This window comes from Salvelinus alpinus, chromosome 35 (assembly GCF_045679555.1).
Source record: "Salvelinus alpinus chromosome 35, SLU_Salpinus.1, whole genome shotgun sequence".
NCBI lineage: Eukaryota > Metazoa > Chordata > Actinopteri > Salmoniformes > Salmonidae > Salvelinus > Salvelinus alpinus.
In genome coordinates, this window is record NC_092120.1 from 15,458,435 (window position 1) to 15,519,382 (window position 60,948).

A 60,948-nucleotide genomic window follows, 5' to 3' on the forward strand; every position below is an offset into this window, starting at 1 on the left:
GTCAGGATGGGAAATGTATCTTCAGTTGCATATTGTCTTTTGTTTTTTTAAATGTGATTTGTTATTCTATAAATAAGTAATTTAAATACCCTTCCCTCAATTGATGTTTATAATCATTAACTGTTTTAATGACAGACTGCCCAGCGATGAAGACTGTTGATCGTGTAACAGGTAAACATCTGTTAAAACATTGATGTTAGAAAATAGAAAGTGATATATTCACCTATAAAGATCAATACCATATTTCTAAATCAAATATGATTTTGTATCCCCTAAGACCTTATCCCTGGTGAGATTTCTGGTACCCTCAACCCTGGTAGGATTGCCGGTATTGGTATGTATCTATGTACCAGTAGTGCTTTAAAAATATATATTTTTGGTGTTTTGTGTAACTTGAATAAACACAAATTACCTATATTTTTTGATACTAGAGTTGGGAATGTCAAGACCAAAATATATTTTGTAGTTTTTTAAAAGTATGAAAATAATGTCAGCAAAAAAAGAACCGTCCTCTCACTGTCAACTGCGTTTATTTATGTGTAAATATTTGTATGAACATAACAAGATTCAACAACTGAGACAAACTGAACAAGTTCCACAGACATGTGACTAACCGAAATGGAATGTGTCCCTGAACAAAGGGAGGGGGGAGGGAGGGGGGGGGGTCAAAATCAAAAGTAACAGTCAGTATTTGGTGTGGCCACCCACTGCATTAAGTACTGCAGTGCGTCTCCTCGTGGACTGCACCAGATTTGCCAGTTCTTGCTGTTAGATGTTACCCCACTCTTCCACCAAGGCACCTGCAAGTTCCCAGACATTTCTGGGGGGAATGGCCCTAGCCCTCACCCTCCGATCCAGACGTGCTCAACGGGATTGAGATACGGGCTCTTCGCTGGCCATGGCAGAACACTGACATTCCTGTCTTGCAGGAAATCACGCACAGAACGAGCAGTATGGCATTGTCATGCTGGAGGGTCATCTCAGGATGAGACTGCAGGAAGGGTACCACATGAGGGAGGAGGATGTCTTCCCTGTAACGCACACAGCGTTGAGATTGCCTGCAATGACAACAAGCGCAGTCCGATGATGCCGATGATGATACACGCCACCCCAAACCATGCCGGACCCTCCACCTCCAAATCGATCCCGCTCCAGAGTACAGGCCTCGGTGTAATGCTCATTCCTTTGACGATAAACGCGACTCCGACCATCACCCCTGGTGAGACAAAACTGTGACTCGTCAGTGAAGAGCACATTTTGCCAGTACTGTCTGGTCCAGCAACGGTGGGTTTGTGCCCATAGGTGAGCGACGTTGTTGTCGGTGATGTCTAGTGAGGACCTGCCTTACAAACAGGCCTACAAGCCCTCAGTCCAGCTTCTCTCAGCTTATTGCGGACAGTCTGAGCACTGATGGAGGGATTGTGCGTTCCTGGTGTAACTCGGGCAGTTGTTGCCGCAATCCTGTACCTGTCCCGCAGGTGTGATGTTCGGATGTACCGATCATGTGCAGGTGTTGTTACACGTGGTCTGCCACTGCGAGGACGATCAGCTGTCCATCCTGTCTCCCTGAAGTGCTGTCTTTGGCGTCTCACAGTACAGACATTGCAATTTATTGCCCTGGCCACATCTGCAGTCCTCATGCCTCCTTGCAGCATGCCTAAGGCACGTTCACGCAGATGAGCAGGGACCCTGGGCATCTTTCTTTTGGTGTTTTTCAGAGTCAGCAGAAAGGCCTCTTCAGTGTCCTAATTTTTCATAACTGTGACCTTAATTGCCTACAGTCTGTAAGCTGTTAGTGTCTTAATGTCCGTTCCACAGGTGAATGTTCATTAATTGTTTATGGTTCATTGAACAAGCATGGGAAACAGTGTTTAAACCCCTTACAATGAAGATCTGTGAAGTTATTTAGATTTTTACAAATTATCTTTGAAAGACAGGGTCGTTTCTTTTTTTGCTAAGTTTATGTTTATCCATAGGGGTCTTCTGTGCTGGGATTGGCCTCGTGTCAGTGTTGGGAATCTGTTTCTGTTATTGCAAGATTGAACGGTATGTACACAATTTAAGATTAATAGTTTAAGGGTCCTCTTATCCAGATTTTATGACCTCTTTAAAATATCAAGTTATAATTAGGAAGGCTATTCTCTATTTTATATCATCTAACCACAACATTCTATACAATAAAATGCTAATGTATTTATTAAAACAGCTACAACTAATAAAATTGCTAAACTTTTATGGCTCAATGTTATTTTCTCTCTCCCCTTTTGTGTTTTTACAGCGATCGTCAAGAGAGGAGATAGGTTTGGTCCAATTTGTCCCCCACCCCTCAGGTGATGGTTAAGACAGCTATTGCTTGAACAATCTTTCTCCTATTTTTAATACTAAGGCATGATTTATTTCGATATAAAAAAAACAATCTTGGATCTTAGCCAGATTTTTTATATGCGTTACAAAGGACAACTTGTCATCAATCCAGACACCCAGGTACTTATGTTGAAAATCAAGCTCAATTTGTGCTCCATTTATAGCGCACATATGCAGGTCCTCAGGGTCAACATTTCGTGACCTAGAGAACTGGATGAGCTTGGTTTTACTTGTATTTAACACTAATTTAAGATCTGTAAGTGATTTCTGAATTGAATCAAAGTCATGTTGAAGTTTAACCCCATCTATGAAGATGGCCTGAGTTTTGTCGCTAAGATAATCCTGAAACCATAAACAGGCTCTATATCCCAGGCCTACTCTTGGTCATTTCTTCAGCAAAACAGAATGATCAACAGTGTTGAACGCCTTTGACAGATCAATAAACAAGGCAGCACAGCTCTTTTTATCATCCAAGGCATTGACAAGATCATTAACAACTAGCGTGGTTGCTGTGGTAGTACTATGCCCAGGCCTAAACCCGGATTGGTTTATATTAAGAAACAATTATCAGATAAAAAGGAACAAAGTTGTACATGAACCAAGGATTCAAGAATTTTAGCTAAACAATGAGTCTTGAAATGGGGCGATAGTTGTCAAGATATTTTGCATCCCCACCCTTATGAAGTGGCAGATTTCCAAGCTTTTGGAATACTTCCTGATAACAATGTTAAATAAAAAATGTGGTTTACTGAGCCAGCAATAAGGGGTGCTGCACACTTAAGCAGACCAGGATCCAAATGATCAGCCCCTGTGGCTTTTTTTTTTTGGTCTAATGTTAACAAAGCATCCAGGACTTCTTTATCATTGAATTTCCCGAAAAGAAAACTCCTGACCAGCATGTTCAGTATCATTCAATAGATTTTCACCATCTACATCCAAACTACTCTTTTCAAGAGCTGCCTTTGAAATACATTCAAATATAAAGCCTGCAGAGATAAAATTGTGATTAAATCCATTAATGATATCAATTTTGTCAGTAAAAGGGCCAGATTCTAAATGAATTTATTGGGGAGAGAAGAGGAGTTACAACCCTTCAGTGAATTAACAGCTTTCCAACATGTAGCTTGGTTCCCTGTACATTCAGATAGTGTATTAACATAATAATCAGATGTTGCTTTTTTTTTTTTTAAACTAGTTTTACACACAGACTTCAACTGCCTAAATGACTGCCAGTCCGGGCCCCGAGTCTGTGAATCTAGCTTTGGCCCATGCAGCATCTCTGTTTTATATGACTTAAGATAGCTCTGGACTGAACCAAGGGCAAGATCGATTTTGTATTCACATTTTTTAAAGGGAGCATGTTTAACTACAATACAATTGAAAACATTTGAGAAGTGGTTCAGAGACAACTCTGGGTCTGGTATAGATGCAATACAATCAAAGTCACCTAAATAAAAGGTAAAAAAAAAGGCCTGTCCATTGAAATGTTAAAAATGTATCTTGTTGATAAAATGAGGTTTGGATCGAAGCATCCGTATATCCCTGACACATGCAATGGGACAGTGGTCACTAATATCCAAAGCAAATACCCCACTCCAAGCATATTTCTCTGGAGTATTTGTAAATATGAGGTTAAAGTCAACTTCGTAGGGTCCTTTAAGTTTGGACGTGTGGGCTTTGTAATCAGCTGGGTCAAATTTAGATTAGCACAAAAATCATTTAGACAATCAGCATCCTGCATTCCCCATGCAATATTAAAATCTCTGGCAATCAACACCTCTGGGGTAATGGAAATGGCAATTAAATCAGTGAGTTCGTTTAGTACACACTTCTTGGCAGAAGGTGGACGATAGATTCCTGTACCTGTTATTCTTGAGTTTGAACACAACTGAAGACTTAAAGCCAACAATTCAAATAGTTTAGGACTGGAAGTAGCCTTTAACAGAGAAAGAAAGATTCTTTGTGTAAATAGCAACACCGCCACTTTTGCCTTTCCTATCAGCCATGAACATATTGTAACCATCCATAGCAACATCAGAGTCCAGGGTTTTACCAGTTAACCAAGTCTCAGATACAATAAAAACATCAGGGTCTGCCTGTGAGGCCCAGATCTTGACATTATCAATTTTAGGTAATAAACTACCAATATTAACATGTAAAAATGTCAAACCTTTTCTGCATTAAAAATCATACGGAGTTTCAAAACTTTGAGATTTCAGAACAAGAGGATACTCAAAGATTGGATTATACCTATTAGGAAAACAAAGCAGCAATAACAATGACATTTCTCCAGTTAGCACCATTTGGCATGTCACCACTTTCAGATACAACATGTGGAACTCACAGTGACCAATGAGGAGATGGTAAACACTGACTTACATGTAACGCTAATATTGTCCTCATATCTATTTAGTTGACCAACAACCTTCCCAATGTTTGATGACAACAGCCGGGAGCCATTTTCACCCAGGTGAATTCTGTCTTCCACAATAAATCTATCAAAGCTGTCCTTTGTGTTCGGTCTCTGCTTCACACTGCACGCTCAACCCAGATCCAAAATAACCTGTTGCTTTACACCCTGAGACATACATGTATACTGACATTCATTTGGTGAGGTGCTTCCTAACCCCAACTATGTATCCTATATTAAGGTTTTTAATTGATTTACTATTGAATCAAATCTGACAAATGTGAAAAATTATTGGGCTGCCAATATTTTGTCACCATCTATGTAGCCAGGCCTAGTGAGAAAACTTCATAGTTAGGAGACAATTATTCTGGTTTCAATGTTATGCACCTGGATTACATTATTATTATGTTCATTGCATTGAAAGGGATCTCTTATCTTTCATATCTGATAGTGATGTGAAAAATCTGAACCAGCTAAAATAAAAGGTACTTTATGGGTAAGCATCTGTATGAAAGGGATTGAGGAATCCCAATCAAAACAACTGAAGTAAAGCCAGATTCAGGTTGGATATTCGCCTGTAGTTTTCCTTACGTCCACCAACAGCAGTTAGGGACCGTCAACATAGTGACAAATCTAATTGATCAAATTTCAATAGCTCTTTAACCATTACTCCTAAAACTTTCAAAACTGGTTGTAGCTAACCCAAATGGCATAGACACACAGTGCACACACTTTTTTGTCGATTTACATCTTGCACTATTTTAAATTATTTAAAATAGCTCCTTGGTCATGTGACCTACTGACTTCAAACAAGGTTCAGAATGTACACTCAGTAGGCCTACACATTGCACACCCTTCAGTTTGTCCATTTTAATCTCACACGATTTTACATACATTTTTCTAACTTCATAATTTCAATAGCTCCTTGGTCATGTGACCTACTGACCTCAAACTACTTTTAGAATGTACACGGACTGGCAGAGACGGGTGCCACAACGCATCCAGTGCAGTAATGCGACCGATCCCGGAGAAGCTGGCGGGAGCCCCGGGGAGAGTTCTCTTTTTTTTGTGAAGGGCAGGGCGCCCTGGAATTGGTTCGCCCCGAGAGAGGGGTCCAAGCACTGGAAAGCCTTGCGGTTTCGGCTGCGTCCGGTGAGCTCTCCCTGGCCCTTGAAAATCTGGGGGAGAGGGTGTAAATCTCACACCGGGCCGTACCCATATTCACAGCAGGTCTCCAAGGTGAACAGCCTCTGGCATGTTATAACAATGTAGGTAAGGGAAGTTGGCAAAAAAGATCCGGGATAAGGATTGGCTCTAAGGGATGGGTCGGTCGGACTGGGGTGCGAAGCAGGGCTGGGCTCGAGCTGCGGCTGGGGGAGCAGTCGCTCTGTTGCCCTCCTCTCGTCACTATTGGAAGTTCGTTGTGCGGCCCATCTTGCGGTCTCTCGTGCGTGGTCTCGCAAGGGGCTGCGTGCGGGGGTTCGTCGGGGTGGTGTCCGTCGGAGGGCCGAAGGCGGACCTTTGGGGAGTTGGGTCCAGCAGTTGGTGGCGGCAACTCTGGACGCGCGCCGGGCTCTTCTCGTGGATCTCCTCAGCTACAGCGCTCACCGGCCCCACACATTGTAGGTGGGGAGGTCTCCTCTACACTCACTAGACTTGAGGCGGAGACTAAACCCATTGGCTCCGCAGTAATAGGGCATTGCATGGATCTGGCTCATTCCCTACAAAGTGGGGAGAGGCATCTCCAGCTTGTCTGAGGAGGGAGGCCTACATATGATGTGGGTAGTGCCGCTAGATACTGCAATGGGTATTTGGTTCTCAAGCCTATAAGTATTGCGCTGGCACTTGATGTCGATTGGGTGTAAAAGTTAAAGTCCGCTGAAGGTTAGTAGCGGCAACTGATGTCCAGTTTGTAAGACAGAAAAGCCTCTGATGATACCACAGGGCGTGACTAATTACATTTGGTGTATTTGCTTGGCTGAGAAGCCAATGGTGCGAAGCTACCATCTGTGGGATTATGACTGAATGCCTTTAAGTCAGAATCCCCTTAAACGTAACAATACCATAGCGCCGCGGTTCTTCGGTTGACCCAGGATAGCCTGCCTCTTTTGGCAGGTGAGTAGGGCCGTCCGTGATGGGGTTGGGGTGCGGCCGGATGAGTTGTCGCCCCTCTCCTGATGCACACCGCATGTTTGTGGGGAACCTGATGCTAAATCACTCGTAGACAACCTGATTCTAGGTCAGGGTTTCGTACATAGCAGTGCAGCTCACTCGCTCGCTGCGATTTATTGAAAGTCATCCAAGCTTTTGTCGGGGACGGAGGGCGTCTTCCTCCACCATCCTCCTCCTTTACTTACGGGTTACCAGGTGAAAGCAGAAAGGCCAGACTCAGAGTGTGAGAGAGCCCAGGCAGGTGGGTAGAAGGCATAAAACATTGACATTGGGCTCTGAATAGGTAGGGGGCTAGGTGGTGGTCGCCCATCCGCCCAGGCCCATCCTCTGGTGGGACTGTGAGTCAGGTTAGCTGTGGAGGAATGGTCAAATGGTCACCAGGTGCACGAGGAGGCCTCCCCCAAGGCAGGGGGCACTCAGAGTCCGAGCAGGGGCGGCCAGATTCAGGGGCTGGGGGCAGCACTCAGGCTGTGGAGGTTGGGTTGGAGACTTAGTCTCTGAGCGGATAAAAGCGGGCGGGTCACCAGGTGCACATGGTTCCTGACAGCCGGACATAGACGTCTTAGTAATTCCAGGGAGTAAGCTATACTCTAAGGCCAAGGGAGAGGGGTGTTGACCGGGTAGAGAGAGTAGGTGTGGAGGCCTGGAGGTCTGTAGTTCCAGGGAGTAAGCTATACACTCTCAGGTCCAGGGAGAGGGCAGGCAGGTGGGCGGGCAGGGAGTGTGTAGACCTAGAGGCCAGGAGTCAGAGGTCACCAGGTCAATGGGGGCCTGCGTGGAGGTCAGGAAGGCCCCAGGGAGAAGGCCCAAGCGAATAGGTGTGTGAGTGACACTGTCCTTCAGAAGGGCAGAGCAGGCTAATTAATGTAAAAAACATGTGAGATGAAAATGGACAAACTAAAGGGTGTGCAATATAAAAAGGGTAGTAAGTGGACATTCTGAACCTTGTTTGAGGTCAGTAGGTCACATGACCAAGGAGCTATTGAAATTAGTGTAATTGAAAAACATTGAAAATTCATGTAAAATTGCGTGAGATGAAAATGGACAAACTAAAGCATTTGCAGGCCCACTGAGTGTACAGTTGTGGCCAAAAGTTTTGAGAATGAAAATGTATATTTGTGTCACGAAGTCTGCTGCCTCAGTTTGTATGACGGCAATTTGCATATACTCCAGAATGTTATGAAGAGTGATCGGATGAATTGCAATTAATTGCAAATTCCCTCTTTGCCATGCAAATTAACTGAATCCCCCAAAAACATTTCCACTGCATTTCAGCCCTGCCACAAAAGGACCAGCTGACATCATGTCAGTGATTCTTTCATTAACACAGGTGTGAGTGTTGACGAGGACAAGGCTGGAGATCACTCTGTCATGCTGATTGAGTTCGAATAACAGACTGGAAGCTTCAAAAGGAGGGTGGTGCTTGGAATTATTGTTCTTGCTCTGTCAATCATGGTTACCTGCAAGGAAACACGTGCCATCATCGCTTTGCACAAAAAGGGCTTCACAGGCAAGGATATTGCTGCCAGTAAGATTGCACCTAAATCAACCATTTATCGGATCATCAAGAACTTCAAGGAGAGTGGTTCAATTGTTGTGAAGAAGGCTTCAGGGCGCCCAAGAAAGTCCAGCAAGCGCCAGGACCGTCTCCTAAAGTTGATTCAGCTGCGGGATCGTGGCACCACCAGTACAGAGCTTGCTCAGGAATGGCAGCAGGCAGGTGTGAGTGCATCTGAACGCACAGTGAGGTGAAGACTTTTGGAGGATGGCCTGGTGTCAAGAAGGGCAGCAAAGAAGCCACTTCTCTCCAGAAAAAAACATCAGGGACAGACTGATATTCTGCAAAAGGTACAGGGATTGGACTGCTGAGGACTGGGGTAAAGTCATTTTCTCTGATGAATCCCCTTTCCGATTGTTTGGTGAGCGCTACCACCAGTCCTGTAACATGCCAACAGTAAAGCATCCTGAGACCATTTATGTGTGGGGTTGCTTCTCAGCCACACAATTTTGCTTAAGAACACATCCATGAATAAAGAATGGTACCAACACATCCTCTGAGAGCAACTTCTCCCAACCATCCAGGAACAGTTTGGTGACGAACAATGCCTTTTCCAGCATGATGGAGCACCTTGCCATAAGGCAAAAGTGATAACTAAATGGCTCGGGGAACAAAACATCGATATTTTGGGTCCATGACCAGGAAACTCCCCAGACCTTAATCCCATTGAGAACTTGTGGTCAATCCTCAAGAGGCAGGTGGCCAAACAAAACCCCACAAATTCTGACAAACTCCAAGCATTGATTATGCAAGAATGGGCTGCCATCAGTCAAGATGTGGCCCAGAAGTTAATTGACAGCATGCCAGTGCAGATTGCAGAGGCCTTGAAAAAGAAGGGTCAACACTGCAAATATTGACTCTTTGCATCAACTTCATGTAATTGTCAATAAAAGCCTTTGACACTTATGAAATGCTTGTAATTATACTTCAGTATTCCATAGTAACATTTGACAAATATCTAAAGACACTGAAGCAAAAAACTTTGTGAAAATTAATATTTGTCATTCTCAAAACTATTGGCCACAACTGTGCATTCTGAATCGTGTTTGAAGTCAGTACGTCACATGACCAAGGAGCTATTGAAATGTGAATGTTTGAGAAATTCATGTAAAATGAAAATGGACAAACTAAAGGGTGTGCAATATAGAAGGGTAGTCAGTGGACATTCTGCACCTTGTTTGAGTCCTGTAGGTTACATGACCAAGGAGCTATTGAAATTATAAAAGTTTGAAAAATGTATGTAAAATTGTGTGCGATGAAAATATACAAACTAAAGGGTGTGCAATGTGTAGGCCCAATGAGTGTACATTCTGAACCTTGTTTGAGGTCAGGTGGTCACATGACCAACATAATTCAACTAGAAATACAAAATGATGCTCACATTTCCACGTTTATTAGCTTTGCAAAGCAAATTAATGTCCAAATCGTGAAAATAAGACCTCTGCAATGTTGTGTGCAATTTTTCTAACATCATGACACTTATCTGGTGTGGCTCAAGTTGTTTGAAAGCGCGATTATCCAACCTGAAACTGTCTTTACCTCGGTATCAAAACAATGTGAAACGTGTAGGATACAATCGCTAAGGATATTCAGAGTGAAAACTGTATGTAAAACGAATTTTCTTCAAAGAAAATGCAACAGTTGAAGTCAACAAATCAAACTCAAATAGAAATTGAAAGCCCGGCCAATACTGGCATTTCACGCATAGAGTACATTGCTTATAAACAAACCATCCTCATAAAACAGTGTTTCACTAGGCCATGAGCTTGAGATCACCACAATGCTGCTGCTTAGCATAGAGGCAAAACAAAAAAACTAGTTTCGAGCTAGGCCATACCAACTATCGCTCCCGGTAGTTTGAGGTGGAATGGGTGTATCCCAGGTCACGTTCAAATGTAGATTATCAATGCAGAGGGCGATAAACTGAATAAACTGTGTAATATATATATTTTTTATGTATTAAATGTTTTTTTTCAACATATTTCACATTCAAATCCGAGGGCTGGCCATTGGAAACTAATACTAGTTTCCAATGGCCACCCCTAGGATTCGCATCAAACGTCCCCCCATTGTGCCAGAGGCTTGACAATCTCACCTGTCTGGTCCGCCTTCTACTTGCATACCTACGCTGTGAGACAAAATGTCGGAAGGCCTACCTAGTTAAGAAAAAAACAATACATGGTTGGGGTTCTACAAGGTTTCTAATGGCATTTATGCAGGCCTTGAATTCATTACTATACATGGTTTTTACATTGAGGTTTATAAATTGAGACTTCTCTAAAATATACTCCGGATCGAAAGATGTTCCTGATTTTCGTCGTGACCGTCCTTATGGCAACAGGTAGGGAGAGGAAATGCAATGTTTTTCAAGAAGGGAGGGTCAGGGCACAATTTAATCAATAAGTTAGTTACTGATTTGTGTATTTATTAATAAACCTCTTCTTTTAAACAGTTTATATTATCCAATGTTAACTTATTTTGATGTCGAATTCGTAGGGAAAAGTAGCCTTGTGCTCAATTGTATTTTTTCTTTTTTATCGTTAGAGGTAACCTGTATCTCTGGAGTTCGTTGATTTGTCAGGTGTTGATCACCAAATGGCTACATCTGTATTAATTTGAACATGTATGAATGCTATGCATCTGTTGGCATCATGACGTGTCCTAAATACTATGTTTATGTATTTTTTACAGTTTTGTGTAGGCTTTGTAAAATCACCACCGTATAAGTAATATTGAGTGTTTTTCCTATAGAAAGAAAATGTATAAGGTTAATTATAGTCCTATGTATTTTTCAGATAATAATTAGTGGATTTGTGATTCATAAGTTAAATCACAGATTTCCAGTTCTCTAGTGGTGGACAACAATCTATATTTACATGTCAGAATACAGTAAACTAAGGTTTACTAGACACTTTCATTTTAATGCCTGAATCATAGTCAAAGTCTTTTCTTTTTTACTTTCAGATCAAGTATTCATCATATCATAATATTTTTGACTCCTGACATTTTTTTGTGCACACACATAGCCTGGAATAAGGTGAAGGGGTGTGATTTTGATAATATCACATCAATGATACTAGTCAGACTACCTCCCTACTCCAAATATGATATGAAACTGTAGTTCAACAGATTAGTCTATCTAGCTGGAATTCCACAGTGTTGCTACCTTTTTGACATATGAAGAGCGGTGAAGCAATCTTAGCAAGTTGAAGTTTCTGATGGAGCCAAGTAACATCTAATATGTTCATGCCAAATGCCTATGTCTGCCTTATACATTTGATACCATTTTACCCCCTACGAAATGTATAATTCAGTCAAAGCTGAACTATTACATCATCTCACTGAGTCTTGACCATGGGGTCAGCATCTAGGGCTAGGCTATTACTCAAATGTAGAGTTTTGTTGATGGAACATGCCCAGCTTAAGGTCTTGGTGACTTATTGCATCTATTCTCTATGATACCAGTCTTTAGTTATGACATATCTTTGTGACTGTCACTTACTCTGGGTGTGGCAAAAAGCTGACCAGTCTGTATCTTCACTCTCACAGAGCTGCTGAATTACAAATTAGAAAATTTTGCAAATAATGTACTCACGAGAAAAGTAAGCTGCCTTCAGTTAACAACAAACACTTTCTTGCACACTGTTATGGTTGGTGAAGATATCTATCTCTACCTGCATGCATTGAGACAAACTATCCTCTTTTAACACTCCTATTCTCTCTCCAGGCTCCACCATGGCCATCTCTGTCCAGTGTCCTGTCAAGAGGTACGTGGTCATCCTGTTCCAGCCGGTCATGCTCACCTGCAACTTCCAGACGTCTTCCACGCAGCCGCCCGTCATCACCTGGAGGTACAAGTCCTACTGCAGGGACCCCATCCAGGCAGCCCTGAACCCCAGCAGCGCTGACAACATCCTGTCCCAGAACAACCCTAACTACAACGCCAACATTGAGTGTGCCGACAGCATGCGGACAGTGCGCATCGTGGCCTCCAAGCAGGGCAGTGCTGTCACTCTGGGCGAGGAGTACCAGGGGCGAAAAGTCAGCATCTTGAACAGTGAGTTTGGCTTTTTGTGATTTCAAATGTGATGTGATGTGGGGGGGGGGGGCAAGCGCACCAGTCTGTGCGCGTATGTGTGCCTGTCTCTCTCTGTCAGCGTTCCATTACAAGGCTCCTATATCAGAGTGAGTCTTCTGTTGCCAGTGTCCCCTCCTCAAACACACCCTACTTGTCTCTTTAGACGCAGACCTGAACCTTGCCCAGACGGCGTGGGGAGACAGCGGCGTGTACGTGTGCTCTGTGGTGTCTTCTCAGGACCTGACAGGGAACAGCGAGGACTACACTGAGCTCATAGTGCTGGGTGAGTGGCTCCTATCCTCACAGACCCTTTTTAGAGCTCCCCTGACCTGCTGTCATCTTCCACCCGTCCACCACCACCCCTCCATCTTCACCAAGTCCTATACCACTGCTCCTCACAGAACTGCTGTCCTATGAGGAACAATCACTTGTTTTCTCTGTGCTAGTTTCCCCTTAGTTCTATTGGGTTTATTTGTTGAGTTAGCTGGACACCGTGTGGAGCAACACAAAATCTGATAGCAGTAGCAATCAAATGTAAGAGATCTTGAAAAGCAAAATCAAATTTTCAGGCAGTTTCACAATTTCCAAATTTGCTATTTGACTACGGATTCTGTATAATGAGACTGCACCCATCAAGGCTCAGTGAAGTTTCTCCGGAAGGATCCATGACTTCTATTTTGAAGTGATTCATGAATCATGAACCACTTAGCAGGGACTTCCAAGAAGGACAAGTTGTTGTGAGGGAGACTCAAGAGGGCAAAGGTGTAGTCATTTATTAGAAAGATAGTTGGGGCTTTTTAAGATAATTGTGGCTTTCTTTCTTTCACAAAGAGAAAGTCAAATACCACTGATCTCCTGCCTGAGATTGACTTACTGATTATGGAAGGTACTTTCCAGTTTGCCCCTTATAATCAGTAGAGCTCAACCCTAGCCTAAGAGCCCTGTTTTTTAGTAAACTAGGTCACTGTTTAGGTTCAGTTTCAGGAGAATGACATTTGGCCTGAACCCTCTTTATTTATCAAGCCTGGTTGACTTTAACAAGCTTGTTGGTGTTTTTATCAAGGTAGTTCGTGCAACGATTTTGGCTGTACTGAATCAAGCCTTTGTCTATTTTTAAACATTACAGCACCTTCAAGGTCTAACTTTAGAATGAGGAACCACATTGCTTAACATCTCAAAATGTGCACTGACAGACAGCTAAAAATCCACCAAAAACTTTGAGGGGACTTTTTTAGGGAAGTCCCCTCACAACAACTTAAAAAATGTATTATTAACCCTTGAAATATAAAATGAGTTGGTTGCATTGATTAAAAAGTTATATTCAACTGTAACAATTTTTTCTCTCCTTCATGGTCGAGACCACAAAACTCTCTGCAGAACATAATGATAGCCCTAAAGGCTGTGACATTGTTGTAATATGAGGCCACTCAGCACATAACTCTGGTCTGTTTTGTGTTGACTCAAACCGCAAATGAACTCTTCAGTCAGACTGCAGCCTATGACATTTATAGGAAATGTGTGGTTGAATATATCCTCTTTCAGTATATTGGCATGTATTGTTTTTCTTTCCCGTGCAGCTAGCTCCCTCATCTGACAGAATGACTCACTGAACCCATTGTTTGAAAAAAACGGAAACCGAAACCTGTGTTATCTGGTTTCTCTGATGTCTGAAATGAACCTTGCGTGTAGATACTCCATTGTTTACGGCTTGTCCTTGTGACTTTTCACACTACACATACTGTAGCCTTGCATACTAGACCGACCATTGGACTACCAAGCTACAGGTTCTAATACAAATGTATATTTTTCTATACTAGGGCTCTGTTCTCCAGTGTTCTTGATAGACTAGTAAATTGTCACTTTCTTGTCCACATTTTTGAAGAAATTAGCTTTGTCAAGTCGGCTTTTTGAACAATAGAAATCCTCTACTTCGCAGGTTTAAACAGAGCCAAGGGAAACCTAGAACTGCATGAACAAGTGCTATGTAAATACAGAAATGTTAATATTCAATGTTTCATTTTGACTGAATGGCACACACATTAGCTTGCCTATACATGCATAATTATAATCTCTCTCTCTTCCCCCCCCCTCTACTCTTTCTCTGTATACAGACTGGTTGTTGGTAGTACTGGTAGTGTTTGGCTTCCTGCTGCTGTTGCTCCTCATAGCAATCTGCTGGTGCCAGTGCTGCCCCCACACCTGCTGCTGCTACATCCGCTGTCCCTGCTGCCCTGAGAAATGCTGCTGCCCTCGGGCACGTAAGTACCACTCTCCACCCCTACTTGTTCCTTTTCCACTTGGCACAGAGCATCCTGCTTCGATGCCACTTTCACATTAGTATGCCCATTCCATTCAACCAAACTCCTTTTTCTCATTCAGTTTCACTTTGTCAGTTTGTGACCCTGGCACTGTTTACCTTTCATTTGCCATTCTCATGTACATATTATTTATACAGTATGTGCTGCTACTCTTATCTTCTTGGGGCTCCCAAGTGGCGCAGCGGTCTAAGGCACTGCATTTCAGTGCTAGAGGCGTCACTACAGACCCTGGTTAGATTCCAGGCAGTATCACAACCAGCCGTGATTGGGAGTCCCATAGATCGGCGCACAATTGACCCAGTGTCGTTAGGGTTTGGCCGGGGTAGGCCGCCATTGTAAATAACAATTTGTTCTTAACTAACTTGCCTAGTTAAATAAAGGTTAAATAAAAATAAATAAAATACAATTCATAGAAAGACATAAGGTTTTGCTCATGCACAACACACTGGCAAATGAAGTCCTCCAGAATATGTATTTACAGTATGCCACCTAACTACAACGTTAATGTGTCGTAACACTGTGAACTCACTCCTCTCAATTCAGTGTACGAAGCAGGCAAGGCGGTGAAGTCAGGCATCCCCAGCCAATACGCCCCCACGCTCTACGCTCCCAGCATGTACGCCCAGCCACCCTACGGAGGGGTCATGCAACAGCCCGGCATACCCATGCTGCCCCTACCCCAGGGGATGGGCGGCCCCCCACTACACCCCAACGGCTACGGACGGGACTACGACGGAGCCAGCTCAGGTAACTACAGCCCAACTACAGCCCCTCTCCAGTTTTAACATGACAATTAGCTTGATAAAAGCAAGGACTTGATGTGTGACTTTTTTCCCCTCCGTTTTGAGTGGACTAATGCTCGTCTTGATCTCAGTACTGCACATTTTCGCAGCAATGTGGTTTTCAACGCTGGGGTGAGGAACCTTTTGATAAATCTGTTTTTGTTTTCTGTTTGTAGTTGGACATGGCTCCCAGGTGCCTTTGCTGCATGACCAGGACAGTGGCGCAGGAGACCAAAGTGAGTGGTTAAAATGCTTACTACAATTCTCAGTCTGTTTGATTATTTGTGATAATACATAAGTCTAACCAGAGCTATAGCTCAGCTCCCGAATCATCTCGGGGGCTGAAAAATGTCAGCATATTTCATATTTTCACCAGGGTTGGGCTCATTAACATTTCCGTTCAGTCAATTCACAAATTAAACTGAAATTCCCATTCAAATTTTCCACATTGCTTTTTTTACGAAGCAAACCAAAAAAATTGTTTACTTGAAATGGAATTGAGACCAACCCTGCTTGTCACAATCTCTCATGATTTACTCCCTCCTCCTCCTCAGCTCGGAGCGGCTACCGTATCCAGGTGGACCCAGATAGGAATGCAACGCAGGCCATCTACTACATGGAGAGACAGCTAGCCAACCTGGACCCCACCCGGTCTGGTGACGCCGCTGGGAAGTACAACCGCTGTGAGTCTTACACCTACACATAAACACAGCCATGTCAACTGTACTGTACTGCAGAGTTCAGGGCCTGTAATCAGAGTAGGAGTGCTCTTCTAGGATCAGTTCAATGTTGTGTTTTGTGGGTGTTGTTCAAGTGAAAGGGGGAAGTGTTTATTCATTTCACACGGAGCCTTCAACTGGCTTCATCAACTTTAATGTGTTGTAATGTTAATGTGATAGGGCTTTTTAACTGTGATATCACTTGATATCTCTCTCACTGTCTTTCTTGTGCGTTTCCCCATCCTCTTCCTTTTTCCTTCTCCTCTCCCCCCATCTTTCTTTCTCTCTCAGTGGATGGGGGGATGAGCGAGGTGAGCTCCTTACACGATGACCCACGGGGCCGTGGCGGTGGCCGCTCCCAGGCCCCGCCCCTCGCCACCGTGTACGACCAGGACGAGGCCATGAGCACCATCAGCAGCGTGTCCACGCACGGCCAGCGGGGGCGTGACGAGTACCCGCGGCGAGGAGGTGGGCCCTCCCCCCACATGGGGGCCCACGGACGCGCCCGCTCCATGGACAACCTGGATGATATCGCCCGCCGAGACCGCTACCCCAGAGACACCCGGGATCCCCGCGACGACTACCCTCCCCACCGCCGCGACGGAGGAGGAGCCAGAGACAGGAGAGGGTGAGGTTCTTATTTGGCGCCTCTCTCACTCTTTCTCCTTCTAGTGCATGAGACGTACTTCTCAGAGGTCAAATCTGGGGAAGATAATGATTCGACCCAGTTGTTTACCCACTGTTTTTTTTCTCCCCTCAGCTCGGATGATGACTTTAGCAGCCGCGGCGGCTACGACCGCGGCCGTGACTTTGACGACCGCAGACGGCGCGAGCCCTCCCCTGACGGTCGTCGCCGCGGAGGCAGCCCGGTCAGCGGTCTCCAGGGGAGACGCAGCCGTAGCCGTGACGACCTGATGGCCATCGAACGTGATCGGGAGCACGGTGGCGGCCGTGGTGGTGGGCGGGACGCCTACGATGATAGCTTTCTGCGGGAAGCCATGGAGAAGAAGCGTCTAGGTGAGCAGCAGAGGGCGAGGAGCCGCGAGCGCCTGGACAGCGAACACTCGGACCGAGGCAGGGCCCCCCGTGGACCCCCTCCACTTCCCATGTCCCCGCCTTCCAACTACCCCGACCGTCGCTACGACGACAACTACCCACCCCCTCCCCTGCCTCCCTACATTAGCGATGACGAGAGCTTGACGTCCTCCAAGAAGAGCAATCTACGCAAGGTCAGTCAGTCATCACAGGGTTCTGCATATGGGCGTTGAGCATTCAGGGTGCCACTCAAGGCCACAGCGTTATTTACTGCATTGCCATAATGCCTCATTGATTGTTTCATTCATAGAACTACTTTCATCAACATAGTTAAAGGGATACTTCAGGATTTTGGCAATGAAGCCCTTTATCTACTTCCCCAGAGTCCGATGAACTAGTGGATGCTCTTTTTATGTCTCTGCGTCTTGCTTGTAGCAAAAGCTAGCATGCTGTTCCCCATAGCATTCCAGTCATTGTGCTAATGCTAGTTAGCATTTGCGTGTGAAAATACCACTAACTTTGTTCATACAGGATGCCGAGACATAAAAAGAGTATACACGAGTTTTACCTAAACATCAGACTGTTACCATGGTTATTCCATGGATAATCAGTCAGAGAAGACGCTGTAAAAAAGACGCAATAGTCTCTACAAGCCAGAATGTTGACTAAAATGAATGTCTGTGCTATTGGTCCTTTTGCCTCAAGGTAGTGAAGATCAAATGTCCACAGTGAAGTGTTGTTTACCCAACTTTTTGCGGCGCTGGTAGTTTTATGTTGCATGTATTTTTCCATCTCTTGATGCATTTCACGTGATGCACAATATGTAAAGAACAGCCGAATGATACCGAACGTTGTCGACCGGAGTGCATTCCCTCACAATCAGCTGGAAGTACTTCTGAAATTTGCCAGCTGATTGCGTGTGACAACTTTCGATCTGTACTTCGGTTAAGATCAGCCATTGTTGACATATTGTGCAAGTAACATGCAAATTGCATCTTTATTGAAACTACAAACCGATATACAGACTAGCATGCTGAAAGTCAGGTTAATAACAATACTCTGGATATTTTGTGTCAGATTAAGGTAAAGTACGTTCAAATTAAGTTTATTCAGCATTCTGACTTGTGAAGGGACTGTTCCCAAAAATATGTTAGAGACGAGAGAAGAGTCTTCCACTCTGGGATTCGTAGAGGCTACAACGAGTTCCTCTGACTCTGGGGAGGTAGATAAAAGGCTTCATTGCCAAAATCCCAAAGTTTCCCTTTAATGCTAGTTACAAAAAAATTGTATAATCATATTTAGCAGAAGGAAATATATATCCAGATCCTAGTTTTGCCAGAATTGTGGTGGTATGTTTTAGCAGGTTTTTCTCATATGTATGCTTGTTGTCTCTAGACTGACAGTAATGCTTATAGTACAGTACCAGGCCAACTCATCATTCTGTTTGTTTCAACTCCCTTTCTTTTCTGACAGAATGGAGCCGTGAGTCGGGAGATTCTGGTGGTGTGAGACATTCAATATCCCCCAGCGTAACTGATCTGTCCCTTAACACAATTACCAGTTGTCTATGTAAATAGTACTAATGTTGCAAACTTGCTACCGTGATTTTATTTTCAATACCTAAACTCAGATATCAACATTTGATGCTGGATATTTATGTACAAATGACCTTATTGGGGATAATTTAGTAATTGTGTGCTTCATATTTACTGAAAGCATTGTCAGCCTTATGTCCTCTCAATTATTTTTAATGTACAGAATAGCTCTAACTGAAGCACTAAGTGTAGTGTGTGGTTGAACATACCAAGGCTTAATTAAAGTAGCCTACACTGGAATGGCAGTAGCCAAAGTAAACCAGAAATGGTTTTCATTCACTCTTTTTAACCATTAATTTTCACCTTACAGTCATCTTACAGTCAATGTGAGTAACCCGGAGCTTTAAGATTGTAAAGCAAGTATTCATTTGAACTTTTAATTATTTACTGTGAGAAGTCGTGAATTTTTTTAATGAAAATGAGATCATGCTATAGATTTGAAATGGAATAGATTTTATTAGGGCGGGAGGTAGCCTAGCGGTTTCATAGCATTGGGCCACTCACCGAAAGGTCGCTGGTTCGAATCGCCAAGCCAACTAAGTAAAAAATCTGCCGATGTGCCCTTGAGCAATGCAATTAACCCTAATTACTCTGGATAAGAGCCTCTACTAAATGACTAAAATCAAATAATAGCTATTTTATTTTTACATTGTTTATCATCGTATTGGATTAGTTTTAACTGTCTGTCCAGCATGTATTTGTCATGAATAATGGATAAGAGCGTCTGCTAAATGACTTAAATGTAAATGTAAATGTAATGTCAGCCATAGACAGGTTATATTTGTTCCTTTTTTTTCTTTTTGCTATGAAAAATGTACTTACTGCATTGTTGTACAGTCTACTTGTCATACCCACTGTCCGTACTGTGTTGACTGATTTACAACAAGCGTAATTTTACAATAAAGCTTTTTCAAAATGCTTCGTTTTTTTCCCCCATATAAAAATACAGTCTATGGGGCAAACTTCTACTTAAGTCAAATATTCTCTTATTCATGCATTGATGTCAATTGGAAACCGAGTGAAAATTCTAATAGGCTCTGACATGCTGTTCTAGGAGGTACCACCGGATGTCACTGTCTTGTTTCTGTGGCATGAAGAAGAGCTGTTCACTGAGGGAGTATCATGCAGGGAATGCTGTATGACATACAGAAGGCACACTAGTATTTCAGTTTTTGTCTTTATGGTATCTACTATTTGATCACATGAACATCATAAACATACTTTCTTTCCTATTTCCATAGATTTTACTCTAAAGGCCTTTCCCGTTGCTTGTTCAATCTCCATGTTCAATGTCTGCCAATATGTAGACATGACGGATGTGGTGTAACACTGGGTCTGACTGAATGGTGGCCTCTGTTTATACCTGTTATTGAAATGTGTTCAGGAATTTAAGTGTTGCCAAATTTTGCTATGGCAAGTCATGAGGATTGGTACTGTACAAGGTAAGAGCCCAGCTGCCACCTGCTTGGTACATCAGCTCTGCCAGCACACCAGATTTTGCTGTGTCACCCTGCTTTTGGATAGATCTAATGATATGAAAGCAAAAATGCAAACTAAGAGTTATATAGATAATTAGAAACCGTGTGGTTTGAGCCTTTTATGCTGATTGGCTGAAAGCCGTGCTATATATTGAAATGTTTCACAAAGAGGGCCCAACTATCTTTTAATCAATGTTATTCACTCACTACAACCTGCCTGACACTACAATTAAATGTTGTTGCCTATATAAAGACAGTGGTTCATGTTTGACAGATTTATCCTAAGGGTATGAATACATATTAAAAGTAATACAACTGATACAGAATTGGGTTTTTTCCTTAGATTTCTTTGATTGATTCAACAATGGAGAGAGAGAGAGAGCGAGAGAGAAGGAGAAAATGAGAGAGGGAGGGAGTAGGAGAGAAGGCAGATGCCATAGGAGAGGAGACTTGCTGATTCCTATCTGCTGGGAATTAGAGCTCTTCACTGGGTGCATATCAACTGATGAGGTAAGAGCCATACCACATGTATGGGACTTGTGTTCTTATGTTTGCTTTTAGCTTTAGATTACTAATCTTGATTTTATTGCAATTATGTTAATTGACTTTTATTGACTTTGGTCACTATTTTTAATTGCATCAGTCTTTTCAGGGCTGTAATACCTATTGAGAGCAATATTAGTCTTGTTGCGTAATACTACTTTATTTGATAGTCGGCTGAAATGCTTCCATTGTATTCCATTGTTTGCCTTTAATACCTCACACTGTAGTGCATGCTCTGTATCAGGGTACCATTACAATTCATTGGTTATCACAAACGAGTTCACAAGGTGTGTTTTGTGAGTTCAGCCTCATGTCTTTCAAATGTGTTAGCACCTGGTTGTTGGCAGCCACATTCAGGCTTTGGTGACAGGGTGAGTGTGGCATTGTGAGAGTGAGTTGGTGACCTTTTATAACATAAGAGTTGTTTTCATGTGAAAGCTGTGGAGGTTTGGGAACAGTAAGGCTTTAGAAGCCTTGATATAGCAAAACAGAGTTTCTCTCCTCATCCATGTTCTTTTTTAAGGCTGAAAACAACAGCATGACTCACACCAATTCATTAATGCCAAGGGGTGTACAGTATGTTGTCTTGGGTCTGTACGCAGCAGTGTAACAGAACAACTAGGATAGCTAGATGGGTAGAGTGCTGTTTCATATCCCGTCAAAGCTTTGTACTCTTATTCTCTTCTTATTCGAGAGGGTGATCCTATTTGAGCTTTTAGGTAATAAGATGAGGTGCCTCGGGAGAAGGGTCCATTGGGAGAACCAGTTTAAACAAATTCAATTCAGTTGATCTTGGCATTATATCTCAGCATAGTTGACTTAATTCCCAAGATAGAGCCAGAATTGGGTATGAGGCCAAGTGGGGCACAGATTGGCGAGCAAATCCTCCGTTCCACAGGGACACAAGCCAGTAGTGACAGTGGGTGTACGACAGACACATCCAATAATCTAGTGACCCGATTTCTTTGGGCCCAACAATGGCTGGAACAGATGGACGTAATGTCAACATGATCATTCTATGTCATCATAATGTCATGAGACTTCAATGATGGCAGAATGTTAGCAGAAGGTTCCAGACCTGGGTTCAAATACTATTTGAAATCTTTCAAATACTTTGAGAGTTTGCTCTAGCCTGCATATAGTGCCAAATGGGGTTTACAGTGTTTTGATTATTCTATTGATCCATAAAGCCAGGCAACTTCATTAAAGCACCAGATAAAGTACTTGATTTCAAATAGTATTTGAACCCAGGTCTGGAATGTACCAAGATAGCAAGTTAGTAGCATCAGATGATGAATGTTAATCAATGAGAAAGAAAATAATGAGTTTACGGTTCTTTAAAAAAATATATATATATCAGTGAGAGTAGTACCCTAAGAGCTTAGGTATTTGACTGTTGTACTGTTATAATCTCTACCCGGGCACAGCCAGAAGAGGACTGGCCACCCCTCAGAGCCTGGTTCCTCTCTAGGTTTCTTCCTAGGATCCTGCCTTTCTAGGGAGTTTTTCCTAGCCACCGTGCTTCATTGCTTGCTGTTTGGGGTTTTAGGCTGGGTTTCTGTATAGCACTTTGTGACATCGGCTGATGTAAAAAGGGCTTTATAAATACATTTGATTGATTGATGTCTCTCTACTGACACCCTGTGTCTAAGCGTATCAATAACTCACTTCTTTTTTTTTTTTTACAAGGCAATTCTTATTTACAATGACAGCCTAATTGTATAGCCCCCCCACCCCCCCCCCCCCCACCCCCCCGGCCAAACCCTCCCCTAACCCGGACGACGCTGGGCCAATTGTGTGCCACCCTATGGGACTTACGATCACGGCCGGCAGTGATACAGTGATACAGCCCGGCAGTGCCTTAGACTGCTGCTCCACTTGGGAGGTCACAAATGACATCCATCCATCTCTCCTGTCCACCAAAGATGGATGGGTAGGTATGGATCCTTACTCAGTGTGTGCTCTGCTCTCTCACTCTGGCCTGGCCATCTCTGTCCAACAAGAAGAAGAAAAAAACACGCCTACATCATACACTACAAATAGGGGATTGTGTGTGTGTGTGTGTGTGTGTGTGTGTGTGTGTGTGTGTGTGTGTGTGTGTGTGTGTGTGTGTGTGTGTGTGTGTGTGTGTGTGTGTGTGTGTGTGTGTGTGTGAGAGTAAGTAAGTGAGTGTGTGTGTGTGTGAGAGAGAGAGTAAGTAAGTGAGTGTGTGTGTGTGTGAGAGAGAGAGTAAGTGTGTATTTGTGTGTTTGGCGATGGTAGTGGGTGATGATGGTGGTGGTGGTGATGATGGTGAACTAGAAGAAGCAGAAGAAGAAACATGATTCACTTGAATGCTGCCATGACCAAACAATGGAAGACTAATGTGAGAAATCGTAGAACAAGAAGGGCGATGGGTCGAATTAGCTAATGCCACCAGAAGAGAGAAAAATCCAACAAGAGAGAGAGGAGTGAGAGCAGAGAGAAAAGGGGATTGTTGTGATTAAAAGACAATTATCTGTGCACATCGACTTCCCAGTGTTGTGCGGTGTCAGGCTCGAGCTGTGCTGTTCTTTTCTCCCAGCAGGACCTGGGAGACAATGGCTACTGTGTCAGGACAGGGGTGGGGGGGTTGAAGGGGTGGGGGGGTGGAGGAGTCTTGGGTGGAGAGAGGTTCAGTCAAGGAGCACAGGGAGCAGCTCCCCTCAACATTGTGTTTTCATGCTCTATTTTCTAACAAAGGCCTGAGCAATACAGAGTGTGTACTGAGTCTGAAAAACATTAGGAACACCTGCTCTTTCCGTGACATAGACTGACCAGGTGAATCCAGGAGAAAGCTATGATCCCTTATTGATGTCAATTGTTAAATCCACTTTAACCAGTATAGATGAAGGGGAGGAGACAGGTTAACCTTAAAGAAGGATTTTTAAGCCTTGAGACAACTGAGTTGTGTGTGTGCCATTTAGAGTGTGAAGACAAAAAACGTAAGTACTTTTGAATGGGGTATGGTAGTAGGGTGCCGGGCGCACCGGTTTGTGTCAAGAACTGCAACGCTGCTGGGTTTTTCACGCTCAACAGTTTGTGTGTATCAAAAATGGTCCGCCACCCAAAGGACATCAGCCAACTTGACACAACTGTGGGAGGTATTGGAGTCAACATGGGGCAGCATTCCTGTGGAATGCTTTCGACACCTTGTAGAGTCAATTCCCTGACAAATTGAGGCTGTTCTGAAGGCAAAACTGTGTGCAACTCAACATTAGGAAAGTGTGCATAATGTTGTATACACTCAGTGTATATCGCAATATCATAATAATATTGCAGTATTATTATCAGGATATGGACATATGCCATGTGCATATCATTGGTTTTCAGCATTTAACCATATTTAGACCTTTCCTCTGGCCCTAAAAACACACGTGAATGTTCTCATACTGCAATTACAGTCACTGTAGTCAATGGGTCATGTTCAGAAGGCTCCAAATGGAAGCAAACATTTTCAGATAGAGGCTGTGCCACCTGAACTTGCCCCAATAGATTTGTTCAATATCTTCATTTAAGTGGTCATATCATCCTTCATATTGTTATTGTTATAATTGTTTGTATCATGAAATAAATGTTTGTAAATATACTGAACAAAAATATGAACGCAACATACGACAATTTCATATTTTTTTACTGAGTTACAGTTCATATAAGGAAATCAGTCAATTTAAATAAATAAGTAAATACATTTCACAGGACTAGCAGGGGCGCAGCCATGGGTGGGCCTGGGAGGGCATAGGCCCACTCACTGGGGAGCCAGGCCCTGTGTTTTTCCCCACAAAAGGGCTTTATTACAGACATACTGTAAATACTGAGTTTCATCAGTTGTCCGGGTGGCTGGTCTCAGACAATCCTGCGAGGTTACACATGGTCTGAGGTTGTGAGGCCGGTTGGACATACTACCAAATTCTCTAAAAGAATGTTGGAGGTGACTTATGGTAGAGAAATGAACATTCAATTCTCTGGCAACAGCTCTAATGGACATTCCTGCAGTCAGCATGCCAATTGCACTCTCCCACAAAACTTGAGACATCTGTGGCATTGTGTTGTCTGACAAAACCGCACATTTTAGACTGGCCTTTTATTGTCACCGGCACAAGGTGCACCTGTGTAATGATCATGCTGTTTAATCAGATTCTTGATATGCTACACCTGTCAGGTGGATGGAATGTCTTGGCAAATCTTTTATTTCAGCTCATGGAACATGGGACCAACACTTTACATGTTGCGTTTATATTTTTGTTCGGTAAATATATTGTCCTTCCTTCTTATAGGACCACGACTCCATTTTGTTGATTCCAGCCTACAAACAAAAACTCAAACAACAAGCTCCCGCGCTCAGGTCTGTTCAACGCTGGTCCGACCAATCTGAATCCACGCTTCAAGACTGCTTCGATCACGCGGATTGGAATATGTTCCGCATCGCGTCCAACAACAATATTGACGAATATGCTGATTCGGTGAGCGAGTTCATTAGGAAGTGCATTGACGATGTCGTACCCACAGCAACGATAAAAACATTCCCAAACCAGAAACCGTGGATTGACGGCAGCATTCGCGTGAAACTGAAAGCGCGAACCACTGCTTTTAACCAGGGCAAGGTGACCGGAAGCATGACCGAATACAAACAGTGTAGCTATTCTCTCCGCAAGGCAATCAAACAGGCTAAGTCTCAGTACAGAGACAAAATCGAGTCGAAATTCAACAGCTCAGACACAAGAGGTATGTGGCAGGGTCTACAGTCAATCACGGATTACAAAAAGAAAACCAGCCCCGTCGAGGACCAGGATGTCTTGCTCCCAGACAGGCTAAACAACTTTTTTGCCCGCTTTGAGGACAATACAGTGCCACTGACACGGCCCCCTACCAAAACCTGCGGGCTCTCCTTCACTGCAGCCGAGGTGAGTAAAACATTTAAACGTGTTAACCCTCGCAAGGCTGCAGGCCCAGACGGCATTCCCAGCCGCGTCCTCAGAGCATGCGCAGACCAGCTGGCTGGTGTGTTTACGGACATATTCAATCAATCCTTATCCCAGTCTGCTGTTCCCACATGCTTCAAGAGGGCCACCATTGTTCCTGTTCCCAAGAAAGCTAAGGTAACTGAGCTAAACGACTACCGCCCCGTAGCACTCACTTCCGTCATCATGAAGTGCTTTGAGAGACTAGTCAAGGACCATATCACCTCCACCCTACCGGACACCCTAGACCCACTCCAATTTGCTTACCGACCCAATAGGTCCACAGACGACGCAATCGCAACCACACTGCACACTGCCCTAACCCATCTGGACAAGAGGAATACCCATGTGAGAATGCTGTTCATCGATTACAGCTCAGCATTTAACACCATAGTACCCTCCAAACTCGTCATCAAGCTCGAGACCCTGGGTCTCGACCCCGCCCTGTGCAACTGGGTCCTGGACTTCCTGACGGGCCGCCCCCAGGTGGTGAGGGTAGGTAACAACATCTCCACCCCGCTGATCCTCAACACTGGGGCCCCACAAGGGTGCGTTCTGAGCCCTCTCCTGTACTCCCTGTTCACCCACGACTGCGTGGCCATGCACGCCTCCAACTCAATCATCAAGTTTGCGGATGACACTACAGTGGTAGGCTTGATCACCAACAACGACGAGACGGCCTACAGGGAGGAGGTGAGGGCCCTCGGAGTGTGGTGTCAGGAAAATAACCTCATACTCAACGTCAACAAAACAAAGGAGATGATTGTGGACTTCAGGAAACAGCAGAGGGAGCACCCCCCTATCCACATCGACGGGTCAGTAGTGGAGAAGGTGGAAAGTTTTAAGTTCCTCGGTGTACACATCACGGACAAACTGAACTGGTCCACCCACACAGACAGCGTTGTGAAGAAGGCGCAGCAGCGCCTCTTCAACCTCAGGAGGCTGAAGAAATTCGGCTTGTCACCAAAAGCACTCACAAACTTCTACAGATGCACAATCGAGAGCATCCTGTCGGGCTGTATCACCGCCTGGTACGGCAACTGCTCCGCCCACAACCGTAAGGCTCTCCAGAGGGTAGTGAGGTCTGCAGAACGCATCACCAGGGGCAAACTACCTGCCCTCCAGGACACCTACACCACCCGATGTCACAGGAAGGCCATAAAGATCATCAAGGACAACAACCACCCAAGCCACTGCCTGTTCACCCCGCTATCATCCAGAAGGCGAGGTCAGTACAGGTGCATCAAAGCAGGGACCGAGAGACTGAAAAACAGCTTCTATCTCAAGGCCATCAGACTGTTAAACAGCCACCACTAACATTTAGCGGCCGCTGCCAACATACTGACTCAACTCCAGCCACTTTAAAAATGGGAATTGATGGAAATTATGTAAAAATGTACCACTAGCCACTTTAAGCAATGCCACTTAATACAATGTTTACATACCCTACATTACCCATCTCATATGTATATATACTGTACTCTATATCATCTACTGCATCTTGCCATCTTTATGCAATACATGTACCACTAGCCACTTTAAACTATGCCACTTTATGTTTACATACCCTACAGTACTCATCTCATATGTATATACCGTACTCTATACCATCTACTGCATCTGCCATGCCGTTCTGTACCACCACTCATTCATATATCTTTATGTACATATTCTTTATCCCTTTACACTTGTGTGTGTGTGTAAGGTAGTAGTGTGGAATTGTTAGGTTAGATTACTGTTGGTTATTACTGCATTGTCGGAACTAGAAGCACAAGCATTTCGCTACACTCGCATTAACATCTGCTAACCATGTGTATGTGACTAATAAAATTTGATTTGATTTGATTTGATTTGATTATATCGTACATTTGAGTTGTCAACCTTCAATCTTGGACAAGGTCATAGAAAATTGGGCTGGAGGGAAAGATAGGGCCCCTTGAGACCTGTAAGGGAGTTTTTGACCATGCGTCCATGGTTTATGAGCTGGTCACGCAGGAAGTGATGCGATTTGAGGTCACATGCTCCTCATTGTGCCCTCAAACACCAGTTCAGTATGGTCAAGTTTAGTGACTTTCATTATTCTCAATATCCAGCCATTTAGAAGATTGTGGTGGAAAATGTATCGGTCAAGCCCTCTTTTGGCCAGGTTAGGTGGCAGCTACAAGTACTGTAGCTATAGTTCAAATAGGTCTATAGATTACATATGGACATGAGTGGCATATACTGTATTAGCCTCTGAGAGGCTTCTACCACAAAACAACTAACATTTCCATACAATGACATTGTTATTTTAATTCCCATCTCTTTACCCTGTTTGTCCCCCTTCTCCCCGTCCCCTCTCCCATCCCCCTTTGGCGTAGTAGTGACCTCAAACAAGGACGTGGCACTCCATCAATCCAAAACAAACGAATATGCTCGGACCCATCCAATGTTAAACTAATGGCCGTGTTGGATGGAAAGGGTCTTGGAGCTCAAAGCCTCACACACGTCTGTTGGGATGAGTGGGAACAGTGGAGGTCATTGTGGCCAGGGCGGTGCGGGGTGTGCATTTATGAATGGCTGGGCCTTGAGGCAAAGGCACTGAACAATGCTGGTACACTGAGGAGACTGATTTCCATATGGGAGAGGAGGAGGGTGGGCAGTTTACCCCCCCCCCCCTCCCCTCTTGATGGGGCATGGTACAGAGAGGGGCGAGAGGTCTCTTCATGGCAGCGCGAGTGGTGGCGTGACGGTTAGCGTATAGTAGTACATGTGCTTTTTGTTGGGGACAGGCTTGTTGGCGCTGAGGCTAGAAGTCCAAGAGAGGGAGAGAAACGCCTGTGACACTCACCTGACTGCACAGGTGAGTAAAAGCTCTGGACAATATCCTTTTCATGGAGTTAGTTGGAGTTAATTGGTCCATGGAGATAGTTGGAGGCAGTTGGTCCATGGAGTTAGTCGGAGTCAGTTGATCCATGGAGTTAGTTGGTTTCTATGGCCAAGATTGATTATTTACTTCAATTAATGGAGGCTATTGACTTGGTTGCTCAGTGCTTTTTGGCCTCTCTGTGTGTCGTACATTTTGTTAGAGATGTCTAGGTCAGTGGTTTTCAACCGGTGTGCTGAATGTTTTTGATCCCTTACCTATAAAGGTGACCTGACCTGTGGAATGCACATAGAATTTTGACTTGGGAGCATCAGTGCGCTCAGATAAAACATTGACAATACATTAATAATATATTGACATTGGCACATGGTTATATCTGTACCGTTGTTTTTCAAGTCCAATACGCTCAGGCTGGCATCAAGAGCAAAGTCATTTGTATAATTTTACTTTGCCTACAAGAACCATTAGCACAGGCAAATCTGATTAGGGTAAGCTGTACCACAGCCTCTGCCATAGAAACAAACCGATCATGGCTTTGTGTCCGTGGATGAACCTTTACAATGCAGAAAACCGCTCCTCTCTAGCTCAAACCGTTTAAAACTACCTGAGCACACTTGTTATGTTTTTGGGGCGTGGATTCCTGGATGCTCTTAAAGGGGTAGCCTACACTCAAATTAATCATAATGAGTAAGGAACTATGCAAAACGATGAAAATAGTTCAAATAAATCCTATTTAATCTATAAAAAACATTTGTCACAGAAAATAGAAGATTTGTATTATGGATCAGATTAGATGGATGTCATTACCACTAAATACATTAATAGGGAAATGTTAGGTGTTCTGCAGAATTGTTTATCCCGTCAAGGTGTGCCGCTGTTCATAAACGTTTGGGAACCACTGGTCTAGGTGTTGACTTTGGATGAGTTGGTACACCTGAACGACTCTTGCTGTTCTACAGTAATATTGAAGGTATGAGGAGCAGTGTCTGTATAAGGGTTCAATGTGTCCTCAATAATACAGTGATATAGCAAATGTATTGGATTTCAGTTGTTTTTCATTTAATACTCAGCGGCATGACGTGAAATTGGTAAGACATCGAGTAAAATGAGAATCCTTCTCTTCTTGATTTTCATTTGCAGTAAACAAAAATATAAAATACGTCTATCAACATGTGTTTCTAATGTGAGTGTGTAAGTGAAGTGGCAAATGAGCAAGTGAGTGATCTTGTGATTGAGTATTGTGTGTGTGTGTGTGTGTGTGTGTGTGTGTGCGTGCGTGCGTGCGTGCGTGCGTGCGTGCGTGCGTGCGTGCGTGCGTGCGTGCGTGCGAGTGGGGGCTAGTGAAAGCCATGCAATAATCACAGGACAGATTTTCCTCCGAGTACCACAGAGAAATGAACAGTTCCTGCTTTTACCAGAGCTTTGGCCAGTGTCTCACCACAATTACTTAGAATTCTGAAAGCAGATACTACAGCAAATGAATATTCCAAATCCAAATTCGGACGGACTGTTTTGAGCTTTTTGTGCCATTACGTCCATGTGTGCTGAACACATGCAAAAGCTTTTTACAGAAACTATATTAAGAGATGTATTTCTTCATGTGAACCATTGTGGCTAAATAGTCTTAATAAATAGGTTCCTTTCTCTGGCTCTTCTCCTGCGTGACCACTGATGTGAAAATACTTTATAGGGAGGAATAAACCAACACACACCTTCAATCTATATGTGGTACAAAAGGAAATACTGCCAGCGTAGAAGGTTATGCGAAGGCAAGGGATTCGGACATTGACAAGGTTTGGGGGAGGATTGAAAATGGCGATACATATCTTTCCGCAGTAGGTCTTGGCCTCCTGCCTTTAGGGCTATGCAGGTGACTGCTCTGTTTGTCGCCCCCTACTGGGCAGGGTGGAAGAGAGAGAGAGGAGGCCTGTGGTTCACCATCTGTCCACTGTGCTGGGACTGCATTGGGAGGCACTGTGCTGGATACTGGTCCAGAGACACACGGCTGCCAGGTAGAGGATACACACATTAGTATAGACACACACAAATACACTCTTGAATGCATGCAAGTGCATACACACACAAATGCACTCAAAAAATGTATGCCTGGATGCACACATACAGTACCGGTCCAAAGTTTGGACACACCTACTCATTCAAGGGTTTTTGTAGAATTATTGTAGAATAATAGTGAAGACATCAACACTATGAAATAACACATATGGAATCATGTAGTAACCAAAAAAAATTGAGATTCTTCTTCAAAGTAGCCACCGGTTGCCTTGATGACAGCTTTGCACACTCTTGGCATTCTCTCAACCAGCTTGGCTGCTTTTCCTTCACTCTGCGGTCCAACTCATCCCAAACCATCTCCAGTGGGTTGAGGTCGGGTGATTGTGTAGGCCAGGTCATCTGATGCAGCACTCCATTACTCTCCATGATCAAATAGCCCTTACACAGCCTGTAGGTGTGTTTTGGGTCATTGTCCTGTTGAAAAACAAATGATAGCCCCACTAAGCGCAAACCAGATGGGATGGCATATCGCTGCAGAATGCTGTGGTAGCCATGCTGGTTAAGTGTGCCTTGAATTCTAAAGAAATCACAGAAAGTGTCACCAGCAAAGCACCCCCATACCTCCTCCTCCATGCTTCACAGAGGAAACCACACATGCGGAGATCATCCGTTCACCTACTCTGCGTCTCACAAAGACACGGCAGTTGGAACCAAAAATCTCAAATTTGGACTCATCAGACCAAAGGACAGATTTTCTAATGTCCATTGCTCGTGTTTCTTGGCCCAAGCAAGTCTCTTCTTATTATTGGTGTCCTTTAGTAGTGGTTTCTTTGCAGCAATTCGACCACGCAAGGCCTGATTCACGCAGTCTCCTCTGAACAGTTGATGTTGAGATGTGTCTGGTACTTGAACTCTGTGAAGCATTTATTTGGGCTGCAATTTCTGAGGCTGGTAACGCTAATGAACTTATCCTCTGCAGCAGAGGTAACTCTGGGTCTTCCTTTCCTGTGGTGGTCCTCATGAGAGCCAGTTTCATTAGCACTTGATGGTTTTTGCGACTGCACTTGAAGAAACGTTTTAAGTTCTTGAAATTTTCCAGAATGACTGACCTCTTTGCTTATTTGAGCTGTTCTTGCCATAATATGGACTTAGTCTTTTACCAAATAGGGCTATGTATACCACCCCTACCTTGTCACAACACAACTGATTGTCTCAAACGCGTTAAGAAGGAAAGAGATTCCACAAATTAACTTTTAAGAAGGCACACATGTTAATTGACATGCATTCCAGGTAACTCATGAAGCTGGTTGAGATAATGCCAAGAGTGTGCAAAGCTGTCATCAAGGCAAAGGGTGGCTATTTAAAGAATCTCAAATATAAAATATATTTTAGATTTGTTTCACACTTTTTTGGTTACTACATGATTCCATATGTGTTATTTCATAGTTTTGATTTCTTCACTATTATTCTACAAAGTAGAAAATAGCAAAAATAAAAACCTTGAATGAGTAGGTGTGTCCAAACTTTTGACTGTTACTTTACATGCACACGTAGGAACTGTACAGGCACTGTACATGTCACACCTACATTTTGTCATTATTTTACAGTTTGTAATTGTGGCCTTATAAGCAGTACTCTACCTCACACAGAATGTGTCATATGGAGTGATGGTGGAGGGGTGGGCTTCTCACAGGCAGCTCCGAGTGCTGTGTGTGTGGGAGGGGGGAAAGGGTGTGCTTTAAGACCATCTGCTCCTTGGGGTATTTTAGTGGGGGCCAGAGCTTGTGGACCAGCGCTCGTCACAGGCAAACAGCAATGCAAGCTGTGAGCTGGCCTGTTCCGGAAAATTCCTCCAGTTTCTGCCTCACAATGGGCAGTGTTCCGCGTACAGTGTTTCCTTTATTCCAATGAGCCACCAGCGAGCACTCACATACATAAAGTATATGATATTAAGAATACAAATGATCTTGGCTGAGCTGGCTCCTTCTCTTGAGGACAGTGGGGCCATTTGTTATTGGTTGATCATTTGGAATATGAGTCGGTAATATGTCAAGGTGTCATGGCCTGTTTCGGCCCTACTGATTCTGTGCCGATAGTCTCATTGTTGCACTAGACGTCATGGAAATAGCCTACACTAGGGCATATGCACAGTGTACACTGTGATTTTCTCTTTGAATAATAATTGATAGAATGAAATTATGGGGATAAGGATGCCTGTGATTATTCTGTCTATTAACTACTGTGTTGGCGCTGGGATAATCCAGCCCCCACAGGCTATGTGAAACGTTATGAAGAACAGGAGGAGTGATCGAGTGTACGCCTAGGGAGATTCTCAATTGAGCAAAAGTACGTCCTCTCCTCGACTCTCCCGTCCTCCTCTCCTCTGTGACCCAGAAACCGATAAGTGGTCGAGAGATTTACCTACTTCAGCAGAGGACGCACAAGAGCATCCTAACGCCGGCTAGCGCGGAAGGGTTTTAACATCCGCCACACCCCCTTTGAATCAGCTGTTGTTTTCTCGAATGAGAATGCACACATAAATGCACACATTTAAAAACTATACACTACTTATTATTTTACCTTTAAAATGGCTTGCACAACTAGCTACATTTGTTTTTATCACTTTACACATTTATTTGGGGATTCCACCCCTAGAAACGTCATCTGCCTGCTGATGCTTGAGTGGAGAAGGAGAGTCTCATTTCATACAAGGACATTTGCTTCCAGATTCCCTGGACAGAGGAGAGGATGCAAGAGGCGAGCAAAGCCAATTGAGATTCTCCCATATACTCCTAAAGGGGAATTTGTGTTGCAGTCATTTATACAATGTGAATGTTTCAAGAGTGAAAGTCCACACTAAGGTCATTGCCTATGCTGTACATTTCAACTACCGTATGTATCACAATACAGAACTGTGACCTGTACCAGTGTGATGTTGTTATTACTGTATAACACACAGAAACCGACAATCATGAATAAGAAACAACTTTATAAAATTATTTCATCAGCGTGTTATTTTTATCTCAATACCATTAACTAAAGTATAGCAGTTTGGAAATGTTGCTGTGCCAACAATGCTAACAATGACAGTGCGATAGTGGTCAGATTAGCAGATGAGCATGCATACACTCTCAGCTCTGTACATGTTTGACATGGCTTAGGAGGAACCCTCCCCATGTGTACACACACACGCGCACGCACACACAGGCACACACAGGCACACACAAAAAATGACCATGGCGCAGGGAAACACTGCTTTGTCCCAACTGAACGACAGCGAGTGGAGGAGGATGGGGGGAGGAGAGAGGAGGGGGCAGGGAGGAAGGTCACATAGCTGTCGTGTCGCCATAAAGCTGTAAGGGCCACAGTGCGAAGTGTGCTGGCACGCCGTGTGCTGCGTGTGTGTGTAGGGGTCTGTGGCATGCTGCACATTCGTTTGTACAGGCTCCAGTCTGTGAATGAGGTATTCACTCTGACGTTACCAACCTCCCCCACCCAGGCCTACTCAGCCCATCCTCAAGTGTGTTTGTGTTGGGATTCCCTTGAAGACATCCATGGCTTGGTGGATGTCATCATATGACTTAATGGCTCTTGGAGACAGTGACTCACGCCACTTAAACTATAACAACCGCTCCACTATGAAATAGAAGTATTCTTTGTTGCGTTGATATGTTAAGTAGGGGGTACTCCTAGTTGCTTGCTGGACCATGTTCTCATCCCACATCCACAAACATACCTTATGTGGGAAAATATTTGGTGTGTGTAGTGCGTCCAAGGGAATGCCCAAAACATTTTACAACACCAATATACTTATTTTTTAGTAATAAAATAAGAACCGTCGTTGTTCATTTCTAGATCAAAATCCCAGGTTAGCATCTTTTGGCTTAGTTTTTTTTCATATTTACTCATTTTGGCTGCAAACGGTAGTCAACGAGGGCACCGTACAATAACTAAAGCCTCTAACTGAGGGGATGTATGATTCCAATGGAACTGTTTGGAAATGGAGAATATTCTCATCTGTATGGGTATACACCCAGCCATGCTCCTCTAGTCATAGTCACTAGTCATAGTGATGTTATGACTCAACATCACCCTGAGGTCACTGGCTCTTTGTGGATACAGTAGGTTCTAGCGGGGAAGTTATCTAATGCTAGCAGGGTTACTTTGACCTGGTTGTGAGAGTCAAAGGCCTGGTCCATGGTCTGAGACAGACTGGCCACAGCAGAGAGGGCGGTAGAGGAGAGGAATGTGTGGAGTGGGTCTAGGAAAAGGCAGAGAAATGTTTGAATTCATATTCAAAACTACACACCACACACATTCACCACAGCCTGCAGCTCACAGTCGCTCTCTTTCCCTCTTTCCCTCTCTCTCTCTCTGCCTCTGTCCCTCTTTCTCTCCCCATCCCCTGTCCTAGAATCCATAGAACCCGGCAGACAGGATTTTACAACCTGTGGAGACGCACAAGGGAACCACACTCCCGGGGAGAACGTAGAACCGACAGAACCGAGGGAAAGAACCGAGAGGGAGCCGGAGCCTGGTGCTGAAGCTGGTATGAGGCAAGTGGTCTGTGGCTGGTCTCTGTGCTGGCCATTTGTCTGTCAATCAATGGCTCTCGTTGTTGTTGCTGGTGGTGTCAGTGCCCTGCTCTCCGGGCTATTCTGTTCATCCTGCCATTGCTGAAGCATTGACTCTCAGCTCAGACACAGTCCTTTCTCTTGGGGTTTTGTCTAATGCAGATGGTACAGCTTGACGAAATGTTTTAGAAATATTTTACTGGCATTGGCTATGATTGCCCTGACCTAGAGCCTCATGGTTTGATTTAAAGGGGTCCAAGTCAACTTTATAAGTGATCTGTATGTGGACCGTACTTTTTACTTTGGATTTTAAATGTGTATGTCTGTGTGTATAAGTGTTACGACACAGTTTGGAAATACGCACGAGCATGCTGTTTGTGTGCGTACAATCGCATGTTTGAGAGCGGGATGTTCGTGTGCCTCAGCCCAGAATAACCTCTCGCTGTTGTTGCCAAACTGCCTAAAACCAACCGAATTTGCCCTTATTTTCCGTAGGAACACAGCTTATCAGCCTATAGACTGTCTGGGGACGTAGTGATGTGTTAATCATGGAGCTCTCCAACACAATCCACTCTTAGGCCCACCATCTGCAGCCACCGGCTGCTCGGGAGACACAGACTGGTAGATACAGAGTAAAGGGTCCAAACAACCAACGGACCAAATGATGATGGTTGACGCCATGATGTAATGTAGTGGATAAGGGTCTAGGGACTAGGGTAGTGAGTCATGGTTCTGAACAGTACCCAACAGTGACTGTCTGTCGAAGACCTGGGACTTACGTATGAATAGCCTAATGAGTGACTCTACTAGCACTGCCACTACCGCGCGGCCGAACAGGTGCCGTCTGAGAGAGAGAGTGTGCGTCATCATGTCTATGTGTCAGTGCCAGTGAAGAGCCTGCTCTCCGTCTAAGGCAGAAGGGCTGATGTCATCGCCTGATGCTGATGTCACTTGTTGTGTTTTTTTTTTTATACAGAGAAGTTAAGGGAGACGGCTGTTGAGGTGTCTGGGTGTGATTGGGCACCCTCTAGTGAACATTACTACTACTACTACTGCGACCACCAAGCTGAGGAATCAGATATTTTCTGTCTTGGCTACTTTTCGCCCATTGAGCAATTCAAGGTAATAGTCAGTAATGTCTACTGTCTTTTTACACACAATCATATGGACATATGTCATTGTTACCTGAGATAAAAGCAACATAGGCTCATTAGAATATGTAAACAAAAAAAAGAAGACATTTAACCATTGCAGCTATATGTCACCACATACTTATATGTCACTATAATATTATATTCAATATATATCACATAGCATTGGGCTCCATTGGACAAGAACAGAATGGTAAAGTGTGAAGTTGTGGATGTGGATGTGTAATTGAGGTCTGATGTCTGTTGCAGAGGCCTCTGGTTCAGGGTTAAATAGACGCCATGTGGTGTTTGGAGCTGCTTCTGCCGCTGTTGCTAATCATCAAAGGTAAAACTTGTATGTTTCTTTCCCTCTTGTCAGTGTGAATAACTACTCGATTACATCACAATAACTCAGACTGTAAATTCCCTTGAAGACTGCAGATGTAATACTAGAAATCCAGTAATCTAGATATGCAATTGCAATGTAAAACTGATTGACAGTTGACTTTTTAGAGTATGTCAAACATACAGCAAACAACACTAAAACAAAAGGGTACAGCGTTGTCACAGGGTCCAACTGGCACACATGGCAGCAGGGAATCAGCCTACTGTTCCAGTGCTTTGTGATGGCTGGCTGGCGTCCATCTTGGCTCAACCTTGTCCCTCTCACTAAAACAGTGGTGCCAGTGGTGAGAGTGAGACATATGCTTCCTCCACATAGGGTCTCTGCTCTTACCATCTCAAGCAGGGATAACATCATGATATCATCCTCTGTTCTCTCTCTCTCTCTCTCTCTCTCTCTCTCTCTCTGTTCTCTCTCTCTCTCTCTCTCTTTGTCTCTCTATGTTCATCTTTTCTCAGTGATTCCATTTGAAACTGTAGATGTATTGTAGATTGATTGTTCATTGATACAGTATACAGTTTCGCTCTCAATATTCCCATTTCCAATCTTAGTCCCATATCCCTCCTTCCCTCCCTCAGATGTCAGTGGCCAGTGGAACGTATGGATACCCAGGGACATCTCGGCCATGACCAACTCCTGTGTGGTCATCCCCTGCACATTCATGTACCCGTCTGGTATCCGGCCGTACCGCGGCATCCACGGCATCTGGTACTTTGGCCAGCCCTACCCCCAGCTCTTCCCACCTGTGGTGTTCAAGACGCGCACAGAAATCGTACATGAAAGTTACCAAGGGCGTACCAAGCTCATCGGGGACCTGCACCAGAGGAACTGCACTCTGCTCATCAGTAATATCGGTACAGAGCACTCAGGGAGGTACTACTTCCGTGCCGACCTGGGCGGTGCCAACATCTACACCTACCCAGACTTCTCTGAGCTCAAGGTGCTGGGTAAGCCTGCTGAGAGACCCTGAGGGGCCATGTTTACAATTGAATGTGTCACATTTATGGGCTGGTTTGCCCTAGCCTGGTACCATATCTGTTGTGCTGTCTTGTCAACTACAGTGGACACTGACAGTAGGAGATGGCAAGCACAAATAGATCTGGGACCAGGCTAGGATTGCACTAGCTGTGATTATAATTATTGTAGTTTTTTTTGTGAATTGGGGAATTTTCACTCGTTCACTTATGTCCTTTCTGTCCCCCAGACCAGCCGAACATTGACATCCCTGAGGAGATAGTCGCTGACGAGAATCTGGAGTTGACGTGCTATGCTCCAGACAACTGTCCAGAGAATAGCCCAGAGATCCAATGGATGTACACAGACTACCTGCCTGAACCCGAGTATTCCTCAGACTACGTGGAAGAGAGCAACACAGCCGTGCTGTCCAGCACGCTCACCTTCACCCCCAGGCCCATGCACAACGGTCAGCTGCTGGGCTGCAGGGTCTACTACCCCAACACCACCCTGGCCTACGAGAGACTCATCTCTCTGGATGTCAAGTGTAAGTGACCAACTGACCGTTGTCACTGAACCTGTAGCTTGAATCCTCAAATTCTGTGAGAAGTGTGTCATTTGGACACAACAGAGGGGACATTATGTCATGTGGGGGATTATATTAATATGGAAAAACTAATCCTGCCGACTACGCCAAATGTAAAAGTAGCAGTGTTACACATATTTCTGATATACACATTGCAGAACCATTGTCAATATCTACAGTCACCCGTTATTCTCCATCTACAGTAGAAGGATAACAGCTTGACTTAGCAATGTATTGCATGATTGTGACATGGTACACATTGGGTATGTTAGCCTGGCATCCAAACCTGTTTTTCTACATTTCACCTTTGTTTTTCTTTGAAACAATGATGAGCGCAGTGTTGGGTCTGGTTTAACCAGGTTATACACTTGTCACTTTTACAAGTCTAACCCCACCTTCCCCTTCCTCTCACCCCAGATGCCCCTCGCTCGGTGTGGGTGAACGTGTCTGCGGAGGTGATGGAGGGCAGCTCAGTAACGCTGCACTGCGAGGTGGACAGTAACCCTCCTCCCAGGATCTCCTGGCTGTTTGGGGACCAGGAGCTGCTTTGGGACACGGCCTCCAACACCTCGCTCTCCCTGGAGGACTTAACCCCCTCTCAGGAGGGCATCTACACCTGCGTGGGGAATAACGGCTACGGCGTCATGAACACGTCCATGTACCTGGCCGTCTTGTGTAAGTGTCATTGTGCAACATGGTGTTTGTGGAATGATCAAAAATAGTTAAATTTAATCATTGTAGTTAAACAGTATGTCAACCAAGCTGACATTTTAGTTTCTGTCATTTGCGGTGACATATGTGACCGACCGGCTCGATTCGGTCTTATTTAGTAAAATTTGAAACAGTGTTTTTTACATTGGATAAAAGTAGAGACTAGAAAATGGTATATCAAACATTACAGTTGAGGAACAATGTGAAAGTAATTCTGCTTTGAAAGTTGATTAACTTGTAACCCCACTTTTAAGAAAATGGCACTTTAATGTTTTGGTAGACCTATTGGAGAGCTCTTCTTTGTCTACACCATTCAGCATTGTTCACACCCTCTTAAGACATAGCCTCACCAATCTCTGTAAGGATTCACATGTGAGGCAATGTGCTAAACAGTGAGTATGGTCATGTACTAAACAACCAAAGATTTTAAGACTAAAGGCTGGTTTATACTACTTCTATCAACATGTCTGTATACAGTTGTCAATTAATTATTACAGGAAAATAAACTCACAACAAGATCATTATTTACAAGTTAATGGTTCGCTAATTACAGAAAATAGCTTATGGTTGAATTTTTTTACTTGGACACTGTCTCGTTGGCCTAACGTTATATTCTAATTTGATTTTGGGGCAGGTCATGCTGTTCTTCACATTACAGTCTCTGGTAAACACACACTACATCAAATAACATCTAAGTTTATTTGTCACATGCACAGGATACAGAAGGTGTAAACTGTACAGTGAAATGGCTACTTGCATAGTGGAGTCTTTTGTTTAGACATGTAGCTAGCTAGCTAAACAATGAACCATTATCCCAACTCATAGCATTAGTACCCTGCATGAATTTACAGGTAGCTAAACTAGCAAATGGCTCTGAGATACGAATAATATTACTACACAGATCATACACGTAATGTTAGCTAGCGAGCCAACCAGACAGCCAGCCAGCTAACGTTAGCTAGCAAGCTAACAGTACGCTTTAACTTGCATTGAAAACGACTTTCTGACAAAATTAGAAATGTATAATATCTTAAAATGTTGCTATCTATACTCTCTTACCAGTATACAGTACATGGATGAATGCTTCTCCCTCTGTCACGGATGACATGGTTGCCCTTAATTCTGAAGATGTAATCCGGAGACAGGTGTTTTATACAGCAGACTTCCGTGTTTTCTTTTCGACTCCCTCCACATTTGCTATAAAACGCTTACATTTTCTCCATCTCCTTAGCTATCATGCTCTGCTTCCACCGGGAATTCCAATGATTTCAAAACTCGGTCCTCCAGAAAGTGGAGAACTATCTTTCAGAAAAATCTGCGTTAGAAAGGATGACCTAGACATACTGAGCAACTCATTATAGACAGAAGCATCTCTCGGCATGTCCAGCCCATCCATTATCTCAGCCTGTCCAGCCCATCCATTATCTCAGCCAATCATGACTAGTGGGAAGGTTCCCACTTTTTCCGTGGCTAAACCAACTAGGCTCGTAATTTTAACAATTGTATTCATATTTACAGATGGCATACAAGTTTGTTATTAAGGCACATGAAAGTGCACATGATCCAGAAGGCATTTCTGCCCAAAAACATATTTTTATTAATAAAAAAATTATAATTATGTTCAAATGTCTCTCCTGTGAAGTAGTAACGCGCAATATATATAACAATGTGTTAGTTATGTGATAAACCTGGCCCATAGCTTCCTGCTCTTGGTGATACACAGTACAACATTTCATCCTCTTTAACTGACTCCTTTGTTCAACTCCTTTCTTTCTCCTCATTTAACTCTACCTTTCATCACCTCTCTATACTCCCTGCAGACCCTCCCAGTGAGCCATTGGTAAATGGTTCCCTGACCATTATGGAAGGTTCTTCCATCTCCCTGCAATGTAGCACACAAGGCAATCCCGCACCCACCCTCACCTGGCTGAAGGACGGGGAGCTGGTGGGCACCATCACGGCCGAGGAGGTGTCTGTGCTGGAGCTTCTGGAGCTTACCCCTCAGGGAGAGGGACAGTACCGCTGCCTGGCAGAGAACGAACACGGACGAGCCAGCAGCTCCCTCAACATCACTGTGGAATGTGAGTGGGTCATCATGTTGTATCATAACATATGGTATCATATCATACCGTATTGTACCACACTACATTACACTACGCTACACCATCCCATCCCACTCTACATGTCAGTCATAGCCCTACCTCCACCCTCTCTTCAGACGCCCCAGTCCTTCTGGACGAGTCCAAGTGCGCGGTGGTGAGGGAGGGAGTTCAGTGTGTTTGCATGGCTACGGGTAATCCTGAGCCCACCATCGAGTTCTACCTCCCCGACAAGAACATCACCATCAATGACACGTTTGGCCGCTACAACTACTACACGCACACGGACGGCCACACGTCCACGGGCATGATCAAGCTACGGGAGAAGGGCGAGCGCCTGGGCAACGGCGCTGTCAATGTGCACTGCAGCATTAGCAACATGTACGGGTCGGAGAGCTTTCATTTGGAGTTACAGCAGGAGAGTGAGTACACAAGTTCAGGTTCATGGTTAAACACAGAACTGCATACCATTAACATGCAAACAATTGTATAGCCTAGCATACATGAGAGATTGAACTGAAATGAGACGTGTAGTACCTTTATATGATATGTAAATCGACTGTATAAGTAAGACCACAAACTGACTACCCCATTGGCTTGATATTGAAATGGCATTATCTTGAATTAAATACGTTATAGTACCATGACCTAGTTAAACAGTATTTTCTGTTTCTACATTGTCTTCAATATGATGTTCTTGTCTGACGTTAGAGAAGTACATGATGGCAGTGATCGTTGGCACCATCGGTGGAGTGGCTGTCATCGCCTTCATCATCGCAGCAGTGAGATATGTGGGCCATAACAACAAGAAGTGAGTATCCACCCTTCACTAACTGTGACAGGGGTCGATGCGAGTTACAGGTAGTAATTTCCTGTTTGAATTGACGATAAGGAAACACTTCAGCCTAGCCATCCATTCTAAAACACCTCTGTGTATTCATGAGTGAATGATTGATCGATGGACGGACCTGAGAATCATGGTCATAAGTTATGCTAACGCCAGAGCGAGTTCAATTAATTTGCCATCACTAGTTCCCTTTCTGAAATCCTCTGAGACGGAGATCCAAAATGGCTGCCTGGTGGAGTGGGGTTAGCAAGCCAGACTAACCGTAGCCTATAGTTTGCAGGCTCAATTCCCTGCTTTGATACTGCTTTGTACCCTTGACCTGCTATGCTAAAAATACAGCCACGGTAGCCTACTTAACTAAGGTGCTTCAGCATTATAGCAATACATCACATTCAGACAAAAGCTTTTACAGGAAGTCGCTCTAAGAGAGGGTGTCAGCTCAACCGCAACTAAACCCATGAAACAATAACCACAACCATGAACGTCAACCACAACCATGAATCATAGGCCTGTAGATTATTAACTATGTTGGGAAACAGGCCCTTGTTTTAAAATGGATGCCCAGGCTTGGAGTGTCGCCCTGAGTTAGTTAGTGGCCATGAAACCGAGTCTGATCTTGTGACTCCACCCCCCCCCAGAGAGAATGGCAACCCTGGGCAGGACCTGGTCTCTAAACTGGAGAACCCAGCGTTGTACTACAGCACAGTCAAGAAGGACAAACAATGTTTGAGGAAGAAAGTGGTGAGACATGTTGATGATGATGACTATAATGGAGATAATGACCATTCTCAGATCTGTCTTAGACGGGAACATGATAGCTTACACGTTGCTGATACTGATACTATACTGGTTCAAATCATGTCCCATTTTTGATGCACAGTAAGGTTCATTCCGTGGAGATACTCATAAATAAAACTTCTCATGTTAAAGATAAAATGTAAACTTCCCCAGCCAACTACTGGCCTAGCCTGAGAATCCCAGTACCACTATAGCTATCAATCACAGTACCACAGGGGTAGCTGCGGCCACAGCCTTTCCAAACCACTGTTTTCTGCTTCATCGCTTCTCTGCGTTCTTCTGTCTCTTTTTCTCTTTCCTAACTCTTGCACAGCTTAAGACAGAGCTTCTGGGCTCAAAGTTTAACTCCATTCTAGAGGAGAGCACGGTAAGGTTCCTAAACAACCCCGCCCCAATCCCAACTCCAAGTCTCAGTGGTAGACAGCATCCCTCACACATCCCAGACAGCTAAATGATATGATGGCTCAAATTCGTCCTTAATCTACAATATTACGATTTACCATTTGGCCCGAGTTAACCACTTGGTGTCACGGTCCTGAAGTGGATCTGTATCGTGAAATGTCCAGACCTTGCCTGGCAAGGTGGATGTGGCCCACATTCAGACCTAAAGTAGCCCAGTAACTATGGGATGTTGTTAGGGCCACATAACTCAAGCCAGAGATGGCCCATAAGCAAAGTGCCAACCCTCCCCCAGTTCGCATCTCCTACATTCGGACCAGATCTGGGCCATATGACGCATTGTGGTGCCAGAACTGAGCTATACTGTATGTGTCACCAAACAACCAGATCTAACGCACAGTCGTCTGCTGTCTGAGATCCGCTTCCATGTGCTGTATCTCCTTTCATTTCCACGACTGTTGTTGCATGGCTGCCTCGATACTAACATGATATGCTAAACCGCCTCAATCTCCTTGTCTTACGCCTCTGCTAACCAATAACTACTAACCATCCTTTCTTCTCTCTCAATGTCTATCATGTTATTCCTTTATACGTTCTATGTTCTGAGGTGTCAATGGCATTGGTGGCACTGCGCAGGTATAACCTGTGAGTCTGAATGGGCCTTCTCTCTTCCCATACCTTCAACAGGGAGAAGACGGGGATTATCAACCTGTGGGCTCTATGGCAGACCTGGAGAGGCAAGAGCTGAACTACGCCGCCCTGGAGTTTCTGGGGGGGCGCTCCAGGGATGGGGGGACCTCAGGGAGGGGGGATGACAGCAGCGACTACACCGAGATCAAGGCCAAATGAATCGCGATCCTTCCCTGACCCATCGTCACCGCGGGACACAGTGGCAGCCATGTTGTCGCCCCCTTCCTCACGTCATTCACCTCCCCATCAAACGTCTTCCCCCCTCCCCCGTGGACACCATCACCACCCTTCACCATCACACCAAGATCCCCCATCGTCTCCCCCCGTCCCTGACTCATCTCAAATGACGTCCCCGTTAGTCGACCCCCAAGCCTCCAGGGGGAGCCCCAGTCACATCTCGCCACCCAGGACTGCTGATAGCTACTTGCAGGGTCGGAACACAGCCAAGTGGACAATGTAAAAAGATCTTTGTATTATCAGCAGCTGTCGGTCTCCCAGCTCTTACCCTACTGGTCATAGTCACAAAATTCCCTCACAACAGGTGCAATGTGTTTGTTACTGTACTGTATCATCTAGATTCAATGTTGCAATTTCCATCTCTATACCATTAATTGTTTGCATTGCTATCAAGCTTGGGACACAGTAACACATTTTCTGGGGCTCCCCTTCTATATGTCACCCTATATCATACTTATAGCTAGCTGGATACCAGGCGAACTATCTAGATCTGTCCATTATAGTCCTTCTCCACTGTGTCCGCTGCCAGTCGAAGTGTCTGGGAAAGGGGTGTATTTTGTGCTTTTTATTTTCTTATCTCTATTTCTGACCCTGGATCTGGAGGAAATGAGGGATCTCTTCCTGATCCAACGGTTGTCAACACTGACCAGTGTTCAACAAACGCCATGCCTGATACATATCCAATTGAAGCCAGTCATCTTCATCTCAAAAATTCTGTTCCCACATAGAGTTCAATAGTGATGTGTGCTGTGACTCCGTGGCTTTTGATGATGATGAGAAATGAGTATTTATTTGATTTTATATAAAGAGAGAAGATGAATACTCTTAGAGGTTTATCCAGCCTTGAACACAAGGTTCTGTTTGTGCAAGAAGTGGGCTGATTTTTTAGTTCTTATGCATTATAAGCACTGGTTGAGTTGTGGTTTGCTCTTCGGGAACTGTGCTGGGCTAACACAGAATGTTCTGTTTATGTCGTTGGCCATGATTTAATTATAGTATTTTTGGACGATTTCTCTGTTTTGCTAAGTGTAAGTGTTAACTTATCCTTAAATGGGAACCAATGGGGTAGAATACATTTTTGGATCAATCTGGCATACATGACTCCACTGTAGCACTCGCACAGCAGGCCAAAATGTATCTCGTTGAGACAATGTGTGTGTGTGTGCAAACAGTGCTGAAAGATCAGCGAACACTGATCACTGTGGCTGTTTCAAAGTATCACTTTACCTGAGACCGCTTCTCCTAAAATGTCTTCTTCAATGGTTGTGAAATCGACGCCTAATCCTATAGGGTTGTATCAGATGAGGCGTTTGACTGGCACAACATTGAAGCTGATATACCAGTTGGTTGTGCTATTCAAATATACTTGATCAACTCATGTAATGTAATCTCCAAGCTCACTAATGGCATCACTTGATAACAATGACTGTTAATACAATATTAATTATCTGCATATGGATGGGTAAAAGGATACCAGTATACATTATGTAAATAAATACCCTGCATGACTATTATGCTGTCAGCCATATGTGTAAATATACTACGGTATGTATAGTACATGCTCAGTATTACAACAATGATTTACACAGGCAAGTCGGATACAGGTATGGTAACACTTTAACTGACTTCTCTGTCATAAGGGTGACGTAACGCGGTCATAACATAACACATGTCATTTTCGGTCATGAAAACTGATGTGAAAATACTGACAACCCTTTACACTGTCACGACACAAATTGTTATTTATGTAAATTAGTTGGCTAGCTGTATTCTAAGCCAATAAACTGACTGAAGCAAAGATTTGTGCCATGACAGTGTCAAGACAGCTGTCAAGCTTATGTCAGCTGTCATGACTGTTAATAACATATTTTATGTAATTGTTCTGACATGGTTTAGTCACTAGACCCAATGTCAGAGCGTTCAAGATGTGTTACCCAACATTGAGACATGCCAATATGGACATCCGTTTAGTAACACTGTCGTCAGTTCTCTTGAACGCCTCATGGGGGGTTTATTTCTTTCTAAACCTGGAAACAAAATGGAGAAGCGCTGTTCATGTCTTATCTAATTTGTTTGTCACATAGTGTGTTGGAAAGCAGATTTGTACTTTCTTTATTTTGTGGTATTCATTATTGTTATTGTGATGATTTTTTTTTATATCTTTGACACAATAATTCCGATCAGAATTCTGCAATCTTTCTGCAAATTAGCACTGTTATTACTTAATGACAATATGAGCTCTATGATGATGTTTGATCATTCTCTTTATTTTACAAGTCTGTCCCGCCTCAAGCAAAGCCATCTTTCTTTGGTTCCAAACAACAAATAAATAAAGTAAACAACAGAGAATGTGACCAGCTCAGTTTATCTATATAGTGTGTTATCTGTTCTCTCATACCCAAAACAGTAAGGAAAATACACCAAATACATTCTATATCTCCATGTATTACTTTATTGATACAGTATGTAACAGTTATTCCTGCCCCACCACCCCTCATTGTTTGCAGGTGCTACATCACACAAAGCTTTTCTTTAAACCATTTCACTTGATAATACGCACAAATGTGTTACCTTGATTATCTACATAACATCTTTATTAACATAGTTGAACATGAGGAAGATAACAAAAACTTGTAGCTTCCTTATGTGCTTTTACATAAAATACAACATCATTTGGTTAAAATTGAGCTTTTTTGTTGTTGCATAAAACCAGAGACATTACTCAGAAAAAGTTTGAAGAAAAAGTTTGAAGAAAAATGTTTTCTGCGCATCCACACACACAAAAAAAGCATATAGCAATGGAAAATGTAATTTAAGGTTAGGCATTAGATTTAGCTGTGTGTTTAAGGCAATGGTTAATTAGGTTTAACATCAGATTTTATGACTTTGTGGCTGTGTCAGCTATTGACCACTCTGCAGAGCTGCCTCCAGAATGAGATTCATGACAAAAAACACTAACCTGTTACTTGGTGCCCGGGGAGCTGTTGTTGTGGGGGGTTGTTCAAGGGCACAACGGCAGGCAATGGCATGTAGGATTTTATACCAGAAACCCTCCTGGTGCCAGCTCACTTCCCACCAGACTTTTCCCATCGGACCCGGAATTGGAACTGGTAACCATCCGGTTGCTGGCTCGTCTCTCTAACTGGTAGGCTACTGTCTCTGGTTGCAACTTTCAGTTAACAGGACGGAGCTAAAAAGTTTTCCTTGAGTATCATTTACCTTGCTCAGACAGTCCTAAATTGCATAATTTATTGATAAAAAAGCTAAATATAACAATGATAAGAATTTTATGCCACCTGAACTCATGCCATATGTCCCCATGTGTGAAACTGTGGGATTGTAGTTTTACTTTTTATAAAATTGTACCGAAACTTCCTGTTTTCATCACAGATGTCATGATTTTTTTTATACGGTATGGCTTTACTAGCAAAAATATTTGGATGGAAATGTGGTTACTGATATACTTTTTTAAAACAATTGTCTTTTCACACTTCAGGTGACATTTTCAAAGTGGAAAAGAAGTACAAAAAATACAATGAACCCAAATGCTGTGTTGAAGTAACAATGTTAATTACAGCAACAGGGGCAGGCAAACGACAGGTCAAGGCAGGCAGGGGTCGATAAACCAGAGTAGTGGGGCAAAGGTACAGGACGGCAGGCAGGCTCAGGGTCAAGTCAGGCAGAGGCCGGTCACCTCACAAATCCCTTCAGACTGAGGCAGACGGCAGATTGTTGCTCCAACATCGCCGTGGCCCAGGCGGGTGCCCTCCCGGACATCAGCGTAATGATATACACTATCCTCAAGCGGTCCAAGGGGAACGAAGAAGGCTGCAGCTCGAAAACGAGGGAGCACTGGGAGAGAAAGGCCCGGCAGGTTCCGGAATCTCCATTGTAGCGCTCCGGGGGGAGGTAATCGGGGTTCCCAGGAAACCGGGGTGACGGCGTTGCTACCAGCTGGGGCTGGGAGGTTACCATCATGGTAGGCTGCCTAGTAGGCAACCCACGGAATTGCTCCCGCAATGCGTCCAATGCTAGGTCATGACGTTCGACCACGGCCTGGAACACTTCCATCAGACCGCGAAGCAACTCCTCGTGCCTACCAATGGTGGCTCCTTGGGAGGAGATGGCGCTGCGGAGCTGGTCCAAGTCTGCTGGGTCAGTCATGGCCAGTTCGTACTGTCATGCTTCAGATAAGACCCACATGCAGACTGTGTTGAAGTAACAATGTTTATTACAGCAACAGGGGCAGGCAAACGACAGGTCAGGGCAGGCAGAGGTCGGTAATCCAGAGTAGACGCAAAGGTACAGGGGGCAGGCAGAGTGGTCAGGCAGACGGGCTCAGAGTCAGGACAGGCAAGGGTCAAATCCAGGAGGGCGGGAAAGAGAGAGACTGGGGAAAAGCAGGAGCTGAGACAAAAACGCTGGTTGACTTGACAAACAAGACAAACTGGCAACAGACAAACAGAGAACACAGGTATAAGTACCCAGGGGATAATGGGGAAGATGGGCGACACCTGGAGGGGGTGGAGACAAGCACAAGGACAGATGAAACAGAACAGGGCGTGACAGTAATAATCTCGTGGTGTGATTTAATTTAAACATTTTCTTCAACAATGTGTGTTATAAGGAGGTGATTATGAAACTATAGTTCAGTAAACTGTGCATAAACTGAGTACAAACAATATTTAATAAATAGTCGCCTCTTTATAATGCACATTGTTGAAGAAACGTTTTACATTAAATCACATTGCCAGATTATAATGACATTAATGGTGAATTTTGCACTTGACAATTTTTGTAGTATGACAATGTTGTTCTCGATGTCTTTGATTTGAGCTGAATTTGAGCAGAAATGAATTGGTGATTCTTCTTCACTAAAATATTAAAATGTAACACGAGTCCTATACGTACATACATAGGATGTTAAACTGAAGAATTTACGTGTCAGGCTCCCTTCAGCTTGTTGTAGTATTGGGAACTCCATCTCGTTCTGGCCAATTACATTCCTGCTGACACACTCCACGCTGCTGTTCTGGTATTCTGAGGCAGACATGGTGATGGTGCTGTTCACGGTTTGGGCACTCCTGGAGACGATGACACTGTAACTAATATAGACCCCTAACATTGGCCAAGCAATCACTGGTAAGGGAACCCCCTGACTGACACAAACACATGTCAGGACCTCTGCTTGGACCACACACAGAGAGCCATTCAGGAACTTGGGACGGTCTAGGGAAGACAAATAAATAGTTTTTACATTCAACATCATGAGATATGGCTTTTTTACCTGACAGAGAACCTTTAAGAATAAGTAAGTACTGTACTGCATTTTGATAATGAGGGAATTCTTTGAAAAGTGAGTGTACTTACTGTTAAAGTCACTGTTTTCTCCACAGTAATTTTGGCCTTCCAAATAGCATGAGGAGGTAAGGCAATAAATAGGCCATTGTAGCGAAGTAATTACAATTTAGCAAATTAACACTGGAGTGATAAATGTGCAGATGATGATGGACATGCATAGGCTCTCTGTCCCTCTCCAGGAAATTCCAACAAAGTCTTCTTCGAGTCTTCGCGGGCAGAGGCAGGTCATTTAATTTGAGTGAATATACTTTGCAGGTCAGTGTGGCCCACTCTCCCTCTGTGAGAGGGGGTGTCTCCACAGTGGTCTATGTGTTTGGCCTGATATGGTTCTCAATCAGAGGCAGGTGTCAGTCGTTGTCTCTGATTGGGAGCCATATTTAGGTAGCTTGTTTATCAGTGTGTGTTGGTGGTGAATGTTCCTGTGTCTGTGTCTAACCATACGGGACTGTTTCGGTTTCGTTCGTTTCACGTTGTTATTTTGTTCAGTGTTCATTTTGCTTTATTAAAATATGGAAACTTACCACGCTGCGCATTGGTCCTCCGATCCTTCCTACTACTCCTCCTCAGAAGAGGAAGAAGACGAGCGGGACAATTATACTGTACCTATGCACTGACTACAGCTTGCTGTTATGACCCAGCAGATAGCCACAGTGCAGATCTCAACCAGCATCTTCTGTTATCACAAGACATAAGAAATCAAAATGTATGAGATATAAATCTATGCTGTAATAGAGAATATACCATTTGTTTCCCTAAACAGCTAGACAAATGCACAAACGATTCATCACTTCATAATATATTGATAAATGACTCTTGTTTATATTGTTATAAATCAATTTACCACTCTCTACTGTGTACCAGCCATCTCCCTGTCTCACTTAGTGTCTCACCGTTCGGTTGAGATCTTGTTCTCTGATACTTGTGAGCACATTTACAGATATATCTAAATATTGTCTGTCATTTCTGGCTGCGGGAAATGTAAAAATATCTGTAGAGGCCAGAGTTGAGGGTCAGTATCTATCTTTAGTTCCCCCTTTTCACAACCTAATTTTGTGTTGAGACAATATAAACTGTTGCACAGTACAACACTGTGTTAATGTCAGCACAATTAGGAACAGCTGTAGATTATACTAAAGTCAGCATAGTAACCTAAAATACTGCATTGACATTCAGTCCCTTGGTATACTTGTTTGTTTAGTCTTTGAACTAATGCATGAGGGCAGTTCATATTTCAGATTAAATTAACTGTGCATATGGTTCACATTGGTCAGTTACTTTATCCTGGGATTGCATTCCACACATCTTAACACTTCAGTTTTTAGTGCATCTCAATGAATTACAAAAACAACAAATATCAAACCAAAAGTCATTGGTAGAGCTTACACTACTTCAATATTTTATGCTGCTGGTTAATCTTTACTAATAGTTCACTAACATCTGACTCAACCGATATCTTTGGCCCCCGTACACACTTAGGTTGTACAACTGATGTACGACGCATTTGACACAATGGTTGTGATAGATTATATTTTTGTGATATACAGTATATGTGGAAAAATCCAGTTTTATCACAATGATTGTGCCAAATGCATCAGTTGAGTATGTTTTACTTAGTTGTTAACCCACTTAGGTTTACCCTAAATTTCATTTCAATTCCATTCAGTTTGACTATGACTTACAATGGCTAGAATAATTCTACAAGGCTTTTAGTTTAGGTACCAACTGTGTGAGTATCTGTAGTTTGGTGCATACTGATGAGATACTTTAGAAGGCATTTGCAGGAGTAACCAACAGGTTGAGGCTCATGCCACCAGAATTCAGCCCAAATTAAGTAATATCTAGAATCCCTTATAAAAGTCACAATAGCAGGTATTGTAAAGACAGTTTGCTATACTGTCCCTGCTGCAGCATGAGGCCTGCTCAGGAGACCTGTACTTTACACCCTTTTTCAACAGCAGCAACACATATATTTCAGGGAACATGGTGTAGAGTTTAAACGAAAGTATTTAGGAGAAGTAGAACCCCACCTAACAAATATAGCAAGACCATAGCACTTCAACACAGTCTCAAAGTGTGAAGAGGAACTTAACTAGGGCCCACAGAGTGTTGTAAGGGTTGGTCAAACTCTGTGAAGATGCACTAACAGGTCTGGTTAAAATACAATAAAAATGTAATGGGAAACTGAGTTGAAGTCCAAGAAGGCATGACTTTTACGGTAATATTGTTTTTAGAGGAATTGCAGTAACGGTCAAATATTTTTTTTACATTTTAAAAATAATGCAACTGTGTATAAGTGAATGATTGTGGAAAAAATCAAATATGTTGCTGATTTTGAATAAGCTATAAAATCATCACAAAATATTTTTTTTTTTCAAAAGTATGTCGAAACTGGCTATTTCAGCCACACCTGTTTCTGACAGATGTATAAAATTGAGCACACCGTCATGCATTCTCCATAGACAAACTTTGGCAGCAGAATGGCCTAACTGAAGAGCTGAACGACTTTCAACGTGGCACCGTCATAGGTTTTCATATTTCCAACAAGTCAGTTCGTCAAATTTCTGCCCTGCTAGAGCTGCCCTGTCGACTATAAGTGCTGTTATTGTGAAGTGGAAATGTCTAGGAGCAACAATGGCTCAGCCGCAAATTGGTAGGCGTGTAGCGTTTAAAAAAGGTCTGTCCTCGGATGCAACACTCACTACCGAGTTCCAAACTGCCTCAGGAAGCAGCGTCAGCACAAGAACTGTTCATCGGGAGCTTCATGAAATGGGTTTCCATGGCCAAGCAGCCGCATACAAGCCTAAAATCACCATGCGTAATGCCAAGAGTCGGCTGGAGTGGTGTAAAGCTCGCCACCATTGGACTCTGAAGCAGTGGAAATGCTTTCTCTGGAGTATTGAATCATGCTTCACCATCTGGTAGTCCGGCGGACATATCTGGGTTTGGCGAATGCCAGTAGAACGCTACCTGCCCCAATGCATAATGCCAACTGTAAAGTTGGTGAAGGGAAAGCTTAACGCTACAGCATACAATGACATTCTAGATGATTCTGTGCATCCAACTTTGTGGAAACAGTTTGGGGAAGGCCCTTTCCTTCTTCAGTATGACAATGCCCTCATGCACCACGAGAGGACCGTACAAAAATGGTTTGTCGAGATCAGGGTGGAAATACTTGACTGGCCTGCACAGAGCCCTGATCTCAACCCCATCGAACACCTTTGGGATGAATTAGAATGCCGACTGCGAGCCAGGCCTAATCGACCAACATCAGTGCCCGACCTCACTAATGCTCTTGTAGCTGAATGGAAGCAAGTACCAGAAGCAATGACCAAGCATCTAGTGAAAAGCCTTCCCAGAAGACGGGAGGCCTTTATAGCAGCAAAGGGGGGACCAACTCCATATCAATGCCCAGGATTTTGGAATGAGATGTTCGACGAAACAGGTGTCCACATACTTTTGGTTATGTAGTGTATATTGAATACAACCCAGTAGCCGCTAACGTTAATAATGAACGGAATACATAGTCAGTTGCGGAACTGAATGCATTCAACCAAAATCTGTCTTCTGCATTAAACCCTATTTCGCAGGTTTATCCACTTTGGCTGCTTGGTTAAACAAACCAGCAACTTTTCAGTTACTGCCTCAACGCTTTTAAACTCTAGGCTACCTGTCGCTCATAATAAATGCATTCAGCATGCTTGTGAGTTACTTAAGAATATGTCAGCGAATGTGTTTTTAACGCATATAAAGGGATGTACCCTTTTTGCAGCAGATCTTGCATATTGAGGAAATGACTTCATCTATCAGACCACAGAGGGGTTCAAAAAGAGAGAGAATATAGCAAGTGTATCTCTATCCAATGCAAGGCATTTTCCATATTATTCACATGTACTTGTTACAAATAGCCAATCTTGAAATATGTACACATTTTCTCGTGTAAATCTTTCTTATAGTAAAATGAAACTGCATGTAAATATAAAAGGGTATTGCAGTGTGTGTTGGGATTGCAGTCTGTGGCTCAGTTGTTTGAGTACGGTGCTTGCAATGCCTGGGTTGTGGGTTTGATTCCCACGGGGGACCAATACAGGAAAAAGTACAAAAATGCATTGACTCACTACTGTAAGTTTCTCTGGATATGAGTGTCTGCTAAATGACTTAAATGTTAACCAAGTTGGTTTGTTGTGTTGGTTGATTATGGTCTATATACAGTATGGCTGTGCGGTATACTGTACAGAGGGACTTCCTGGATTGCAGCACCAGGTCAGAGAGAGTAACAGATTGGGGACATGAAGTGACAGTTCACACCCATGAGAGACATACAGGGCTCCTGATCAACAGGAGGAGAGAGCACACAGAGAGGTAATGTGCTGATTCAGTCTAACTTTCTGCATGGATTGAAAGACAAGCTATTGAACCATTATATAGTTTGGTTTTGTTACATTGAATGACTGTTAAAACTTGATTATGACTACTTAATGTAATGGTAATTTTCTATTAATCCTTTAGGGCATTACAACACATTGCTTCAAAAGGCTTTATATACAGTTGAAGTCGGAAGTTTACATACACCTTAGCCAAATACATTTAAACTCAGTTTTTCACAATTCCTGACATTTAATCATAGTACAAATTCCCTGTCTTAGGTCAGTTAGGATCACCACTTTATTTTAAGAATGTGAAATGTCACAATAATAGCAGAGAGAATGATTTATTTCGGCTTTTATTTCTTTCATCACATTCCCAGTGGGTCAGAAGTTTACATACACTGAATTAGTATTTGGTAGCATGGACTTTAAATTGTTTAACTTGGGTCAAACCATTCGGGTAGCCTTCCACAAGCTTCCCACAATAAGTTGGGTGAATTTTGGCCCATTCCTTCTGACAGAGATGGTGTAACTGAGTCAGGTTTGTAGGCCTCCATGCTCGTACATGCTTTTTCAGTTCTGCCCACAATTTCTATAGAATTGAGGTCAGGGCTTTGTGATGGCCACTCCAATACCTTGACTTTGTTGTCCTTAAGTCATTTTGCCACAACTTTGGAAGTATGCTTGGGGTCATTGACCATTTGGAAGCCCCGTTTGCGACCAAGCTTTAACTTCCTGACTGATGTCTTGAGATGTTGCTTCAATATAACCACATAATTTCCCCTCCTCATGATGCCATCTATTTTGTGAAGTGCACCAGTCCTTCCTGCAGCAAAGCACCCCCACAACATGATGCTGCCACCCCCGTGCTTCACGCTTGGGATGGTTTTCCTCAGCTTGCAAACATCCCCCTTTTTTCTCCAAACATAACGATGGTCATTATGGCCAAACAGTTCTATTTTTTATTTCATCAGACCAGAGGACATTTCTCCAAAAGTACAATCTTTGTCCCCATGTGCAGTTGCAAACCATAGTCTGGCTTTTTTTATGGCAGTTTTGGAGCAGTGGCTTCCTCCTTGGAGCAGCGGCAGCCTTTCAGGTTATGTTGATATAGGACTTGTTTTACTTTGGATATAGATACTTTTGTACCTGTTTTCCTCCAGCATCTTCACAAGGTCCTTTGCTGTTGTTCTGGGACTGATTTGCACTTTTTGCACCAAAGTACATTAATCTCTAGGAGATACAACGCGTCTCCTTCCTGAGCGGTATGACGGCTGCGTGGTCCCATGGTGTTTATACTTGTGTACTATTGTTTGTACAGATGAACGTGGTATGTTCAGGCGTTTGTAAATTGCTCCCAAGGATGAACCAGACTTGTGGAGGTCTTGGCTGATTTCTTTTGATTTTCCCATGATGTCAAGCAAAGAGGCACTGAGTTTGAAGGTAGGCCTTGAAATACATCCATCCTCCAATTGACTCAAATGATTTCAATCAGCCTATCAGAAGCTTCTAAAGCCATGACATGATTTTCTGGAATTTTTCAAGCTGTTTAAAGGCCCAGTCAACTTAGTGGATGTAAACTTCTTTCCCAGTGGAATTGTGATACGGTGAAGTAAGTGAAATAATCTGTCTGTAAACAATTGTTGGAAAGATGACTTGTGTCATCCACAAAGTAGATGTCCTAACCGACTTGCCAAAACTATAGTTTGTTAACAAGAAATTTGTGGAGTGGTTGAAAAAACGAATTTTAATGACTCCAACCTAAGTGTGTGTAAACTTCCGACTTCAACTGTAGCTTATGCATAAAGATTTATGAATGCAGTTAAAGATATTTTGGAGCAGTTATTAACGCTTATGCTGGGCATTATAATGTATATAATGTTTTATAAGGAGTCACTCATAAGGAGTTATAAATGTGCTTGGAATGCATTATGAAGAAGGCGCTCATAGGAACTGAGTGTCACACAGCTAGGAGTGGTGGGTGCGGAGTCAGGCGCAGAGAGCAGAGGATAATGGGGAAAACCAAACTTTATTACGGTATCCAAAAGTAACGCCAAAAACGACAGACAGAAATAAATATGTCCAACCCAAAACTAGACACCAAACAGTCAGTGAACATAACACGCAACCAACATAGACAAACAGAGAACAAGCCCACACAAAAGCAGGCGGGCCTAACAGGCTTAAATAGCCCTGAAACAAAACTCAAACAAGAAACAGGTGCAACCAATAAGACATAACAAACAGAATAGGAAAAGGGGATCGGTGGCAGCTAGTAGACCGGCGACGTCCGCCGAGCGCCGCTAGAACAGGCAGGGGAGCCACCTTCGGTGGAAGTCGTGACACTGAGACCATACATTTTTCCTTGACATACTCTCTAGGCATTACAGCAAAATACGTCTTAGTTTAATAAACATGCTATAAGACGGTTGTTATGAATGACACTGTAGCACTCATAAAGATGTAATGAAACATTAATATCGGATGTGTATTGCTATGTGTTGTTATTATCACAACACCATTTCATATTCTATTTCACACCTGTGTCCAGACCAGTGGACACCGACAGAGATAGTGACAATAAGAGAAAGAGGAAAGAGACCCCGTGTGATTGATTCATCAAGGCAGTGGAGGCAGGATGTGGGTCCTCATCTCGGCAGCTCTATTTCTCTCTCTGACAGAGAGAGACACATGCAACGGTAAGGTCCCTTTTATCACAACTAATGTTGATATGATAATCATAAGTAGATGTGGTAGTAGTAGTGGTTTGGCAAATATCTCAGTAGACACTATCTCATTATTTTTTTTTACGAACAAGTTAAGTAGTATCCAAGTGCTTTCTGTATTACTCATAACTGTATTCATTTCCCTCCATCAGGACAGCAACAACCACCAGCAACAGCATCACCCTGGACCATCACCTTCAGTCCAGCAGAAATAACAGCAGAGAAGGGACTATGTGCTGTTATTTCATGTACATTCACTCACCCTGATAACATCAAGCCAACCACTGCAATATGGTTCAAGTGCCCTACAAATGACAGATGTGATAAGGATAAAAACATAATTTTCCACTCTGAAACTCCCCATGAAGCTCAGGAGGATTTTAAACAGAGAGTGTCTCTACTGGAGACTGATCTGACAAAGAAGAACTGTAGTGTGATCATCAACGACATCAGAGAGAATGATGCTGGAGAGTATCAATTCAGACTGCTAAGTTCATATACATACTCGAAGAAAGTGAAAATCACAGTGACAGGTACTATGACTATTATTAACAGTTACAGTGACAACCTATTATTGTAGTTAATTGTATACAGTACATACTTGTCAAGTTCCCCCTCAGGTCTCCCTTATTAGAAAGTTCTATCATAAGAGGACATTTACTGGGAAAACTCCCATTCAGAGTCATCACATGCATGCTGCTCTCCTACGGCTGATTATGTGTCACTGCTGTTTTGTACACAGGTGTAAAACTCACTTCTGTGTTTGTATTTCCTGCCTCCAGCTCTGACCCAGAAGCCCTCAGTGTTGACTCCTCCTCTGACAGAGGGAGAACCAGCTACACTGACCTGCACCGCCCCGGGGATCTGCTCTGGAACTCCTCCTAACATCACATGGACATGGAGAGGAACAGGAGACAACATCACTGAGCTCAGAGACAACACCACCATACAGATTAGAGAGGACCTCACCCATGTGACAACAACCCACTTCTCAACGTTGACCTTTACCCCCTCAGCTGAACACCACAACATGATGGTTACGTGTCAAGTAACCTTCCAGAAAAAATATCAAATTGAAGAGACAGTAACTTTGAATGTGACATGTGAGTACCACCTATCCTACATTCTACATGAAACACCTTATTCCAGAGAATCTTTGAAACCTAGGAATAACCTTGATAATAAGCAAATTATACACTATGAAGGCTCCACCTGCAGTTATGTCATGGCTTTGACCTTTTCCCTTTTTAATCATGATCCATTGTTATTAGTCCCTCAACCAACATAGTCTGAATTTAGTGTATGTTTAAAAATAAATGTGTACAATTAGAAACTCTTTGCACTTAAAGATGTGAAAGACCCTCAAATAACTGGACATGAAAAGGTGAAGGAGGAAGGTACCCTAGATCTGACCTGCAGTGTTAACAGTTACCCTCCATCTGACATCACTTGGAGTAAGAACGGGACAAGTGCCCCACTTCAGAATTTCACGGAAAATGCTGCTCTCACCATCTCCAATGTGACAAGAGAACATGCTGGGGAGTATGTGTGTACAGTTCAACAGCTTAACAGGACTTTGACAGCTTCCACTGTTGTCACTGTGATGTGTAAGTACAAACTGGACTGAAATATACAAACTCATGTCATATTTTATGATCTGGAATTACTCTGGCATGTTTTTAGCATCAATCTATCACTGATATCTCTCTCTTCACTGTCTTTTTCCAGACCTTCCTGTGATTCTTCCTGGCTCTGGGTGTGTGGACCAGGCAGAGGTCATGACCTGTGTGTGTGTCAGTCAGGGGGTTCCCTTACCCGTCATAGAGTGGCCACTGCTGGAGCTCAACACAGAGAGGTGCAGCCCCACTACATCAGTGTTGGGTTCCTCAGTGAACAGCACCATCAGCCTGACTGTTGGAAACCACAACAACACCACTGTGGAGTGTGTCAGCAGAAATGTTGTGGGTGTAGTGAGAGAGAAGCTGCAGGTCACGCAAAAAGGAGGGAAACAGAGAGGTGCTATAATTTAAAGACAAACATGGAAAACATTCTTTCCTGTAGACAGATTGCAATTGTGTGGTGTGGTTATTGCAAGAGGTCTAAGACTGCTCTGATGATACTGTTTCTCTCTTCATATATTGTAGATCTTTCTGAAGGATGTGGGAATGCAGTTCTCCCCTGGACCATAGCTGGTGTGTCTCTCAGTGTGACTGTAGCCCTTCTCATCTACCTGTCTACAAATGCTTACATACGGTAGGATCATTTTCACTTATAGCACAATAGAGACAAAATTAGGATAATTATGACTTATATCCTGCTAATATATTTCACATCTAGTTCATAGATGCAGAATATAGAAGTATTTTTACATGAGAAGGAAACTTTATTTCTCAAAGTATCTGTTATAAGCCCAGAAACTGTCTGATAAGATGCTTACTACAGGCCTAGATTTACTTTCTCTGAGTGCTAGAAGTAACTTAACTCCACTACTTGGTTTTTCTTGTGGTTCTCAAAGGAAGCAAGGCAAGAATGTGAAGCCAAAAGAAGAGGAGAGTACCTACATCTCATTGGATAAAAAATACACGTCTCAGGAAGAGTATGAGGTCATTGCCAGGCGTCCATGATAATTGAGCACCTGTTCTTCCCTCCACTCCTAAGCTTATGCTGAGAGTTTTCAGTGCACTGAGATCATTTTCATGTAGAATAATTCATACTGTTCTTCTTTGTAAAGTTTCAGATTTGTATGCATAAAATGAAAAAGTTAAGAAGCACCATTTCTTTATAATAAAAATGATTATGTATTTCATGGAAAAGTATTATAAGTTTTAAAAATCACATACTTTAATTTTTTTAAACTTTTGATAAACTATGTGAATCAAATATGGAGATATAATGATTCTTTGCACTATCATACTGAAATTGTACATTTGCTCATTGCACTTTGTGCATTGCTGTAGATTCCTTCACCTGCCAATTCTCTGACTTCAATATATATATATATATATATCTCCATTCCATATTGTGGTAAAAAAAAAGATGTGTGATGTAGTTACAGTAAACAATGAAGAGGTGGCATGAGATTAACTGTTAATTAAGTAATGTAGAAACTGTATGAAATAATATATAAAGTCGTGGCCAAAATATTGGCATCCTTGCACTTTTTTCAAGTAACTCACAAATTTCCCTAAAAATAAGTTGAAATTGAACAAAGTATTTGGTCTCCACAGTTCTTTATTTCACTGTTAATATTACAGAACCTTTGTTTTTGATTCAGAACACAATATATTGATTTAAATCAGAAAATATACAAATGGCATTAACAAAATTATTGACACCCTAGACGTAATATTTGGTAGCAAAGCCTTTGGTCAAAATAACTGCAATCAAGTGCTTCCTATAACCATCAATGAGCTTCCTGCACCTCTGTACTGGCAGTTTAGCCCACTCCTCTTGTGCAAACTGCTCCAGTTCTCCCAGATTAGAAGGGTGCCTTCTCCTCACTGTTGTTTTCAGATCTCTCCACAAGTGTTCAATGGGATTTAGATCTGGACTCATTGCTGGCCACTTCAGAACAGTCCAGCGTTTTGTCTTGAACCATTCCTGGGTGCTTTACCAAAAAGCTCTAATTTGGTCTCATCTGTACACAGAACATTCTCCCAGAAGGATTTTGGTATGTTCAGGTGTGTTTTGGCAAATTGCAGTCGGGCTTTCTTATGTCTTTCTCTCAGCAGTGGGGTCTTCCTGGTTCTCCTGCCATATAACCCCGTTTCATTGAGTTGGCGACGGATGGTGCGAGTTGAAACTGTCGTACCTTGTGTCTGAAGGTCAGCTTGAATCTGTGTGGCAGTTGACCAAGGTGCTTTCTCCACCAATCGAACAATCCTTGGCTGCAAACTTACATCAGGTTTTCTTTGGCGGCCACGTCCAGTGAGGTTGGCTACAGTGGCATGGGCCTTAAACTTCGTTGGGATAGGGGGTGGTATTTTGACGTCCGGATGAAAAGCGTGCCCAAAGTAAACTGCCTGCTACTCAGGCCCAGAAGCTAGGATATGCATATAATAGACAAAAATATAGATTTGGATAGAAAACACTCTATAGTTTCTAAAACTGTTAAAATTATGTCTGTGAGTATAACAGAACTTATTTAGCAGGCGAAACC

The 60,948-nt window shown here is 43.3% G+C and overlaps 4 protein-coding genes across 13 annotated transcripts in view; all 4 read left to right on the forward strand.

Moving 5' to 3' along the window:
* Positions 1–4,871, forward strand: part of LOC139564476 (uncharacterized) — an 8,464-nt gene extending 3,593 nt beyond the window's left edge. For 2 of the 3 annotated variants that reach the window (XM_071384026.1, XM_071384029.1), the window contains exons 6-9: positions 136–171; positions 278–334; positions 1,977–2,046; positions 2,279–4,871. In XM_071384026.1, the coding sequence (XP_071240127.1) occupies positions 136–171; positions 278–334; positions 1,977–2,046; positions 2,279–2,300 (185 nt within the window). In that variant the 3' untranslated portion in view covers positions 2,301–4,871. The remainder of the gene's footprint in view (positions 1–135; positions 172–277; positions 335–1,976; positions 2,047–2,278) is intronic. The other variant, XM_071384028.1, reaches the window with a different exon arrangement.
* A 5,742-nt stretch (positions 4,872–10,613) lies between these two features.
* Positions 10,614–19,949, forward strand: LOC139564474 (lipolysis-stimulated lipoprotein receptor-like). Its single transcript, XM_071384023.1, has 10 exons — positions 10,614–10,845; positions 12,232–12,561; positions 12,746–12,865; positions 14,694–14,840; positions 15,444–15,647; positions 15,859–15,918; positions 16,237–16,365; positions 16,693–17,029; positions 17,162–17,630; positions 18,910–19,949. Exons 1-10 carry the CDS (start codon positions 10,806–10,808, stop codon positions 18,943–18,945), a joined length of 1,872 nt encoding a protein of 623 aa, XP_071240124.1. The 5' UTR covers positions 10,614–10,805; the 3' UTR covers positions 18,946–19,949.
* Positions 19,950–20,891: 942 nt separating this feature from the next.
* LOC139564472 (myelin-associated glycoprotein-like) lies at positions 20,892–46,678 on the forward strand. Of its 7 annotated transcripts, none has more exons than XM_071384017.1 (13): positions 20,892–21,019; positions 35,325–35,466; positions 36,461–36,606; positions 36,885–36,960; positions 37,596–37,964; positions 38,222–38,518; positions 38,975–39,232; positions 41,089–41,349; positions 41,487–41,789; positions 42,079–42,178; positions 42,853–42,955; positions 43,326–43,379; positions 44,099–46,678. In XM_071384017.1, exons 4-13 carry the CDS (start codon positions 36,915–36,917, stop codon positions 44,258–44,260), a joined length of 1,953 nt encoding a protein of 650 aa, XP_071240118.1. In that variant the 5' UTR covers positions 20,892–21,019; positions 35,325–35,466; positions 36,461–36,606; positions 36,885–36,914; the 3' UTR covers positions 44,261–46,678. The 7 variants fall into 7 exon arrangements, with proteins under 7 accessions (XP_071240118.1, XP_071240117.1, XP_071240119.1 ...); XM_071384016.1 differs by lacking the exon at positions 20,892–21,019 and adding an exon at positions 28,732–28,873; XM_071384018.1 differs by lacking the exon at positions 20,892–21,019 and adding an exon at positions 28,732–28,873 and having other exon boundaries at positions 35,325–35,459.
* A 3,204-nt stretch (positions 46,679–49,882) lies between these two features.
* LOC139564475 (sialic acid-binding Ig-like lectin 14) lies at positions 49,883–59,978 on the forward strand. 2 transcript variants are annotated; one of them, XM_071384024.1, is made up of 9 exons: positions 49,883–49,954; positions 53,909–54,058; positions 56,615–56,762; positions 56,942–57,322; positions 57,572–57,892; positions 58,139–58,396; positions 58,518–58,805; positions 58,934–59,042; positions 59,305–59,976. In XM_071384024.1, exons 3-9 carry the CDS (start codon positions 56,702–56,704, stop codon positions 59,411–59,413), a joined length of 1,527 nt encoding a protein of 508 aa, XP_071240125.1. In that variant the 5' UTR covers positions 49,883–49,954; positions 53,909–54,058; positions 56,615–56,701; the 3' UTR covers positions 59,414–59,976. The 2 variants fall into 2 exon arrangements, with proteins under 2 accessions (XP_071240125.1, XP_071240126.1); XM_071384025.1 differs by lacking the exon at positions 58,139–58,396 and having other exon boundaries at positions 59,305–59,978.
* The last annotated feature ends 970 nt before the right edge of the window (positions 59,979–60,948 follow it).

Bases quoted from the DNA above. Each gene is read 5' to 3' on its own strand.
- LOC139564474 (XM_071384023.1), top strand. From the start codon at position 10,806: ATGTTCCTGATTTTCGTCGTGACCGTCCTTATGGCAACAG. The intron at 12,866-14,693 runs GTGAGTGGCTCC...CTCTGTATACAG, and splicing joins CACTGAGCTCATAGTGCTGG to ACTGGTTGTTGGTAGTACTG. The intron at 17,030-17,161 runs GTGAGGTTCTTA...TTCTCCCCTCAG, and splicing joins GGAGCCAGAGACAGGAGAGG to CTCGGATGATGACTTTAGCA.
- LOC139564472 (XM_071384017.1), top strand. From the start codon at position 36,915: ATGTGGTGTTTGGAGCTGCTTCTGCCGCTGTTGCTAATCATCAAAG. The intron at 37,965-38,221 runs GTAAGCCTGCTG...TCTGTCCCCCAG, and splicing joins CTCTGAGCTCAAGGTGCTGG to ACCAGCCGAACATTGACATC. The intron at 41,350-41,486 runs GTGAGTGGGTCA...CCCTCTCTTCAG, and splicing joins CCTCAACATCACTGTGGAAT to ACGCCCCAGTCCTTCTGGAC.
- LOC139564475 (XM_071384024.1), top strand. From the start codon at position 56,702: ATGTGGGTCCTCATCTCGGCAGCTCTATTTCTCTCTCTGACAGAGAGA. The intron at 58,397-58,517 runs GTAAGTACAAAC...GTCTTTTTCCAG, and splicing joins CACTGTTGTCACTGTGATGT to ACCTTCCTGTGATTCTTCCT. The intron at 58,806-58,933 runs GTGCTATAATTT...CATATATTGTAG, and splicing joins AAAAGGAGGGAAACAGAGAG to ATCTTTCTGAAGGATGTGGG.